This window comes from Ornithodoros turicata, chromosome 1 (assembly GCF_037126465.1).
Source record: "Ornithodoros turicata isolate Travis chromosome 1, ASM3712646v1, whole genome shotgun sequence".
Taxonomy (NCBI): domain Eukaryota; kingdom Metazoa; phylum Arthropoda; class Arachnida; order Ixodida; family Argasidae; genus Ornithodoros; species Ornithodoros turicata.
Genome location: NC_088201.1, coordinates 93,823,002 through 93,895,090, shown reverse-complemented (window position 1 = coordinate 93,895,090; position 72,089 = coordinate 93,823,002). Strand labels below are relative to the sequence as shown.

Here is a 72,089-nt window from a genome sequence, read left to right as displayed (position 1 = left end):
GCGGGGTTGTCGACGGTCATATGACAGTGCAACATCCCGTTGCAAAACATCCCTGCTTTTCTTGCCAGTGACATTTACGCTGTTGAACCATGACATTCGTTGCTGTCGATTGGTGTCGTGAAAGCGCTCCCTCAATCGGCTCGCATTATTTCATAGTAGAACTCAAAGCCGGGGCGCTCGCACAGGACTGCTAGCAAATTTCGATAGGGTTTCGCACTCCCCTTTAGAGCATTGCGCGGGCCTTGTCGGGCCGGGCTTTACGTTTTTCGCACGTGCCCGTGCCAGGTTCGGACTCGACAACACATACCATGGTGCGGCATGTACGTCAACAGACTTCATGAGGCTCGACAGCTGAATTGTTGTGTCCATTTTCATGCCTATTTCGTGTAACGTATCTTCGTGTATCTTCTTCTTCATAGGGGTTAGGAGATGTCAGCCAGATGGCTGCGGCTTGCTACTCCAAGTTCCACACACATGCACTCACACAGGTTGGGGCCCACAGGCGTGGTGGGCGCGTTTGGATAGCAGAAGGAGCGTCCTTTAACAAAGCCAGAGAGGAGCAACCGCGTACATACGACACCGCTCTCTCCGTGAAGCAGAGTGAGACGCTGATCAAGAGGAAAGCCGAAGTGCGGAGTTTTTCAGGCGTAGTGCAGGGTTCTGCACGACCTGCTCTATCCTGCGGTGCGGATCCCGGTTTGGAATTTCCCGCGGGGAGCGGGTCGGTTGCCAGTGATATTATTGACACCCGCGCGGGTTGCGAGACTGTTGCGGGCAGCGTTTTTGGCACAAGCACTGCTGGCGGGTCGGCCACGAACAAGCAACGGCTACAGCAACAACAACGAAGAGAAAAGATCATACCAAATAATGAGTAAACAAAGGCGCCGCAGCCCCTGCTGGTCGGGTCCGGTTGGGTGCGGATTTCATTTTCTGGTAGAGCGCGGGTTGCGGGTCTTGTCAGAGGAGGTAGGGGTCGGGTATGGATTTCACCCTCAAATAATGGGTTGCACGTTATACGGTCCAAATGCCCATTTTGTCCAACTACCAAGTGTCCGTCTGGCTTACGCGAACATTTCGGAAAACAAAATGCGTGATAGCGCTTTTCTATAGAAACCGCTGTCTTCTCCCCCGTCCCGAGTTTCTTCAGCTATCAAACAAACCAAACAGTGCACGTATGCACAGGTCATGCGCATTTTGGCACTGTAGTCGCCTCTTGAGAAGGGGTAGAGTACTGCATGGGCCGGATTTTCAGGCCCGTGCCCTGCCCATACACCAATATTTCCATACTGAAGCCCTATCCAAACCCACCTCTGCTCTAAGTGTTCCCCAGGCTCGCAGCTGGCCCGATGGCCAGTCCCATTTGTCCATTCCAATTTTCTTTCTGTGTTCTCGGGAAGGATAGCTCCATAACATACCCGAAAATCGTGCCAAAATTTTAGCGGCGATTTTGAGTAAATGGCCGCCGGATTTGACCAATTTCGTGATACAGTGTGCGTGCAGACGGCAGGTGTCCATTTGTTACTTCCTTCACTGTATTATTGTTACTTGTTTATGGGGTTTAATGCTAGCCGGGCCTTCCTCAACCACGATAAAAATTTCATAATTCCAAGATAAAGCAACCTGTCTTTCAGTCTGTTCAGGCTGACGTGTTGAATTGTTTGTCTGAATATTCGATATTTCGGACGCGACTGTTTATCATAGTGTAGTCTGCATCAATTGCGGGCTATCCGATGTGTGTTTATGTTTATGTTTTAAAGTGTTTATTTCCGCGGAAATCGAACTACGATTTCATTTTCACCGTCAGAGATTGCAGGCGAATTTCCATCCTTTCCGCGGTGCATATACAGTTCATAAAAGGAAGCTTTTGACCACTCGATAAATAATTTGTTGTTTTTAGTGTTTGAACATATGATCGTCCCACTACAGCGAAGGATTCTTAGGAATACATGCTGAATGCTCTTGACAAATAAATCCGGGTTTGGGTAGCGTGCCGCAAAATCTTGTGGCAAACACCCCCACCCTCACGGTCATCGCAATATATTTGGTTTGGCTGGTCCATAAGGCCCTAAACCAATGTGCAAAACACCACAAACACATTTTATTTTATTTATATTTTTGCATGCGGTGGGATTGTTGTGTGGGCCCCGTCACAGAATATCCGCGTCTGTACGAGCGGGCTGCCAAAGCCTTGGTCGTCGCGTCGACCTCAGAGAGCAGACGACCAGACAGCCGTGGAAAGGAGGGCTGCGCAACGGCGCCAACTGCGTCTCGCGCACGGCACAGACGGACGCATGGTTCTCCCTTGCAGCTTCTTCGGAGATTTACTTGTTTAGCGTTCAGCTGACTTTGCAGTTCGCCGCATCACGCATTGTGATCCCAGAGAAACGTAAACGATGAAAGGCGCGTTGGTTGGCAGTAGCCAGCTGAAGTTTATGACGCGCGACAGGTTGTTCGTGGACGCTGACGTGGAAATCGTCACTTTTAGCTATCCCGGAGCTACAGCAGCCCCTCTGAGAGCAAAAACTTATCGACTGCATCTAGCAGTAGACTGGATCGTCATGTATATCGGTGGCAACGATATCCAGGATGGGAAGAGTGCCGCAGCTGTTTTGCGGGAAGTCTCAGTAAGTACAGACTGCAACGATTTCAATCTCCGTGCTGCTAAAACCAATTTCCTCTGACACGCCAGGGAAGATTCATTTCCATGAATTGTCTTCTTTCACAGGATACCGTTGAGGTGGTGAAAGGCTACGCGGAGCATATATTCCTGTATAAGCTGATGCCACAGACAAGACGGCCTGAACTTTCTGGCACAATTCAGAGATATAACGCGATGCTGCGCACCGTAGATGCAGCTGTCCGTGCCGGTGACGCTAAGGTGTTGAGCATTGACGTGAGTAGTCGCTTCTCGAACGCTAACTCTGGAACTTCCTGGGGGTCATGGCAGGTATTTTATACAGTATGCTCGTTAGTTTTGGAAAAACAGTGCGACAAAAAGTAACTGGGGCTACCTTTGTGGTGCTTGAATTACAAACACGTGCTGGTCTTGATGCGGTACCTGTTTGTAATTCAAATATCACAAAAGCTAGTTTCCAGTTGCTTTTTATCGCGCATTTTTTCCGAAAATAAAATGCGTACGAAGTACTGGCACATGCCTACCAGGAATTCCGGTTTATTTGTATTGCTGTCTTTGTGAAGTGCTGTTTGCAAAAACATTCCGTATATATGTTCAAATATCTTTTCCAGCACAAGGTCTTTACCAGGAACAAGGAGGTGAAAGAGGGGATGCTTTCACGGGATGGCTATCACATTTCGAGGGGACGGGGGTTATCGTGCCTAGCAGGCATCCTCCGCACAGCCCTCGTGAAACGCTATGGACCATGGCTGAAAGCACCGGGTCCGCGTCGTGGCATCGTACTCAAGCCAATGGAGTCGTGTGAAGAATGTCGTGCTAAGGGACACCCCACGAGTGCATGCAGGCCTGTGCGCTCACCGTGGTGAACGCTCACCATTTTAGCCGCCATGTCATGACGACACAGAACGATGTTACCACCATTACCTGCTGTATTATAACAACCACGTCATCTGATCCCCAATCCTATGCTCATTTCGGTCAGCAGCAGCAACGTAGCCAAAGCTTTTTGTAACCTGTTCCTCCTGCCATCGCATACTTTGCCCCATGATTAGTGTACAAATGGCTCCCATCTTACGCAAGACCTGCCCGATAAAATTTTGTAAACAACTATCATCATTCCAATGGCGATTTTGTAATGGCTCCATGCCGTCTGCCAGCTTCTGGCTGGGCTGTCTGCTCGTTACCCTAGGCACCCTGAGACCAGTAGATTCCTTAGAAGTTGGTCCAGGGCACATATGCCCCCCTCCCCGTGATATTTCCTGGAGCAGAAACTCTAAACACAGCGAGGTGGTGCATGATAATGCGTGTGAAATTTGAAATTGAAAGACTACTGCGTTGCTTGCCACTATGAGTGCGAGTCACTGATGCCCACTGTAGCCTGAATGGGATGGCTGGGTATTTTCCTACGGGTGCAACTCGTGCGATATGTTTTGGTTAATAAAATATATTATGCTTCATAGCAAGCTTTTCAGGGGAAAAAATGTATTTCTCCTCAAATTCGTATTGTGGTCCGTACAGATGTGTTTGCAGTGTTCCCGCGGACTCAAGTTTTTCTTCAGATGAAATCTGGTCAAGGTGACCAATAGCCATTGTTAGTAACCACTGGTTGACAGATTCCTGCAAGCAGAAAATCCTAGACAGCCAGCACCCGAAAGATTAAAAAGAAATCAGTAGCATGTGTTCACTATTGGTAGATTGGAGATATTTTATTGAAGAATGCAGCATGTATACATCGTCACGTTTTCTGCATTACTTATGCGTATCAGCTCATGCTTGTAGCCTCAGAATGTTCATTCGTGGATACAGTATCCAACAGAGCACATTTCATCATTGGCGATGTGGCATACACACATAATGAAGTACCATACAGTCCGCTGCATGTAGGCGCACTTGGACATGAAGGTCTCACACATACGGCATCAACATATAGCATCCTGGTGGACAGGGCCAGATTCATAATATGGGAATAGTAAAAACTTGGAACGTGTTACTCAGCAACGAGTTTCCTTTTTGAGCAATGAGGTAGCAACTGATAGTTGTTTTTGCCATGCTTGTCAGTTGGCAGCTAAGGCCTCAGAGTGTGTGTTTATGGAACAAAAATGTCCAACAGGATACCATTCATCATTGGCCACATAATGCTGAACCAGGTACAACACTGGCAAGGGCAGGTGCTTCATAATCAGGGAGAGAGTGGGAAATTTTCAAATGACAGATAAAGACAGTAACACTTAGGAAGTTTGACCTTTGGGCGTCTGGCCATCATATCTGCAGTAGTACTGGAAACCTGAATCTGAAAAGGCAAATTTCATATGTTGAAATGACACCCAAGTAAAGGCAAGATGGCAAGAGGACGTAACGCAGAGCGACATGTTGGGATGTTGCTGGTGCTCAACAATGCGGGAAACTGGCGACAGTTGGGAGACAGCTCTGCACAATTATGATACTTACCGACCTTGTCAAAATATCAAAATGGATTCATACTCAGGATGTCGACATCTGAACAGGCTGGTGGAGCTTCAAAAGTGCTAGGAACACCATTCATGTTTCTTTCCACAATTTTCATACACTCAAGCCAAGGTTGAATACCATGATGGCCTCACACATATAGCATCAACGTGTGGACGTGTTTCAACAATGCCTGGGAAGAACGACGGTTTGGGGACAGCTTTGCTATATTTTCATACACTCAAGCCAAGGTAGAATACCATGATGGTCTCACACACATAGCATCGACGTGTGGACGTGTTTCAACAATGCCGGGGAAGACGGTTCTACGGTTGGGAGATTGTGCACCATTCTTATACTTAGATCCTCACGTGCTGATGGCTGGATTAAGATTTCACACTCTTACGCCATGTTTAAAATATGACAAGCATCCCACGACTAGTCTGTGGATTTATACATAGAAATATATTAATATATGAATATAAATATTTAGGAAAATTGAAAAATATGCACAGATATGTACAGTAAAAATGGGAAAAGGTAACTTAAATATGAAACACAAACGTGAAGATATGCAGTTAAATCCTGAGCAAAAGTCGAAGATATGTATATGGAAAAACATTCAGTAAATTATGAAGCAAAATGGATGAATATACATTAAAACACTTGGCAAAGGTGGAGCCGCACAAACTAAATGACACGTAAATCCACAGTCTAGCCATAATTACAGAACAGCGGCAGGCTAGTTATCTTTACGAGTCTTCCGTCTCTTTCTGGACGAATCGCCCTGATTGGAAGTTGTTTTGGCGGCATCACAGAGCGGGGCAACCTGATGGTCACTCTTCTTGTTATCTCTGAGCTGCAGCCCACGGGACTGACGAGGGTCAACCAATTCCGGTAGAAGGCTATGCGTGTAGAACAGTTGAAGGTGGCCAATCATTTTGCTCCAGAAGCCATCATTTCTCTCGATCTTCTGGACAAAAATTTGCTCACCAGAATATACAACAAAAAGACAAAACTGACGTCGAGTGATGTGGAGCTGTCCCTGCACCTGATAATGGTAGTCATGGTTTTCCTTCAACGAAATATTACCAGAGTTATCAATAGTTCAAAAGATGATTTTTCCTGCCCGCACTCCCTCCACAGGGGTAAGGGACCGAGCCGAATAAGGGCACTTCACTTCCACGACAGTGTCGTCACCTATGCAAACTCCCGATCAACAACAAGGCCGCATGGTGAAACAGTCACCCCTAACTCATCCTGCAGCTTAGCAATTGCAATGGGCTCAGTGTCGCGACCATATCGGAGAGCCTTGTCAAAATGACCATAGAGCAAGGAACGAACGGTACTTGCACTGCTCGTTGCATCTCACATCTTGCACACCTTGCCAAAATAAGAAGCGGTGAGTGCTTTCGGCTCTCCTGCATCAACAAAGTTCTCCCTTCTTGACCTCGAGTATCAGCCTCAAGCTGCTCTGCATCTGGTTGGGGTGAGCACAAGGGAATCCTTGTACGCTGCAGCAGCTTCAACATAGTCATAGTGGTTCATGTCTGGGGCATCCACTATGGAACCATAGTGGTTGTCGCTGGAAGCACGCTTGCAAGGCGCGCCTTCAAGTGAACGCTTACAGCGAGCAGCCCCAGAACTCCGATGCCTTATGCAAGCAGCACGAACAGCTGCTTTACGCTTCAGCATAATTTTTGCATACTTCCCAGGGCTGGTGTTGTACACTGCCTTATGTACAGCACGATGGTACTGCTTAGAGTTGAAAGACACGACAGCCCCCGAAACCCGCATTCCGAGTGATCCCCTCTGGGAAAAGTTTATTATTTTCCCGCCAGAAAACTTTGCAACGAGAGAATTGAAATGTTCTGCAGCATTATTGTTAACGTCAAGGATCAAGCTGCTACCATTGTTTGCCAAACGACTCATCGCTACAAGGATTTCATTGAAAAGTCCGCATTTCCTGAGCTCTGGGGCGTGATTGACTTCCCTTTCTTTTGGACCACTGCAAAAGTAACCCGCACATTTTGCGTGGTCGCCGGACACATGGAGTGGCCCATTAAGGATATCAGCCACCAGGTTCCGAATCTGATCTTGTTTGCTGAACTCAGCCTGCTCTTTGCGATAGTGAATAGCCCTAGCAACTCCAACTCTTAGTCGAACAGCATTATCCAGAAGTAGCTTCTTCAGCGATGGGGGAATGGGGGTTGTTCTCTTTGCCAAAGCAATATCTCGAAGACGATTTACATAGCTTCGAAGAAGGTGGTTGCGACATTCTATCTTCTGAACTACCTGATGCTGGTACGGTGCAGCTTCAAGAATTGACTTGTATGTGCTCGAATCACCGTCAGCGATCAACTGCAAGTACTTTACCCCGTGCAACTCAATGCTGCGCCTAAAGCCTTCAACGACAATATCCTTCTCCATACTGGTAGAGCTGCTGTCTCAGTTCTTGAAGCACAGATGCTTTTTTGGGCTCTACCCTGCCTTGCAACTTGCGCACAGTGTACAAAATTTGTTCCGGACGCCTAGGAACAGTACTTTCTTTGTGCGGTACCCAAGAATTACAGCCTGCAAAAACGAAAAAATGTCAGGATTGTATTCCACAAAACTCTACCCGCAATGACAATGTTTCCAGGAATTATGCATCTGTATGCGTATCGTACAAACTCATGCCACAGGATGTATACCACTCTAGTAAGTGTGTTTACCAAAAGACAGCAGTGCCACTAATAGCACCAGAGGGGTGAACTTTTTCCTCCAAATAAATGCTCATAGTGTTCTTTCCGCAAATGGTGGACACAGACTTCCTGTATATCCTGTCTGCCAAGCGGTGTGCAAGATAAATCCTTCTTTTTCGGGCACCTTTATTTAGTGTAGATAACAATATTTACTTACCAAGCCAGAAAGAGCGTCGTACTTGCTCTTGTATGAACGTTTGCACCAAGCACCATCGGCAACGACCGTAATTATAGGAAAACCGTCAGCATCGACGTCCCCAGTCTCCCTAGCTAACCAAGCTTCCTCAATGCCTGCTTTTCTTACTTCTTCCCAAGCTGTTTTGTCGATTCATTTAGCAACAGTATCCTGATACTTACTGTACGTGCTACTAGCCATGCCGGGTATGTCCAGAGCACCTAGGAGCTCGAGAAGACCTGAGAAACCACCCAACAAGCAGCACACAATATTGGACCCATATTGGCTGGTCATTGGCGATACGGGTCCAATATGGGACCCGTTTCGCCAAGATTTTCCCCATATTGGCTGAAAATGTGCAATATGGGCCCCATATTGCCCAGTTTCAGCCAATATGGGGAAAATCCTGGCAATATGGGCCCCATATTGCCCACTTTGAGCCAATATTGGGAAAATCTTGGGAATATGGGCCCCATATTGACTGAACAGGGTACGTAGCCGTGTTGCACAAATGCCCAAGCAGCACGGCAAGATTGAACGTTGAAGCGTGTGAAATACCCAATTCACTACATCGTTACATTCAACAACTTCCCGCAGATGATACACATTGTTCGAAACAGTCAACGTACTTGGCATTCCCAACGTAAAGTTCGCTAGAATTCGACACCTCAACATTCCACGTCTTGAAAGCCGCCGCCATCTTCCTTCGCGATGCCAATGCCAATCAGTTGAGCCGACTGAGAGCAAGCGAGTTGTTTGAGCGTAATCACGCGTCCTACAACTAATGCGCATGCGCGACAGCCCGAACGGACGTTTCATAGGGCTAAAATGTCGCTGGGTGCTGTAATGATAACGAAATTGCGGCAGCGGTCAAGTAAAAAACACAATGTTTCATAGGAATGGTTTGCTACTCTGTAAAGTTAGGTGATTTCAAGTTGCTGCAAGCAGTGTGAATTGCTCTGGCGTATGTCCGTCGCCGTCACGAAAGTGTTCGCTCCTTGGTAGTCTCGGATCGGGTTGGAAATTTTTAGTTCACAGAATATTGCGATCCCAATGAAGGCTTCTGAGGGATCTTTGGCATTGGCAGTTCCGTGGGACTGCTTGTGGCCTTCAGCAACGCGAGCGCAGTTCTTCGTTCTTTTTGGGCAAAGCCGTGTTTATTTACTTATTTATTTATTTATATTTTTGCGATCCTGTGAAACGTGGATCAATTAGAGCCGCAAAAATAAAAAAGTAAAAATCAGAAAAAGTATTATCAGTGGTGATTAATATTCAGAATAATGCTTTATTATTACACAGACTCCCCGTTGCTGTTATTACAGAAATATTGGCAATATTGGAGCAAAATGGGCTTGCCAATATGGGCAGCCCATATTGGTCCAATATGGAGCCTGGTTGCACTCCCCATATTGGTCCAATATTGGCAGCCCACATTGGGCCAATATTGACAATCTTGGCAACCCATATGGGTCCAATATTGGACCAATATTGGCGTGCTGCTTGGGCAGAACCTATAGACACGATACCGTTCACTGCTGAGGAATTGACGTCCATGCGTTGTTGAACAAGTTGATCAACTGGTGCCTCCGTTGTGACTACATCTTTCCTCAGACACATCCTGCACTTCAAACTGAAAGAGCAACACAGACCTCGCCGATGTTCTGATACAATTTGCATGTCAGCCAGGCCGCAACCAAACGGACTATGTACCGACAAACTTTGCAAAGACGAGAAGAAGTGATCAATCTCCACTATACGCCGACCATTCACACTGCTTGTGCGCTGACTCTGTCTGGTGAACATTGCCAGTATCGAAAGATGGAGATCGACTGGGTGTAACAGCGGCAGTGGTTAGAACGGGACTTGCTCTGGAACCGGCAAGCTCGTCACAACCTGAACTGCAGGGGACTACATTATCTACCCCAGCTGAATCAGTAAATGACGAATTTGAAGGACGAATTTCGCTTGTGCTCGAAGCGAAACAAGCATTCCGACCGGCATCACTTACAGTTTGAGGAACAACACTACCACCAAAGGTTGAGCCTACAAGGGTATCTGCGCGATGTGGAGTCGTCGAAGTGCAACGATCACTCGGAACAGCACGGCTGGAGCATCCTGCATTGCCAAAATCTCTCAAATCCGCAGGCTCCGTCACATTCGCAAAGTTCTCACGTTCGCAAAGTCCTTCTTCTTACGTTTCCGTTGTCCGTAGACGTGACTTCGAGCCATAATGGGTATATACTATGAACACGCAGAAAACACATAAGGACAGAAAGCAAATGAACAGGACAAGAAAGAAAAAAACGCGTAACTTAGCCACGAATTGGTCACTTCAGGACGAACCGAAACCACGGACGCCGATCAGCTGCTGCGCAACACGCGGAGGTTTACAAGCGGAGTACGTTCGGGCGCTGCGAGCGGACAGCGCCACCTTCCGGAGTCAGTGGTAAACGCGCCTTGGATGCATGCCTGTACTCACTTTTAATTCTTTTTCAGAAAAACAGAATGCTAAAAACACACAAAAGACGGGCATTTGAATCCTGAAACATGTCCCCGGTTAACCTCAGAAGCGGATTATTTTTATTTGCTTTCATTTATTTATTTGGATTTTTTGAAGCTGTAGCGACAAAATTCGTTTCTTTTTCTTTTAAAAAAATTACAACGCTAGAGCGATATTTCAGTTCCCAGAGTTAAGAGATCTTGACGTCACCTTTCCAATGAAAGTTTCCGCATTCCGACCTGTCTTATAGTTCGGCGACAAAACCTATGTGAAGTTCACATAGAAAACAGAGGGGTTCCCACCTTCAGGGGTCCGTAAAAAAAATTACAACGCTAGAGCGATATTTCAGTTCCCAGAGTTAAGAGATCTTGACGTCACCTTTCCAATAAAACTTTCCGCATTCCGATCTGTCTCGTAGTTCAGCCACAAAACCAATGCGAAGTTCACATAGAAAACAGGGGGTGGTATGTCCTCTTAAGGACTTCCTGCTTCGGCTGGCACGCCGGCGATGACAGCGACAAACTTTCTCGCTCTGAGGAAGAAGTAAAATCGAAGAACGTATCGGCTTCAGCGTCCCCAAGTGGCTGTAAATTTTCATCACGTGGTGCTGTCATGGTATCCTCGACGGCCCCGAGCAGCAAAGTTTCCGGGTCACAGTGTGCATTGACCGGAAGCCACCGCGCTTTGAAGTAGGGGTCTGAGGCTGATGCAATAAGGGCTTGTTCATCCCTAAAGGCAAAAATATCTTGGAACTGTCGCTCCAATCCATCTGACACCGCGCTGGCAATACAGGGAAGTGTCTTGTCCCTGATGCCCTGGCTAGCTGACTTCAGTCGGCTCCTCACAGCCAGCAGGGTAGGGAGGAGTTCCCCGTAGAAGCAAGAATTGCTGCCCTGGAGGCGATCTAAAGCTGCACAAAAACATGTGTATCGCTATCAGACCTGTACAGTAATTAATTACAAGTAATTGAATTACTGTAATTAATTTCTTAGTAATTAATTACTTCCGGAATTACACTAGGTTTTATGTAATTGTAACTGTAATTGAATTACTTTTACAAGTAACGCATTTTGAATTACCTTCGGAATTACTTTGAACACTATCTGGGAATGCCCAATGTTTAAAGTTTGGGTCAGTTCCACACCGTTTTTTTTCTTTTTTTTTCGTTTTTTTTTTTTTTACAGTGATTACCTAAAGACTCGATTCAGATCGGTACATTTTTTGGTACTGATTTTTACATTTGAATGTGGAAGGAGAAAAACTCTTGGGCCAGGGGAAAAGGAGCACGAATTGTAGGTGTCGACCCGCACTTCAGAGTCGTTAGAGTGCTTGAAAGATCTTCCTTGTGTGCTCGAGGTGTTCATGAAGTACAATGTTGGACTGCCCAGCAGTGCACCAGTGGAGCGTCTGTTTTCGGTTGATGGTCTTGTTATGACAAGGAGACGTGGCAGCCTTACAGACAAGAACTTTGAGAATACCTTACACTCGAAAGCCAATGGACGTTACAAGCTGCACTCATGATCTGCACTTTGTTCACATACCTGAAGAAAAAAAGTCTTTTGACTTTGATGTTCGTGTTTCTTTAACATTGCAAGAGACTTGTCATTGTGTAAGACTTCTCTAACTCGTTTTTCTGCCACAAGCACAGCTAGCACCATCTTGCTGCTGCACACAGCTGCACTAAATGTGTACACTCAAATCTTGCAGTTTGCACGTCGTTTGCCGTTGCAGTCAACTTTGTGAATGTAATTCAGTGTAATGAAATTGCTTTTCTCAGTAATTGTAATCGTAATTGAATTACAATAGAAAGTGAGTAATTGTAACTGTAATTTAATTACTTTTGTGAACATGTAATTGTAATCGTAATGCAATTACTTTCGAAAAGTAATTTTTACAGGTCTGACCACTGTTGAAACCTTTACAGACGACGACAGTCTGCCCCTAGAGCGTGGCTCGTGCCACATGCACTTAGTCATTCCTTGTATCACCTGCGCACCAGTAAACATCTTCACCCCGTCTTTCTGTGCTGTCTTCTACAGGGTGTGTGCAGAAAAACATGACCCGCATTTTTACATGTAACTTGTTGTCTACTTACCCGAGGAACTTCCGGTGGCGTACGATGGTGTATTTATGCGTGCGAAAGCTACAAAAAAATCCTGGAAGCCATACTCAGCATAAAAAATAAACAGAGCGCGAAAACATCGGCTTCCATGCTTTAGAACAGGGCAGCATGGCGGTCTGAAGAGCGGTGTCACACGTACCGCTATGGGCGCTATTGGTCCCGAAACCGAAACGGATTCCCACAGCGAAGCTCGTTCCTGCTATAAGAAATTCATAACCACGGAAGTCTGTCAGGTGGACACCTGACGAAATTTAATTCCGTTTAGTTGAAGGATTTTCCGTCTATCAAGCGATGATTATGTCACGTCGTTTTCTGATGTTTGGGGCTGTTTCGAAAGCAGACGACTGTTTGTCGTCTGTTTGGTTCTTCGAGCTTGCATTGGAAGATCGCCTCCGTACACTCTTATTTGCTTTCATATTATCTTTGTTTGTTCTCGTATTATTTCAAGTTCCTTTATCTCTTATCTTATTTCATATCTTACACGTATTCGTTAGTTTTACTTTTGCTGTGCTTTGTGCTTTTTATGTGACTTTTGCCGGTATGCCTCAACTGACAGTACAGGAGCGCACCCAAGTCGTTCTGTGGTATAATGAACTTCGAAGCCTTAAAGAGGTGCGCCGAAGGTTCCGGGAAAGGTTTCACCGCCGTCGCCCGTGTAAGGAGACTATTCTTCGTTGGGTGTCACGCTTTGCGGGAGAAGGAACCGTGCACAGCAAAAAACTCGACTATCCAAATGTTGTTGCCACAGACGAACTCGAGTGTGCGATCGTAGGAGCGTTTGAGGTCGCCCCTCACATGTCTGTGAGAAGAGCCGCGAGGCTTTTCAGCGTTTCGACGTCCACAGTACGGAAGGCATTGAAGTCTCATGCCTTCCGTCCATACAAGATGCAGCTAGTCCACGTAATCAACAAGGATGATTACAAAAGAAGAGTGCAGTTCTGCATCGACGAGTTGTCCAGGATTGAGGCTAACCCACTCCACCTGCAGTTTTTACTGTTTAGTGATGAGGCGACGTTTCACATAAACGGCCACGTGAACAGACACAACTGCCGGTACTGGTCGCGAACTAATCCAAACTGGCTTTTGGAACAGCCGGTGCAGTTCCCGAAGACGACAGTCTGGCGCGGTCTGTGGCGGGAGGGCATCGTTGGACCATTTTTCTTTGATGGCACCGTAACGGGGCAGAACTACCTCACGATGGTGCAGAGGGAGTTCCTGCCCGAACTAGCATCCCTTCACATGCAGAAGGAAGTTTGCATATTCATGCAGGACGGCGCGCCTCCCCACTTCGCGACAGAGGTCAGGGACTGGCTGACAGAGACTTTCCCAGGAAGGTGGATGGGGCGAGGCTCCCCAACAATGCCTTGGCCTGCCAGATCGCCAGACCTCACCCCTTGCGATTTCTTTTCGTGGGGGTACGTGAAATCCAAAGTGTACAGCGGACAAGTATCAAGCCTACAACAGCTTAAGGCCAGGATAGAGAACGTTATACAGTCTCTCGACATCGAAATCTTGTCAAGGGTATTCGTGGAATACCGTAAACGCCTGCAGAAATGCATACACAGAAGAGGCCATCACATTGAGTGCTGGGCAGACCGTGACTGACCGCCCACAGGTGGTGCAAAAACAACGGCCCTTTTCAGGGCTACCCAAAAGATATGCAGGGCTGCGTTGCAAAAAAGAAAACCCTTCAATATTTTACGAATATCACAACACACCCAGTTCCTAAAAATGCACAGAGACCCTCAGAGAACACTCTGTCATAAAATTTCTTGACACCTTTCCATGACACTAACATTTCTCGAATTATTTGAATTTCATTTCGAGGGGTCGATGTTTAAACAAACCCAGCTGATTTCTTTGGGAAGTACCGCCACAGTGAACGTTCCATCTTTTAAACAGAATTAAATTTCGTCAGGTGTCAACCTGACAAACTTCCTTTCTCAAATCAGGACGAGCTTCGCTGTGGAACTCCGTTTCGGTTTCGGGACCGATAGCGCCCCTAGCGGTACGTGTCACACCGCTCCTCAGACCGCCATGCTGCCCTATTCTAATGCATGGAAGCCGATGTTTTCGGGCTCTGTTTATTTTCTATGCTGATTATGGCTTCCAGGATTTTTTTTGTAGCTTTCGCACGCATAAATACACCATCGTACGTCACCGGAAGTTCCTCGGGTAAGTAGACGAGTTACATGTAAAAATGCGGGTCATGTTTTTCTGCACACACCCTGTACATGGTGCCGTGACCAGGATCGCTTGACAGAACGTGAGGACGACAGAAGGATGCGGCCGACAGACCTGACCACAGCCATGGAACGACAGCATTTGAACGCAAAAAGGAACTTGCTGCGTGCGCAGGTGAGGGCCATCATCAACTAAATGGAACGACAAATGACATCTCATCGACAGCAACCGACTACAGGATCGAGATTACAAGAGGACGTGGAACGGTTACTGAACCTCAACGATGCCCTGAGGAACACGGACAACGAAATTGAAGCTCACTACGATGAGGAAGAATTCGAAGACGAATATCTAACGCATCTGAATTACCAGGGCGACATCGCATTTGCGATTTCCAGGGTGAAGGCTTACTTAACCGCAAGACGAATCTCTATCATCAGCGCAATAAAGGCCAGGCATGCAGCGTCACACGCAGGTCCCCAGAAAGACTGCACATCGCAGCGGGGATATGCCAAGCCTACAACCGATAATCAGGGCCAAAACGGACCTGACAGCAAGACCCTGACTGTTGAGGATACTCTCGGTGGGAACGATAAAGAGGGAGATGCGGAGGAAGTGCTGTGCAAGACTGTGACGGCAGAATCGCTTGTTGTTGAAGTTAGTCAGAGCGTACAAAACGGCTCATCAGAACACGCAATGACCTCCACCTCCTCAAAGACCGCAAGTGAAACGACACACTCATTGGCTGATGAATGCCAAATGATCGAAGGACGGACAGTCATCCACCAAAACGCTTTGCTCCTCCCCCAAATAGCGATTGAAAAGTGTCATGGAGAGCCGAGCCGCCAGCATGACATACCACACAACCCAAACGTTCCGATAAACAACCAGTCGCAGCTTCAGCCGGAGCTTTCCGACCCTTCGATCGACAGCTGCAAACTTACTCCTCAGCAAAGACCGCAGTGCAACACTGCAACGGGAGCTACACCGCCTGGATGCAGCGCAGTTGTTACGCCACGTCCAAACAAGCAAGAACGAATCACTGCGGACTTCTCAAAGGTACTTAACGTGCCCGCTTCTACTGCTGACCAGACCATCTGCCTGTGCCAACTGGACTTCTCAGCTGATGACAACGCAGCGCGCCGTGCACACGCTGAAATCCGCACACGAGCTCCGAAGTATCGAGACTGCCACAGGAGTGATCAACTGCCTTCCAAAGAGGATGAGACGCAAAGTGTGGCAGTAGCACCCCTGTGGCACACCCAGAAGGGCGAGTTGAGGAACCGCGACATCAATGGTTTGCAGCGCTCGACTGCATGGATGAGGAGATTTATTGATTCAGCGAGACCGACCTGCGTTCCGTACTCGGACTCTGGAAACTTTGCGTAGAGCAACTTTGCCCCTCAATGCATCATCTCAGCAACGTATTAGCATCCGCCTCCACGTCGTCGGGGGGCAGGATGTTGAAACCTTTACAGACGACGACAGTCTGCCCCTAGAGCGTGGCTCGTGCCACATGCGCTTAGTCATTCCTTGTATCACCTGCGCACCAGTAAACATCTTCACCCCGTCTTTCTGTCCTGTCTTCTACAATCACCGCCGAGCTGCGTTCTCAGGATCCTTACCTGTAGAGATGGGCTCCAAAATCCTACAGTAGTTCTCGAGGAAGGCCAGCTCCGGGTCCGTAAACCGAGGAAGCTCTAGGGTGTTGGACAACTCGGGAAGCTTGTCTTTGTTCTCTAGGATACGCTTCACGGCGTCGAAAAACGAATTCCATCTAGTTACACAAGGAGTGATAAGTTGCTGCCCCTAAAACAGTCTGCATCAATTCCGCTGATTTGTGCCGCTTGGACGCACTCCAATATTGCGAACATTTCGAAATCACAGTCGTGTGGCATCGGTCGCACGATGCGTTTTGCCATACACCACGCTTGGCATCCGTCGTCCCAATAAGGCTGAGCGTATGGCTGGCGCAGCGGATATGACGTGAAAGCACAGACCCGGAGTAGCTGATGGAGAGGAACTCGCAGGCTTCGTCACAGTCATCGTATCCTTCGTCTTGCACACCAAACTCGTTGAACGCCTTGACGGAATTTGACCCGTTGTCTGTTACGGTTCCCACAATTTTTTTTCCAAGGAGAGTTTGAAATGAAAGCAAAGCACCCAGGAAACCTCTTACACGCCAGCGCAGCTGATTTTCGATCGAATGTGCTGGGGCAAATCTGGAAAGAACATGGCATGCTATTGATATATTTAACGCAGATTAAAGCGGATAACAATAAGAGAGTTGGAAGAATCCCCAGTGTGTGCAGTAACACCCATATAACTCTTTGTTGAAGTAGACCACATGTAAGCCGTAAGACACAGGTACTGTTGGTTCTCCAGAACATCACTCATTTGACGTAGCATTCCCGTGTGGGCAACGTCGATACGCCGACCTCAGGTCCTCCGCGAAATAACGTCAACTTGAGGACAGATTCCTAAATGTAAGAAGCACGTTGTAAGGACGTTGCTACTGGGAACATCGCAGCTTGCAACATGAGAAGTATGCCAAAGTTTACCTTCGACAAATGCACGGAACTCCGGTTGCTCCACGAAGGCTAGTGGATGGAAGCCCTTCACCACAAGATTAAGCAACAGCTCGTCAAACTTTTCCTGTGACACCTGGTACGTTGTCCAGGTAGTGCATTCTGTCAGGCGCAGCTGTTTCCGTGAAGTCGATTCTCCGGCCTCATTGTGCGTCAGTTTTCGCGATGAAGGCATCTCTTTAACGCCTTTCTCATATTGTAGATGTGCAGAAGGATGCACCCTCTGCAGTTTTCGAGAAAAGAACAAACGAGATAAAGAAAAGCCAGACCTCCTTGCTGAGCAGGAAAAGCTGTTCTCTCTCACAAAAGTGAGTACAAGTCAGAGAGTTCCACTACGTCAACGCTGGCAGGTTGCATAGTTCACGCAGTCCGAGTAAACGAACAACACCAAATAAAAAAATAAAAAAAGAGAAATAGCGACTGACCTTCAGGTGAATCTTTATATTTGACGTCGACTGCCTTGACGCACTTATTAACTTCGAACAGAGCAAACACCTTGGTTTAAGTGTGGCGGAGTCCTGACTCGGGTTACCATCGATGACGAAAAATCGGCCGTCAAAAGTCGTTCGACCGTCCATTCCTGGTCTCCGGATCATCTGTCCACAAGACAGATGATCTTGTGGACTCGATGATCTTGTGATGATCTTGATGACATGATGATCTTGTGATGATCATGTGGACTTGATGATCTTGATGAGCAGATGATCTTGTGGACACACTTCGGCGACGGTCGCCGAAATGTGAAGACGTGTTTCGACGGGCTCCCCATACAAAGTTTGGGATGGTATAATTGTCTTGTATTTTTCTTTTTTGCAGGTCACTTTGGGTTTCAGGAGACTCCCTGGCCGTTCTGGATGCTGAAACTACTACGAAAAAGGACATTTTCCTCGGAAAATTGAAGGAAAGTGGAAGTTAGCGTGACACGCTGCCCTAACTACGTCGTTTCCCATGTACAGGTTGGGACAAAAGTTTACGGAACACGCGAGTGGCGTACTTTTTCTTCGGTGCGACACCCTAGCGGCCGCCAGAAGCCGGTAAGTTCACTCTTTCGCAGGGATGGAAGGGTGCGCTGTTAGCGACACAAAGCGGTACCCTCCACTTCCAAGACACACCCAAGTACCCAAGCGACCATAGAAATCATAAGGAGAGGCTAGAAGCAAAGGTGGCGCTGGCTCTGCGTCAAAACGAGGGATGCGCCATATTGTGGCGGCCAGTGTTGCCATGTGCCAGTGCTGTCTGCGCGTTGTCCTTGGCAGCTCCGTTTCAATGGTGAATATTGTTACTGTAATAAATTTACGAGGAAACAAATGTGCAGTAAGCATAAAATAAACATGCAGTAAGTAATACTGCGCCCTTCCCGTGCTATAATCACCTGTTCTAGAAAGAAAAGGCGACCTTGAGCGCAAGCAGAAACTAGCAGAGTTTCGGTTCCGGAGTTGCCGACAGCCGGCCGCGGTTATCGGCTAAAGCTAATTACGCGCAGTGCGACTTTGACGCTCACTGCATCACAAGAAACAATGCGGCTGAAACAACTGACCAGACATGATTGACTAGAACGTTATAACATGTGGAATTAGGAGAAACTCCGACGGAGTAATGAAACGATTGGAAGACTGGTTTGACCTTGGGGATGGCAATCCTGCCGGTCCCTCCTTTGTGAGACTGCCGCCACAGCCGAAAAATATTCCTCTCCCGGAAGTGCCTCGTAAGCGCACAAACAAACATACCACCTCAGGTGCACTCTGTCGTCGTTAAAGACATGGGGCCCTGACACCATAGAAATCATAAGGATGATTTCTCCTTTTGATCTCTATGCCTGACACTCTTACGTTCAACTTTCGGATACGACGACTTGTTTTCTTTTCTTTTTACACAATTAATACACATTGAAAAGACAACATATGAAAATGGGAGTGTCACTGGAATAGCGAAGACAGCAGAAAGATTACATAATGCGAATTGGAATGATTTACGAGCTCGGCGCACCCGGGGAAGAGGTGGTACCTCACAGCACAAGCGCGCCGAGAATTCTTTGGGGGCTCTGACTTTCATTCTTTTTAATGTAATGGCCTGCTTCCTGGAGATGCGGATTACAGTTTTGAAGCCAGTGCAAGGAAGCTTCCCAAGCCGCAGGATCGTGAATATTGTTCTTCAATGTACACCGGCAATACCCACTATTCCCACTGTCGTTGTCATGTCAGCGTTTCTTCGTTTGTAATAAGGTGTTTGGTGTTGGCTGGTGGACTTGCCAATCTTGCTGCACTGTATCTGGAGTTTTGTTTCCCGAATTGTGTTTGTGCTTCGGGCACAAGTCATGTCCATGTCATGCGCACTTCCAAGGTGTCACACAAGACATACTGCCATATATGGAGTATCATTCCAGAAGTGAGTGTCATTATTCACTAACATTCCCTAACAATTTTATTAGAGAGAGAAATAATCAAATTATTATTTCTATTCATAGGCGATGGGAATTGTTGAGGTGCAATAGGTCTTACTTCTGTCAATATTGCAGGTTTCCCCATCGTGACCCCATACTTTTGAGACAGTGGCTTCAAAGCGTATCTGAGCAGTCTTTTCACCCTTCTCAGACTCAAAGGATATGTCCCAAACACTTCGAGCCCTCATGCTTTTACTTTAGCCACAACAAGAAATGGCTGAAGCCAGGTGGTATCCACACTATTTTCTCCTGGAAACAGGACAGCAGCACGGTAGTATATTAATTTCATTTCGTGATGCAGAGAGTTCAATACACATTTTCGGGGTTTTGGCAGCGTTTGCAACTGGTCGGGGGTCCATGATGTTTATTCTACACTTGTCCATGAAATATGCTGGAAGGACACTTGAACAAGATGTGGTACATTACAATTTATTTCATATGCAAAAAGTGGTATGGCCTTTGAATAACAGGACAGATAAAAGCAATCTTGGTGCAAGAATGAGGTCGTGTACACACACGATGCCTGTCAAGAAAATAGTTACTTACATTTGTTTTCTTACCTACTTACATAATTGCATCTTGTCACCTCTGGCAGGAGTAGGCAGTAATAATCAAGATTTGTATTATAGTACAAGTAAGTAACAGTTCCAGAAAGTATTAATATCAGAGATATGCAAAAGCTATGACCGAGGTGTAACTAATGTGCAAGTTCAAAATCAATACCTCAATTTCGAGCATTATATAGTGAATGTTCTTTCAGTCAAACGTCACATTAGCTTAAACTTATGGTCAACTCAAACACACCATGGTGCACAGGGATATTCACTCTGTTGTAAAGTGCAGTCCACTAGTCAAATCACTGCTTTGCTCAAACAAGAAGTGCTGGATACTGGCTGTTGCAGTTACTAAGTGTTCACTGTAGCAGACAGTAAAGAACATCTAAGTGAATCTTACAGTGAATAAGCAAATACTGAAAACTGTTTAGTTATACTGTGGTAAAATCAAAGAGTGATATTAAACGGTAGGAACAACTTATTTATTTACACATGGTAAACAAGACTTTCGTGCACGAGTCTGCACTTCTTCAGGTAATAAAAATATAAACATGGTACAGGCACATATATACAGTTGAAGGGGGAGTTCTGGCATGAGAGGGTAACAGGTTGATGGAAAGGATGCAAACACAGATAAAAATCAAAAGAACATAAATACAAAAGCAGGGGTATCAGAAGCGAAACATAACGCGAGCCCAAGGGCTTATACACAGGAAACGAGAACACTTGTTGGTGACGTTCGAGGAATTAAGGATAAAAAGGGGGGCGTTATGGCGACGGAATGAGGACACAGGTGCGGAGTACAAAGGTGACCAGTGAACCGTGAGAAAGTGAAGACGGAGGTGGTCTCAGGAAAGAGACAAACGAAGAAAATGTGGAAATTGGAGAGTTGTGTGTGTGTGTGCTTATCATTATCTTTTTTTATTTGAAAAATTATATTTACGGGTTCAATAATTGTAGTGGGCCTGCGTGGATGTTCAAACCATGAGGCTTCAGAGACTGGAATTTTGCAATTAAAAAGGATTCGCGATTTTTGCGCTTCATGTCACTGTTATAACCCGATTCAAGGATAACGATTTTGAGGTCTGTACCTAACGCGTGTCCAGGAAGGTTAAAATGTGTAGAAACGGGTGTAGGATGGTTATTAACAATATCTGATTTATGGCCGTAAAACCTTTCCCTCATGGTGTTCGAGGTTTCTCCAATATATTGAATACAACATTTAGTGCACATAATGAGGTAACATACGTTAAAAGAGTTGCAGTGCAATCCCTGTCGGATTTCGAAAATAAAAGAGTTTGAGGTGCTCGAGATAAATGTACATGGGCTAATGAAATGACATGTTTGGCAGCGTTTGTTACCACAAGGGGAACACACAGGATTTGGTCGGGATAGACGGGATGAAACTAGTAAGTTACGAATGTTACGTGATCGACGGAATGTGATATTGGGGGGAGCAGGAAAAATTATTTTAAGTTTTTCGTCGCTGTGAAGTATGTTGAGATGGCGGGTGAAGATGGACCCTGCTCCACTCAGTGCTTTGTTATAGGCGGTAACGAAGGATAAATGGTTTTGTTGCTGCCGCGGTTCATGTGAACGTAATTTATCCCGATCTAGAGATTTGCACGCGGAGAGAGCATTGCTTATAAGGTTGGGAGGGTAGTTTCGTTTTCTAAAATCGTTGGACATTTCTTCAGCGCATGCCTCAAAATCTTCTGGGTTAGAGCATATGCGTTTTAGACGTGTGAATTGACCAAAGGGGATGTTCCTTTTCTGAGTATTAGGATGGTAGCTGTTAAAATGAAGGTACTGGCGTTTGTCAGTGGGTTTCTTGTATAGATTCGTGACCAGCTTACCAGACTGTATAGAGACAGTCACGTCTAGAAAATTCAATGATGCGTGGGAAAGATTACACGTGAACTTGACGGCCTGATGTACGGAGTTAAAATGCTCGAAAAACGCAATTAGGGATGGTTCATCACCCGACCCATCACCCCTAATTGCGTTTTTCGAGCATTTTAACTCCGTACATCAGGCCATCAAGTTCACGTGTAATCTTTCCCACGCATCATTGAATTTTCTAGACGTGACTGTCTCTATACAGTCTGGTAAGCTGGTCACGAATCTATACAAGAAACCCACTGACAAACGCCAGTACCTTCATTTTAACAGCTACCATCCTAATACTCAGAAAAGGAACATCCCCTTTGGTCAATTCACACGTCTAAAACGCATATGCTCTAACCCAGAAGATTTTGAGGCATGCGCTGAAGAAATGTCCAACGATTTTAGAAAACGAAACTACCCTCCCAACCTTATAAGCAATGCTCTCTCCGCGTGCAAATCTCTAGATCGGGATAAATTACGTTCACATGAACCGCGGCAGCAACAAAACCATTTATCCTTCGTTACCGCCTATAACAAAGCACTGAGTGGCGCAGGGTCCATCTTCACCCGCCATCTCAACATACTTCACAGCGACGAAAAACTTAAAATAATTTTTCCTGCTCCCCCCAATATCACATTCCGTCGATCACGTAACATTCGTAACTTACTAGTTTCATCCCGTCTATCCCGACCAAATCCTGGGTGTTCCCCTTGTGGTAACAAACGCTGCCAAACATGTCATTTCATTAGCCCATGTACATTTATCTCGAGCACCTCAAACTCTTTTATTTTCGAAATCCGACAGGGATTGCACTGCAACTCTTTTAACGTATGTTACCTCATTATGTGCACTAAATGTTGTATTCAATATATTGGAGAAACCTCGAACACCATGAGGGAAAGGTTTTACGGCCATAAATCAGATATTGTTAATAACCATCCTACACCCGTTTCTACACATTTTAACCTTCCTGGACACGCGTTAGGTACAGACCTCAAAATCGTTATCCTTGAATCGGGTTATAACAGTGACATGAAGCGCAAAAATCGCGAATCCTTTTTAATTACAAAATTCCAGTCTCTGAAGCCTCATGGTTTGAACATCCACGCAGGCCCACTACAATTATTGAACCCGTAAATATAATTTTTCAAATAAAAAAGATAATGATAAACACACACACACACAACTCTCCAATTTCCACATTTTCTTCGTTTGTCTCTCTCCTGAGACCACCTCCGTCTTCACTTTCTCACGGTTCACTGGTCACCTTTGTACTCCGCACCTGTGTCCTCATTCCGTCGCCATAACGCCCCCCTTTTTATCCTTAATTCCTCGAAAGTCACCAACAAGTGTTCTCGTTTCCTGTGTATAAGCCCTTGGGCTCGCGTTATGTTTCGCTTCTGATACCCCTGCTTTTGTATTTATGTTCTTTTGATTTTTATCTGTGTTTGCATCCTTTCCATCAACCTGTTACCCTCTCATGCCAGAACTCCCCCTTCAACTGTATATATGTGCCTGTACCATGTTTATATTTTTGTAACCTGAAGAAGTGCAGACTCGTGCACGAAAGTCTTGTTTACCATGTGTAAATAAATAAGTTGTTCCTACCGTTTAATATCACTCTTTGATTTTCTCACCACCGGCAACTTGACATCGCCTATTTTTTCTGCCTTGGTATCTTCTTATACTGTGGTACAAAGCTTTACTATTAATGCTAGGCTCCACACTCTGGCGATACCTTCTTCTGAAGGTGATGAAGCGCTTTCACTTGTTTGCGGGGCACGGTGCCACATTCATGTCATTCCACAGCATATGACTGCAGTGTCCACAGCATGTGAAATTATGATTTAAAAAATTGTGAAAATGAGAGCGCGCGGCAACAAATCTGAAAACACAGTCTCTACATGCATATACGTGCAGTGAAATTCCTTCAAGTCAAAATGAATTGAGCAGAAGTCTATTTTGGTTAATCACATTGTCATGAACAATGTAGCATAACTCTACCATAAAGTACTACATAGATCAAGAATATCTGTTGGACCACTACAGCTCTGAGCCCGAGCATATCACCTGACTGGTGAAAGTGATCATTAAGCGATTCCTGCTGTTGAGGCTGCATGAACTGTCCCGCAAGATAACAGAGAAATCCCAGAAGACCTACATCATGAGCAACCTGACAAAACAAGTGCTCTTCATGAACCAGTGAGGCGGAGGTCACGACAAGATAAATAAACATGTAACTCAGCTGAGTTTGAGACCGTGTTTGTGTTTGTCTGTTTTTGTCCCTACCTCGTCTCGGGTTTTCAAGTCATGGATCGTCACCACCAGCTCGCTTGCTACCTAACTTTCCTTTCGTTATTAATAAACGAGTTCAAACAGTCATGTTCGTTACATGTACAAATTCTCCTTTAATATTTAGGCGACAAGCGTCCTACGTTTACTCAGAATTTATGGTACAACTATGATAGCACCTAACACCTTTAAGGCGTCCCATTTTCCTGTGTCTGTGTGTCTGCTTAGTGAAGAACGCCGAGCTCAATAGAAGTCACATATTAACCCAGATCACCGTTCATGCATTTTTCAATATGACAGAGTAGCTTACAATATCTAAACTTCTTGCACAGACCAAGTTATATCGGTAACAGGCGCTGAAAATTTGAGTATTGACGTTCCATCCCTGTAAGAAAGTACTCAGCGTAAGTGTTTACAGACATTATTTGTCATGCTAGCACAACCTGCGGTTGAAACAGGTATACGAGACCCGACATAAAAGGCTAGCAGGACGTTGCAGCGTACAATATTTGGAGAGGCACATTCGGGGGGCAGAAAAACGAATACGTACCTGCACCAGCTGCCATTTTTGTTTTTGTTTTTATGGATTGGCTTGGTTATCTAGCGCTCATGCACTTCCGGTCGGTTTCGGCTACTACAATATGGCGAAGCCCGCGCTTTGCCGTTGAGGAGGAAAGTCCCTCCGTTCAACTCCTTTGCTCTCTCCCGTTTTCCTCCTCAGGCCTTTGCTTCTAGCCTCTCCTTATGATTTCTATGCAAGCGGCATCGGAACTACCACTGCGTGTCGCTAACAGCGCACGCTTCCACCCACAGGGGTGACACAAACCCGCCATTGTTGTAACTACCCTCAAGCGGGTGCTTTTGGCAAAACTGCCATCTTGTCCTAGTCGCACGTCATAGAAAACGTCATTTTGAGGTCATGTGACTTTGTTTACATGTCGTTTTGCCGCTTACCGACATATTTTCGCCGTCATAACACAAAGAGATGATCGTATTTTGCCAGCGCAAATTATGCGGTGCTTCTTCCGCAACATGGTAGCCCGTTTCAGCTTAGTTTAAGTACATCGCATCGGCTCGTCATCACATCTTTGGAAGTTGTCATCAATACGAGGCTTTATGTGTAAAACTGCGCGTTTTATTGCGAGATTATCGGATAAAAATAATTACCGTGATCGAAAAACATCCAAAACGAACAACCGCATTGTTTACAAACGGTTTGGCCACCGATTACGGGCGCCGCCATCTTTAAGGTCACGTGTGCCTTGACGTTTGCTGTGACGTGCCACCAGGACCTGTCCAGGATGCATTGCGTTCGCCCAGCACACTTTCGTCTACGGAGCAATACATTGGATGCCACCCCTGTGCTTCCACCCCTCCGAAGCAGTGAACTCACTCGCTGCCGCTGGCCGCTAGGGTGTCGCGCTGAAGAAAACGTACGCCGCTCGCGTGTTCCGTAAACTTTTGTCCCAACCTGTACGCTGTTTTCGCAGTTTGGCAGCTTCTGTCATCGTAGTTTTGGAGCGAGACGTGTATCCGCATTCTTAGTACATATAGGGATAAAAATTTCCGTGGTTTGAGGCGGTTTTTATAGGTTTTTCTCCAATCTACTTTGACGGGGTGTGTTTGTGTTTCCGGTTACGTTTGGGAAGGCGGCAGTAGTAGTGGCACAGGTTCGAGTCCGCTAGAAGGTAATAGTCTTTCTTTTCTTTTTTTTGTATATTATTATTATTATTAACAATGTGCCTGGGTTTTCCAGCTTACGTTTAGTAAGGATGAGTTCAGCGGGACATGACCCATTTCGGGGAAAGGGATTGGCGCGTAGCCCCCCGAGCATTGCAACACTTGGTTCTGGGGCCATTGGTAATGATGGACAGGCGGATGATGAGATATTGGAGTGCCCACCCCAGGATGTGCGTACGTCATGGGAGAGTTTAGCCTCAGGGGGTGAAAATGATGCTGCAGTAGGGGTAAGCAAGAAGGAATTGATGAAGGAGAAGGGATAAAAGCTAAGAGAAAATTGAGTAGGGGTTTCGAAATGCTTCCGTTACCTAGTTTACCTGGCCAAGGGTCAGTTACACCTGAGGTTGACTTGACTGAAGACAGAGGGGCTTTGGCAATAAGGTTAAAGGAACTGCGTGCTGGTCACCTTAATTATGAGGGATCTTTTACTAAAGATAAACGTGCGGGGTTTGCAGCAATATGGCTGGAATATGAAACCTTGATTAATGAATTCCTAGAGAAAAACATCAAACTTCAGACTCGGGTTAATGTAGTACTACAGGCTAAGGAGGAGGCCGTCGAGGAGGTTCGGCGATTAAACAGGGAAATAAGTGAATTGCGTGGGGAATTGGGTGCGGCAGAAGAAAATAAAAGCATTAATGTCACCCTGTTTTTTGACGCTAAAGAAACCTTGGAGGAGGTCACACGTAAGAACACTAGCCTCGAGGTCAAGGTGCGGGTGCTCCAGGACAGAGCGCAAAGGACCCATGTAGCGTTTGCGGAGGCCAAGGATAGCATTTTGCAGCTCGAGAAAGGGATCAGTGTTCCTGTTGGGTCCTATGCGGCTGTAGCTGCGCGGCAGACACCTGTGGTTCCAAAAGTATTAGGAGAGGAAAGCGAGGTCCTCTTTGTTCATCCTAAGGCCGACGCCACCAACGACCAGATTAGGGACCTGTTGAGGGACAGACTTAAACCGGACGAGCTGGGTGTTCCGGACGCTATGATGGACATCCTCTTGTCGATAGTTAACTGTAAGAACAATTTGGCCATCTCGCAGGACCAGTTCAAGGTTATAAGAAGGTTCCAGTATGGTCATACGGTGGGATACATAGTGGAGGTGACTCCGGAGGTGGCTGGTATATTGTTGCAGCTGAGATCGCTGTATACGGGTTGGGCCACTTGTATGGTTGAGGAAGCTCTGTCTGTACGGGCATGTAACTTCTGCCTCTGTTATGAGCACAGTGCTCGGGCCTGCAAGGAGAGGAAACGAAGATGTCTCCGCTGCGGCGAACTTGGACATCTGGCGATGCAGTGCTCCAGTGCTGGAAAAGGACAGGACGTCTGTAGGGCGTGTAAGGAACCTGTGACCTTAAAGGTGGTGTCCGCGAAAAAACAAGTTTCTCGGACTTGGTGTCACATTGAACTCAGGAAGCCTTCCATCACGATAAAACAGCAAAAGTTTCGCGAAATACGTTCACGTTTCGTTGCAAAACACGAAAAACGCCACTTCTGAAAGCAGACGTCTACTTCCTGTTCAAACGGCGCTCCCTCGCTTCGCCTTGCTCCTGTCTTCCGGTGACGTCACTGGCTTCTCGTCCGTGGTGGGTGGTGTCGCATTGTGTCACTGGTTCAGCTGCGATCACGCCGCATCCGAAACTGTCTAAAGCTATGCCGACGGACGTTTCTGTAGGGATTTCATCCAGTCATTGCGAGTTCGATGAGGATGAAATTATTATTTCTCACGGAGAATCGCCGTTTGTGACCGACCCTTTGCCACGCGACGTGAGCGTCAGCGACGCGTCGAGCGACGAATGCGCAGAGGACGCTTCACGGGGCTCCACAGATGGGTAAGAGACGTTTCCAGCTTCCCCTATACCCTTTCTGTGCAGTTTAGGCCGTAATAAAAATTTATCACTAGGTGCCTGTGTGGTCGCTGCCGAATGGTCGAAGCAGACGAGTGGCTGTGTTGCCGCTACATTGACCAAACGGCAGTTGTGTGTGACGAAGAAGTCGTCGACTGCGTCATGGACCATTCGCTGTTCGAGCCGGTGTGTATGGATAGGCGGCAGCTACAAGTGCATTCGAGGATGCAGAGGTTTTATTGTCCAACATATATGGGAGAATGCAGCGACGAAAACAGGTGCGTACTCGTAGAATGTAGTGAGCGTTACAGATTGCGTTTTCAAATCGTTCCTTGGTTATTTTTCGAACTGGTTCCTTTTTATTCCCTGTATGTACAGTTCACTCAGGTACACAGCCTATAGGATTTTTGTCTGGTGGGTGTGGGGTCACCTTGGACGTGGCAACCGCCAAAACATCCCGGGGTGTGTCCTGCGCAGAATTAGAGACGCTTTCCCATCGCAATGTTATTGGCTTCATAGAAACAGCTAAGTATGGTTATTATTTTGCCCTATATTGTTATAGAACTTGTCAGCAAGGCAGTGTACTATTGGATTTTGTACCAGATGTTATGAAAAGCTTGGAAAAATTTTACATGAAGAAATACACCCTCCAACAGCATGACAATGTTGCAATGGCTCAGCTGCATTTTGTTTCATTGAAATCTTGTATGCAGAACATTATCAAAAGGGCTTGTACAAAGAGTCATTCATGGTAAGCAAGTATATGTGATGATGATGATCAATTTTAGAAAGAAGCGTCTCCCGTGCGATATCCCCCAGTTGTACAAAAATATTAAAGTAAGGTAAGCTGAAGTACAAAGTATTGCAGAAACCAGGCTGATGAGTAGCACCACTGCTAGCTTCCAAATGCGGTGCTGGGAAGGGGTGCCTATGACATGTTCGTTATAATCTAGTAGGCCGTGGATCAGGCATGAAGTAGTACTATGTATGCTGCAATAAACAGTAATTTCTGCTAGGAAATGCTGTGTAGCACATGCACACATAAGAAAGGGATGATGATGAAAAGATGTAGCACAACACATTTATTGATGTGTGTATTCAGGATTTTGGATTCAAAGGGGTACAATGTCCCAGTCTTGTACATACAGTCTCCTTTCTGTACAGGTGAACACGCAGCTTCATCTCCGCCATGGTGGTCAAGGCCTACAGTTCCAGCAAGCATTAAAAATAGCACAATGATCTGAAAAGTGGTGTGCTTCACTCACCTGGGGCACCATCCTGCATAGTCAGGCATCCATAATTGATTTATCCACGAGCACACACTGCCTATAGCCGTCACTGTCACCAAGCCGCATTCTTCACAATGTGCCATTTTCTCTTATCAACCATATCAATCTTAGCCTTTGTAATATCTTAGAAGGAAGTGTCTAAAGGTCCGTCGGACGGACACGATTGTTTATACATCGGGGTCCGTCGGGTCAACATTATGTCGTGTTAGGTCAAGTTAGGTTAGTTTATTCTAGTCAGGTTAGTGCAAGTTAGCTTCGTGCAGCTCTAGGTTAGGTTAGGTTAGGAAACAGTCTAGGTCCTCATACCACAGACGATCCGACGGACCCAATTGTTTATACATCTGAGGTTGTCGGGGCAGACCGCTTTGAACATTGTCGTGTTAGATCAAGTTATTTTAGGTTAGGTTAGTTTGTTCTAGTCAGGTTAGTGCAAGTTAGCTTCGTGCAGCTCTTCCTTACAGACTGCCACGGCATTACTTCTTCTGAAGCTACAAAGTTACACCAGTGTGTTCATCTAGCTTTTCAAGCTGTTCTAAAATATACTTGGTGATGTCAATTCGCAATTTGCAACAGTTCAAAAATTAGTCTGCTAATTTCTCTGGAATTCCTCAAGGTGCTCAAACCTTGTGAAGCAGCAGGTTAATTGTGAACCTTATGTCCATAAAAGTGACGTCACTAATAATATGTTGAAAATTTCATGATGTGTGCAAATGTGATACTTACCTTGTGTGGGAAGGAATCCATATTTCATGGAACAAAAGTTCATTCCACTCTTGTCATTCTTTGCATAGATGTGCCATTCTTGCTTCATCTGTGATCACATCCAACTATATCCATGTTTGCTCAGTTTGCCTTCATAATGTACCTGCAACAGATAATTATACCAATGTCACACTGTGTTGTTTCTCAAGTCATTGTAACCTACTATATTTTATATGTATAAGATTGTATGTACGTGCAATACTTATCTTCAGTGAGAAGGCAGCCACAATTAAAAACAGACCATTCTTCGCATTGCACCATTTTGTTGTCATCTGTGATAATGAATTATACTGACGTTTCCTCAGTTTGCCTACATAACATATGCAATGACATATCACATACTGGCTTCCCAGTGGTATCCTACCTGGCAATCACGGTCATAATTTTCATCTGTTGCCCCTGTCATGGTGTGCATGAGCTGTCATATCCCACTTGTCTTGTATCTTGTTACATGCATGTAGGATTAAGGTTCACGTAAGAGGACATTTTCTAGAAACATCCTATACATGCATATAATTTTGCAGATTACAATGCCTACAATCAAATAAAACCTAACCTGTAGTCCACATTTTGTCACGAGTTTGTCAAGGTCAGTTCAGGAGCACAGACACTACCATCATCACTACAGCTGATCCAGCTCACCTGCTCCAAGCAACCTACAATTATGCGAGTGTCACACACCACAATATAAATGCTAGCTAGTGCGTAAATTAGGGCCTTGTGCTGGGTGTTAGACTTATGAAAATCAGGGTGAAAATTGCATTGATTGCGTGATTTTTGTTTCTCTCAGTGCTTTACGTCTAAAAGAGGCACCTTTACCTTTTGTGTGAAGTGTGGTACACATCCAAAGCATCAGCTACAAGGGCATTCCTTTCATTCTTCTCTGTGTGCAGTCTCCCTTCAACTGTGATAATGCATGGTCATATCGAATCGCATTACAAGCAACCAGTGATTGCACCAGCGGCCTACCTTGCATACGGGTGTATCTATCTTTGGAATCGACTCCAATGATTCTGCCTAACTTCTTCGATGCTTGGCTTCTCTCCATAGGAGCTGCACAGTGTTGGCCGCTGCACACGTGGATTTGCCCTCTCGGCACTTTCATATGTTGGCCACTTGCTCAAACATCTGAAGAGCTCCGTGAATAGCTTGTCCACGTAGCCTGAAATGTATAGTATTTTTTTGAAACTGTGTGTAGCATGTGACACATACAACATGAAGTGTTTATAAGTGTACTTACCATATGACACATTTTCCTTCAGTGGAATGACAACCCACTGTTTCTTTGGTTTAGACCCTTTCAGGACATACTTGTCAGTTCCGTCGTCATTTTTTAGCACTATCCTGGCACTGTTGAAGTTATAGTGCAGTGCAGCAATCTGGGTCCTAGAGAATATATGTCACCATTATTGTTCAAGGTATTAATAATAATTGGGTGTTTACGTCGCGAGACAACTGAGATCATGAGCGACGCCACAGCGGTCGGTCTGTGGATTGCTTTTGCCCACCTGAGGGTTCTTTAACGTGCGATGAAAGCTCATCACACGGCACCCCGTATTTAACGTCCCTCGCGGAAGACTGCGTGTCTAAGCAACTTGTACCCTGCCACCAAGTTGCTGGCGTCCTCGGCCGGGTTCGAACCCGCGATCTCGGGATCAGAAGGCGAACACGCTACCGACTGAGCCACCGAGGCCTGTTCAAGGTATACATGCAGTTAGAGGAACATCACTACTCCTGTGAACTCATGAACTGAGCTGATAAAATGAATGAACTCATTAAAGCTGAAATGCTGTAAGATGTCAGAGATTTGCAGCACACGTCAAAGGAACCCCAGATGGTCGAAATTATCCACAGTCCTACACTGCGGCATGTGCAGCATGTCGTCACACATATAGGCTGGCTCACCTTATGTGTAAACCTAATCCCTATTTGAATTTCTTTTTCAATGTTGTAAACTAAGCAGTACCTTGCCAGCATGCCTTCATATGTGTAGCTGTGCGACTTTGGTGCAAAATGGATGAGGAGGCTATGGTAGGCTTCAAGTCCATAGGTCTGGTCGCGTGGAGACAGCTTCGGGATGTCAACTAACAGGTACTTTGGCATGAGAATGCTGTGAAGCTTCATGAATGGTTCTGTGCCTACAAAGCATACATAAGAACTCGTCATACCAATATTTAGTATGTCAGTCATTCACTAATTTGGCAACAAGGAAAACCTGGAATATACTTATGACACAACAAGGGAAAGCTCGTACACAATTTGCACTACTGCACTGCACTCACCTTCGAGAAGCCACAGCCTTTCTCCGGGGTCATCATGAAAGCATCTTGGGTGCAATGCATTGGGGTGCGTGTGGACGTTGATGACATGACGCATGGCAGAAGTCCACTTGGCCAGTAGCTCCTCTCCATTGTCGGAACTTGTTTTTGCACACCAGTACAAGTGCCTTATGATGCTCTCACACCACAGGCCTAGTACTTGGTGTGCCTTTGTTTGTGCTGCTGCAGCAATTTTCTTCTTGATGCCTTGAAGTAGAGGGTTCATATATTTAAATTTGGTGTGGATTACGAAGAAAACATTACAGAATGCCAAATTCTACACTGATGAGGGGATTTCATTGTATTACTTCAATGGCCTTGTTCGCAAATTTGCCTTTAGCTACATGCCACACATCAAATCGATTTTTAAAGGGACGGTCTCGTACAGCCGGGGCGATTCCGAAACTTAGCCAAAACTAGTTTCACGAGTATTGTACACATACAACCGTCAAAGTTTCATTCGGAATAACCGAGTCGTTTTCGAGGAATTTGTCGAAACGTGCCGTAAGAGCAGACGACGAAAGTTGCGCCTCTCTCATGCGTACGTCACGTATGACGTCGACCCGCGGGTGCGTCGTCGTTGTCATGGTAATTGTAACTTGCAGAAGCACCTTGGTTTGAGTAATCCCCTTTGCTCTCGAAATGGGGACACTCAGGCATATACCTCCGCGAGCGGAGAATGGAGTCCGAGCATTGACTGTGGGGTCTCCCATAATGTGTCGCACAATAGAATACGTGGAAGCTAAGTCACGTGTTTTCTTTCCGCGAGTATTTAATGCGGTTTTTAAATAAACACGTTCTCCTTCTCCATGTACGTCGTCAGCGACGCTTGATTTCGAAGCATGACCAGTATACAACGGGGAGTGTAATGGAAGCGCGCGTAATATATTTTTGGTCGGAGGTGTAATGCGACCACGCGCGCCGATGGCCAGCGACTTCAGATTTGTGATTGTGGATGGGGTTGTTCTGCGACTTTTAACTTGTTTCTGAGGATGAACATAGTTGTTCTGAACCACCATGCTTGCCACTACTTAGAATGCGCGTTTTTCACCTGAGAACTGAAACAAAATGTACGAGAGTTGCCGCGGTGCCTAGTAACTTCTGAAAATCGTCTGCTCACGCCGATGCACTAGCACGCGCAAAAGCAGACGATTTCTGTATCCTATCATGGACTTACCCGCAGGGCGACGTGGCCGTTCTTATTGTTGCCAACACAGATCGCGGCGTGCTCTGCAATCTTTATCAATTTAATTCGGTTATTTAATAACTGTGGCGTGTTTTGTCGGGTAAATTAGCAGTATTCCATTTTCAACAAAGGGCAATCGAATGGTACACTTTATGAATGGGGCAGGGGGTACGAGACCGTCCCTTTAATGGGCTTGCTCTTCATGAGTGCTTTAATCCCAGTATGCCTGTCAGTGATCAGCATCTCAACCGTCATTTCTTGTTGTTCGAGGTAGCCCAAGACCCGCTCAAGGCCAACCTCTTCCATTTGGTTGCTGGAGGATACCTCTGGTGACTCTAATATATGAAACACAGAAGCAAAGTTCATCGCACACATAATTAATCTCTGATGCACTGAATTACCATAATCTGCTCAAAGTGAAGAATCTTATTGACTGATGTCTCCAGGACTGTGTATGTCCCCATTAGTGCGCAATGTCCCGGAGAATCACACCTGGCGTCGCCTGCAAGTGTTAGAGGCGTTTCCTTGAGGGCGCACACCAAGGCTTCTTCCTCCAACTTCCATGCCTTGGAAGAGCAGATTTTGAAAAAAATAGATAAAGGGAGTCCATCATGCTTTCTGTAAATAGAAAATGACTTGTGCTTTACCTCCTTGACTGCGGGAAAAAGGTAGCAATGCTGCATTCTGAAGTACTGGGTCTTCTTTACGCTGGCAAGCTTCATGAACTGGAATAGTCGCAACACCTTTGTAGGGCTACATCCCGGATAAGTATGGCAGCGCTCATTATGATGTTTCCAACTGGCTTTCCACCAAGCGAAGGCTGACTGTACCAAACCCTTGTGTGATTGTTTTGGCATGTCACAGTTACACGTAGGCACGAGCCCTTGCAGTTGACTTCTGTCACAGTTTTTGTCGTCAAACATTCTGGGCAAGTCTTGAGCAGCTGAAGAAGGCAGGTTTCCGAAACCATGTACATTGCCTCTCGGTGTTGGTGAGTGTCGCTGGTTTCGTGCCTGAAATAAGGGATACCAATAACCATAACGTAGCATGACAGAACTGGAAGAAAACAAGAAAGGAGACAAGCACAGAGGGGCAAGATACAAGTGCTGAGTGTTCGTTAGGATTCGATACAGCGCTTGTATCGTGTCGCTCTGTCCTCGTCTTCTTGCACTGTTTTCTTCCGGTTATTTTGTACCAGCTACCCTATCTCTACCAGTGTCAAGTAGTAGGAGAGCTTATGAACATAGGTGTACCCGTCATCTTTAGTAGGGTGCTCAGTAACGCTGCTACTTTCTGTGTGGCTGTTGACAGTATCACAGTGGTCGATGAACGACCTTTCACAGAGCGAGGTATCCTGCGTCCTATTATAAGGATGTGAACAGTGATAAGCTCCTATGCAGGAGCAATACAAAATGAACAACTGGAAATTAACATACAAGTTTAGGTCACTTTGGTTGGGGTCATACGTAGTGTCGTGAGGATCACGTATCCTGAAATGAACCATGACAACCTCTTAGTGTCCGCAGCAAATAGATGAGCACGTGAAGAATTTTTCTGCTCAGGCGATCATAAACACTCACTCCGTTTCACTGTCACTTTCACTCCACACTTGTGATTCATTTGTTGGTACTGGAGTTGAAGAACGGGGTACAGGTTCAGATGGAATATACCATGTCTGCGTACCCTTCTGATGTGTGCGCATCTTAGTTTGAACACCTGAAATGTAATCATGAACAAATAATAAAATTAGGTACAACCAAAATATGTCTGCTTCACAGGGGCATACCTGGGAAGAGGAACAATAGTGTGACTACAAATTTAGTAATGTTTAAAGTTGAACACTCACCTGTGCTTCTCTTCTTGGAATCTGTCTGAGTTCCTTTGTCACATCTGTGTATGGGAGATGGTGCTTGTGGGGACTGAGGCATCTGAGGGGATAGACATGTTACTCAACAGAACTCCAAGCAAAACAACGTGACATGTGAAGCATGTTGTGACTGACCTCCGTAAACTGTTCTTGCCAGCTCAGGTCAACAGGCATTGTCACAGAGCAGGATGGCAAAACTGTCTCACTATCTGTAGAAACGGAGATGTGAAGTGCCTGTGGCTGGATAGCTTCTGTAGGAACATGCAGAAACATATTGGAAACTCCATAATATCGAGCAAATGTTGGGAAGCACGCACTAAAAGCAAAAAGCACACGCACTAAACACAAATAGCGTACGTTCGCTTTGTTCGTGCGTTTTTAGCTAAACGACTCAGTCACGGGTCACATATCAAAAATAGAGTGTAAAAAACGAAATGCATGAAAAATGTTGGGTTCCCTGGAATTCCACGAAGCTATGGAACATTACCTGTTTGAACACACTCTTCGGACATTTCCATGTCAACGCTGTGCAACTCATACTCCCTCACAGCGTCTTCAACGATCTGCAAACACAGCTGTTGCAGTTTACCAATAACGAGATATATAATTCTGAAATTACCTCCTTTCGTCGTCGTTTCGTGAGCTCCGCGCATTCGTCTGCTGGCGATAGCTCGTCACAGCCAAGAGGAACAGCCCCACGTTTCAAAGTCCTCCGAGATTTCGCCAGACCGAACTCCAACTTGAAGCGATCAGTTATCTCAAAGCTACAGCTGGAGAAATGCGCGGAACAAACTCTGGCCGCTTTCGCCGGCTTCCAGCCCGGTGGTTTGCCCAAGGCGTCTATCCATGCCTTCCGTAATTCCGGCTCTCTCGGAAAACGAAAAAACGAGAGCGTCGGATCTTTCACTGAAGTCCGCGTACAGTAGTCCGAAGCACAACTCATACCAACCATGATGTAGATCAAAGTGGATGACAACGGATAACGCAGGATAGCTATACGGTCACAATCGTCACGCCAACGTGATCAACAGCAAACTGACATTCCGTCCATGTGCGCGATCATGTGACCAAAACAGACGCCTGTGACGTTGTTACGCACATTGTTGCCCGAATCCATAGTGCTGCTTGGAGCAGACGGCGCTTTTCTGTTAAATTAAGTTTGCAAATGTTTTTCAGCGTTTCTGAAGAAAATTTTTCGGTGACATTCATTTTAAGCTACCGCGATTCCACACACACCACCAGCTCAACTATGTTTTTGTTCCGGACACCACCTTTAAGGGGTGAGTCATACGACGTTCACCACACCTTCAACACCACACACTGTCCACAGTTTAGGAGGGAAATGGCAAGGCAGGCAAGGAGGGTTAAAACTTGGTGATTCGGTATTAATTGCTTTATTAGACTTTATTTTACATAATTACTATTTTTTTACAAATTAATCTGGAACGCGGTCGTGCGGCTACCGAGGCAGCATTGGTATTTGGGTCGGAAAAGAATGTCCACGTGCAGTGCTGGCAGGAGCCGTACCTGTTGGGTGGTAGGATTTTTGGACACTTTGCGGGCAGGCAGGTAATTGCTTTGGAGGAGGGTGCAAAAGTTGCAACCAGTGTGGATACCTGAGAGTATGATGTCTTTCCCGTGAGGGTGACGGAGACTATGGCCGTGCTGGCCCTCTCGTCTGCGTCTCAGGGAATTTCTACTTGTTAACGTGTACATTAGTCCGACAGTTCCGATTGAGGAGGCTTTGAGGGAAATAATACATACCTTGAGTAGGCATAGAAACAAGACGGTGGTTGTAGTCGTGACTTTAATGCTAAGAACGTGTCATGCTGCGGTGGTTGTGGTGATGAGAGGCAGGAGACGGTCCTGGACTTTCTAATGGGTAACGACCTGGCTGTTGCCAATGATGGGAATTCTCTTTCCACATTTCATGGTGAAAGAGGTGATTCGTGGGTGGATTTTACAATGGTGTCAGAGAATTGTTTAAACTTGGTGGCCCATTGGGGAGGTCCATGACTTGCCTTCTTGTTCCGATCACCGTTACATCACCTTGTTTTCCGGTTAGTGTTATGAGTCAGTGTAGACGCAGTACTCGGAGAGGACGTGAGAAGATGTATAGAAGTATTCGGGAGGGCGCATGGTTCAAGCTAGTAAGGAACGGCTCGATAGTGTCTCACCAAGACCTGGAACCCCTGGTGGCGGTTATGCACCACAGGTTGCACATTTACAGAGTAAGAGAGTTGAGGAGTTTCGTGCCGAGGAGTCGGCTGGTGGGCTGGTGGAGTGCTGAGTTAACCAGCTTTAGGAACAGGGTTCGGGTTGCACGTAGGCGGTATCAGAGACCTAGGGTGCAGGGTAGGGATACTTTCAAGGAAATATATTATAGGTACTTTAAGGAATATAAAAACATGATCATTGAGGCCAAAGAAGACTATTGGGCAGGCATGATTGAGGGGATTTCGGTCAGCAACCCGTTTGGCGCCCCTTACAGGCTAGTAGGCCTTCCCTCACACGGGAAGCATAAGGTGAAAGGGGTGCTTCCGCCTGTGTGAAAGCCAGATGGGACCATCACTGAGACCTATGCTGAGAGTTGTGAGGTAATATTGCTGCACTTGTTTGGCAGATTTAGGACCACAGACGTACCCCCACGGGGGCAGGGTTTGGGTAGTAATCACATGGGTGGTGTCGCAACGGATAGGGGCTTCACAGAAACTGAGTTCAACTATGTTTTAGGAAAATTAAACAGGAATTCAGCTGTTGGGGTTGACGACATTGACATTGAGGTGGTCCGGACCCTCCAGTCTGCTGATGACGGGTTTGTGAGGTGGGTTTTGAACAAGTGCTTTGCAAGGGATATTTTCCGAACATATGGAAGATATGGAAGGTAACACTCATACCAAAGAGACGTGGTACGTTGGCTGAGGTCGATGACTTTAGACCTATAAGCGTGCCGTCCGTGATGGCCAAAATTTACGAAAGGTTAATATACGATAGACTGGATTACCATCTGTCTAAATGTACTTGCATGGTGTACTTGTATGCATGGTAAATCGTGTACTCTGGCACTGTCACACATGGTGCAGGCGCTTAGGTCAGCCCGCAGGACAGATGGGTGTGCGGCCTTGGTTTCGTTAGATGTTTCAAATGCCTTTTTGAGCGTTTCACCTTGGCATGTGTTGGCCCTATTGCAAAGGGTGGGGTGTCCTGGTAACCTCGTTGAGGTGCAGAGAGGGTTCATGGTTAATCGCAGTTATTGCGTACAGATCAAGGGTGGGTTGGTTTCGGTTCATGGTGTGGCGGGATGTCCTCAGGGATCCCCACTCAGTCCGTTGGACTGGAAACTCGTCGCAAATAGCATTTTTTATTTGCCTCTTGGATAGGGTGTATCCTTTAGCTATAGCTTTTAGTATAGCTTTAATAGTGTAAAAACAAAAGGGTTGGTGGCAGCTAAAGGTAATAAATACGTGGGCAGACCACCGGTAGCAGTTTTGGGTGATGTGGGGGTCAGGTTTGCACGACAGATTAAGGTTTTGGGGGTACTAATATATGATAAACTCTCTTTTTTGCCTCATCTTGATGAGGTTAAGGACAAGGTTGTTAGGTTAACATTTTCTTTATCAAGTTTGGGAAGAAATAATAACACGAAAAGTTTTAAGGTTTTCATGGAATTATATCGTACATGCATAGAGCGAGTTATTGTTTATGGTGTGGGGGCATGGTTTAAAGATACAGAGAATGGAGAGATGGTGGATAGGCTTGTGTCTATTCAGCGCATTGCACTTCTTAAGGCGTGTAAGGGGTGTAATACCGATCCCAACTGTGTATTACCAGCTCTATGCCATGTTTTCCCTATAGAATTGAAGGCTCGGGAGGAGGTTTGGTTTTTTCGGGTCCGGCAGGCACGGCAGGACATTACTGTAGGACAGTGCAGGATCGAGTGTGCGCAGGTGGATTACCCTTTTCACGTAAGGTGTGTGCATCCTGCGGAGTGGGTACAAGTAGGCTTTGTGAGGCCTACACGGGTTGCTTATTCCGGGTACACACTATTCACCGATGGTTCCAGGGCTAGTAATGGGGTTGGGGCTGGATTTTGTTTACTTAGGGGTCTTCAGGTTGTCCACACGGCCAGGATAGGTATTCCCTGGGAGGCGAGCGTTTCTGAGGCAGAGTTGGCGGCGCTGTTTTTTGGCTTGGGTTATGTTCCCCAGTTTAATGTTACCCAAGAGCTTACGGTATATACGGACAGTCTGTCGCTGCTTCAAGCGCTCCATAATCCGACCCACGGCAATGCAAAGGTGTATAGGTTGAAAAGGAGAATAGTGGATATCGTTGAACGCGAGCTGCGTGTACGGCTTTGTTTCATGTACTCACTTACCAGGGTGTGGGGTAACGACCTGGCAGACAGGCTGGCGAATCAGGCACGAGAATCCCCAGTTGGTTGGGACCTGGGATTGTGAAAGACCACGGTGCGTAACATGATCAGAGATTATGTATGGAAGACCTGGGAGGAGCGCTGGTTACAGGTCGATCACTGGATGAAGAGGTGGATTTATAGTGTACGCTTTGAGGAGAGAGTGGTCCCGGACTACTACTTGATACAGCTTCTTACCGGCCATGGTGTTTTCCAGCTTATTTGCAAAAAAGAAGTATTCAGAGCGATGGCTGCTGTGGGCGTGGGGCGCTGGTGGCGGACGCTGCGCACTATGTTCTTGATTGCGGGCTCACTCGGGCGCTTCGGGCCGGGCTGGGGGCCGCTTTGGGCAGACCGTTGACGGCCGATTATCTTTCTTTCCTTTTGTCAAGGGTAGGGGTTCTGGATGCCCTAAGACAGATGGTTCGCTTGGGGAACACACAGTAGGTCTGTTTGGATTGTATGTCTCCTGTCCCCTTACGTTTGGGTGCTTGTGTACTCGGGTCGAGGCTTCAGCCAGCTCGTTCCCATGAGGGGGTGGAGCGGGGGGTGGGGCGGGGGCTCCGGCTGTGAGAGGTTGATACTGTTGATACCACTAACTCTGACGATGTTTTACAAATCTACCGCACAGAATAACCTTCACCGGCAGCTATGCCTCTTTCCTACCTTCTATTCAGCTTTATCTCCTCTTTATTTCACGCATGGGCTTTTTCACGACGTTCATTTTTCTTATTTTGTGTACGTTCGACTTCCAAATAGCAGAAAAACAATGATAAACATAGGCCGTACAGTAGTCTTTCGAAATCTGCGTAAAAGAAGGTGAGCTAGTGTAACATGGGTGCTTGTTTACCCTGCTTTACTGCTGTCGTCAATATCCACACTGAACACGAGCACAGAAAAGCTATGCGGTCATACGGCAGCTGTCAATAACGTAAAAGCACGATAGCTACTGTTAACATGGGTGCATGTTCTTCCACGTGCTCGTCTGCTCAGTGTGGATATAAACGGCTGCACTGGCTGGACAAATCTGTACCCATGTTAACGCAAACTAACTTTATTTTAAGTAGTTGACAACTGTCATATGGTCATGTACAATTTGTCCATGCGTTCATGCTACAGTATGGCAGAACCGCATTTCCATTTTGATGTTGCATGTACCAGCTGACTCCTATTATAATTGTCAATACCATCTATTTCTGAGTCTATAGCCTATGTTTTGCTATATTCACCTGGAAGGTGCTATATGCAGTAACTGCAGTTGATCTAATTTTCAACTTCAAGCGCCGTGCAATGGAAGCAAGGGAGCTTCAAAGTTTCTGTACGCATTGCCCTTTATTCCTGTGCAATTCAACTCCATTGCAGTACACACTAAGAATATTTACGCCCATTTAGGTGTTGAAGGGGTGTATTTTGCAATTTACACCCTACAGCCAAAAGCAGAACACCTATCCAGGTGCAAAGGTGGTGTACTGTACAGTTTACACCCCGCAGTCAAAATAGCAACACCTATATTGGTGTAAAAATGGTGTACCGGCTGATACAAAAGTTTGGGAAACGCACGAGTGGCGTCAACCCTCTGCGGAGCGACATCATGCGAAACAGGAACGTCCACTTGATCAGAGGGGGGCCAGTGGCTGTTATCACTTGCGATAAGGCTGCTTTCCATGCACATTCGAGGCCTATGTCAGCCATCCATCCCGGAATGAAAGTGCCCATTTCCAGTTCCCATTTCCATTTGACACTGCTCGCACGTTTTTGACCGAACATGTATACCACTACTCATTCATTTATGAAATTTGTTTGCCCTGGGTCCTTACAGAGCGTAATTAGGGTAATGACAGCGAACTTCTGGCTTAAAATGGAAATAAATACACTAGGACTGGTGTAAGTTCTCAAACACCAACTTTACGCCACAAGGGGTGTAAGAAATATTTCAATTTACACCCTTCTAAAGGGTGTAGATTCTTACACCCTACTGACTTTACACCGAATTTGGTGTGAGTTATCAAACTCCAACTTTACACTCAAAAAGGTGTCATATGTTTTAGTGTGTACGACACCTCAGATATATTAGTGGAGTCAGCATGTGGCATGTAGCAAGGATTTTTTGTCCTTGTGCGGCGTTGCTCACCTATGTTCTCATGTGACCTGGGCAACTAATTGAGCAGGATATTGAGAGTGCACGCTTCTATGAAAAAAGTAATTGTGGAACTACGTAATAGCCTTTATTGTCCGAATATAAACAAAAGGATCACGAATACAAAGTTGTTGTGATAAATGAGTCCATAACAGATAATTTTCGAGAAAGGACATCCGGAATATCTGTGCTTACACAATGCACAAAACCTGTCAGCCATTGGCCGTGGTTATGTACCTGCAATAGTTAACCTCGAAAAGTAATGATGCTTCCAAAAGGTTTTCAACCTCCTTTATCACATTGCTGTGTAGTGTCTTTTGCAGAAACAGCCTTACAAGTGCATATCTACTGTTATCAGATGATAAATTAATACAGAAGTAAGCAGCTGTCTCTTTGAATGTCTTCTAATGTAGCAGTGATAACATGATATCTGAAGAACTGTTCTTCATTGGTCTGTTCTGCTGTGGCACGCTGAAATAAGTGAAGGACACATTTCAGTTTCATCTATGCTTGCATGTGAATCCAGGGGAAATGGCGATCTCGTTCACTTTTGTTCCGATATTTGCATAATCTGGGAAACGGAAAATCTGCTCAAATTTTGTGTTTAGTGTAGTGCAACAACATGCAATATTTCCATGCCTTGATAGTACCCACACAACACCTGCAAGACACTAATGCACTTTATGATCAGTCGTATTGTACTCTTAAATATGCCTGGAGATCAGACACGCTGCGAAGGGATGATGCCCGGAAGAGATACCGGAATGGTTGATAAACATGCCAGATGGATAACGCCCCTCAATTTCTCCATCGATGCTCGCAACAACCATCTAGCATGTTATTACTCTTACCGTACAATGACGGGGGCGCTTACAGTGTGTATCACACGAGATGACACTCATAATAAGCGCCAGAACTACTTATACTTTGTTTTTGAAGATGCACGTTGACGTTCGGCCATCCACACGCCCTCTCGGTCCCTTGGATTGGTATATGGATTTTGTCCAATGGCACATGTCGATGTCACTTTTATTGACCACACTTTGACGGAGTTTTTTACGTTTGCCAAGCACGCAATAGCGCCTTGGAACAACTGCCGCATTTTGTGCCCCCGGTCACGCGTTACGCCGTTTTCTTTACTAACCGTGCATTTAAAACGGTTCTGCTTAATTTTTACCAGTTAACTTCGAATTAGTGCACCATCCCCCATGACACCAACCACTCTACGATATTTTTTTCAACGCACATGTTCACAGTAGTTGCAACGCACCGACGTTAAACTAGCCCCTCCCCTAGTTTAAAATACGTCCATTCAAATGCATGGGGCTTAAACCACCAGTTTAAGTAACTTGGGTGGATGATCCAAATGGAATATCCGAAGCAAATATTCGTCCCATTGTGATAAAATCCGTCTCCTGGGCGCTTCTAGTAACCATGTCAATCAGAATTTACCCAAGATTTGATTAAAAATTCTTCGTGAACAGGGGATTAGGCCTACCGGCCACCATCGGTTCTGGCAGACTCTGGCGAAATGCGCATGCGCCGTGCAGGAAGCTCGCCATGTGCGATGCCATAAGCTTCACAGCAACAGGTGGTAGAGCATGGGGCGGTGATCCAGGGATGGTGAACGAAAGTCTCACGTGATCGATTTAAACCCGACGTCACTAAAGCAATGGTTTAAGTAAGTTGGTGAATACGGACTGTGGAGTATGGGGGGGATTTGGCCCTCTGACTTCCAATGTATTACCGATTTCAGAGTATTATAATACAGGTAATACTCCAATTTATCGGTTTTATAATACGTAATACAGATGCATTTCCAGAACGGATATTATAATACGGAATACAAATACTAAAAGTATTACAGTAATAGTATTATAATACAATGTATTACTAATACTGCCTATCCTTGAATACTATTTCACGTTGATCTTGACCTCGAGATGATGCGCGTGTAAGACACAATTTAATGCACGTAACGCGTATGTGCTTTTAATGATCTTCCGGTCAGAGTGTTTTGAACACAAGACTGTTTTTCCGCAATAACAGTATTTTGTTCGAGATATCAGCGAATCCCGACCTAAAGGTTTCCGTCCGCTTACTGTCGACACATTGATCAGCCTTCCCTGTGGTCAAGTGGTGCAAATGCCGCCATAACTCCATAAGCGAGCACTCATCGAGTCACCAATAAATAGCTCCCATGTGGTAAAAGGATCAAACGAATGGCATAGTGCTCGCTCGTAGTTTCCCCAGGCCTCCCGCCTCCAAAAGAGACAGCCGTCTGAGTCCTGTTGGCATACTGCACCAACGCTTAGATCTCAGAGGAATTAGGTGTTACTGTTGTTGCCTACCCATTGCTTCCATTCTTCCAGCCGCACGACGGCTTCTCTTACAAAACGTTTGGCGGCACGAACAACTACGTTGTATACGCTTCTTTTTCGGTATGAGTTCCTCAAGAAGGGTGCACGCGTGTGCGATTATTGACGAAACATTTACAAAGAAGTATAAAAAGCGAATATCATTCAGCTTTCCCCTGAACATGGCAAACCCTGTAAACAATCAATTGCTTTAAAGGTAATCGACTGTGCAACCCATCATGTTTGTCGCCTGTTCTTCATACAAGGGCAAGGAAAAGGGAGAGGCACAACTTTTAAGCGACCTGCAGAACGGTTACAGCAGCAGCAGCTTTAGTAGGAGAGTCACTCGTCGGCAAATCCGTGAGTCTAGCACCCGAACTCGCCAAACATACAAACATATCAGCACCACGCCTTACAAAAAAAGGATCCTCGTTCTTTACGTAAGAGCACGAGCGAAGCCCTGGCCCTTGTAAGGATCAGTGTTTCCCACAAGCCCATCGCAACTCTCGGACATATTGCATTGCCCGCCCAAAAGATCACACCCGAAAGAAAAGGTCCAAGGGGTCGTGTATAATATCCCGTGCTCCACGTGCAGCGCTTCGCTTGGAAATATTTTTTTCTTAATCCTACATTGGCGAAACCAACAATTTCTTGAGAGGTTGCAAAAAAAAAAAAGAAAAAAGAACGACTTATTAAAATTGCCGAATAGGCCAGTTCGTACATGGCTACAAGTAATTTGGAGCAAACAAAACGACAGAGACGAAGGAACAACACAGGCTCAACTAGCAGGTCGTTTAATGTCACATAATTTTCCCAGGGAGAAGGTGACTGACGACAGAAGGGGAAGGTAAAACACACAAAAAGTGTATAGAGGAAGTGTCATAAAAAATGTGGGCATGGGCCGCTGATGCATGACGGCAATACCGCATGTGTTACGTAATACTTGTTCATATTCCGGAATTCTTACTGTGGAATTGATCCTGAGTGCGCAGTACCATAATGCAATATGGTGCTTGCACGATAAATTTATCGGTGAAAATATTTGAACATGAGCAACTATTATATAACATGATGTAGTATTGCTGTTTAGCGTGCCCGCATATTGTTCTTGGGATCGAGAGCAACGGTATCTGTCTTTTCCATTACTGATTCGTATTGCCAACTGTAGGATGGGACAAGCGAAGGCTTGTCCTGCCCACATCACGCTAAAATCATTGCTGATCATTACTGATTTATGTATTCTAAACCATGCTGTATTCTAAACATTTAGAATACAGTATGGTACCGTAAATCAGTACGGGGAATGACAGTCTGAACAACGGGATACCGTCATTATTACGGGTGACACATGCTACGGGCCACCGTAAAAGATAGCGCCAAGATTTGGCAGCGTTGCCGCAGAGTATTTGCCCTTTCTTCTTTTGTTTCCGATGATTTTTTTCCCTCTTTTTTACAGTGTAAGGTTGAGGGGTACAAAATCCAGGCAACCAGTATGGAAATGTGAAGGGAAGCTCCTCAGGAGGAGAGCCACTGACATTCCGAACAGAGCCTGTTCTTCTTCTGGGCACCGTCCTCATCATTGGCATTGTATTTAAATTCAAATACAAACTGAAGTTTATTTGAAGTTGATAGAGTATTAGAGTACTAATATAGTGTACAGGGCGGGGGGAGCCAGAGGGAGGAATTCCCGGTTAAGGGTCCCTCCCAACAATTGTAACAACGAATATAATATCCATTTCATAGAATCGCAAGAGTAATAACAAAGAATAGACGTCACACACAGTCGTAACTGTACGTTTGACAAAACATAAAGGTGGTTACGTGTTTCGTGTGACGTGTGTTTTATAATCCACTACTTATACTGATAACCACGCGATAAGTAGAAATTTATGCAGATACACGGGAGGTAAGCCAGTTGGACTTCGTCGAAAGTCAGTAGTGACATACGCATCGTATGACATGTATTGCGTACGTACTTTATGAGTTATGAACTGCACTATTGTGTGCATTTAAGATACCAAGCGCTGCACGTTGTTTGTTTTTATCCGCTGAACGCACGCAGTTTTTCTTGTCTTGTAGCTTGTTACAGCACGAGAGAAATAAATGTGCACGAGATAATAGAGACCGCAACAAATTATTTACGGGAAATGTCGCACACGCCCGAAGTGCGTCGAAGTTCGAAGTCGAAGTTCGTTCTTCCTTTGACGTGGCAGATGGATCTGCACCACCCTTTCGGAGCGCAACAGATAAATATGTTCCTTCTTACCCGTTTGCACTTTGTAGCTTACTTTGTGGCATCCACGCAAGCTGCAGGTATATCGCGGCAAAAACGAAACAAAACAACAACAACAACAACAAAGACAGCGGTTCAACTGTTTGCTTACCGCCAATCACAGATATTAAGACCGCGAATCCCGTAACCGAACCGATATTCATTTCGGTTTCAGTACCAGCTTCCGAGAGTGTCTGACAGTGTGTGACAGTGTCTCATTCTGATACTGTCGACTCCTTGTCAGAAGACTAATTCCACATGACATTTTTTTACGGAAATGTTTCAAGGGGCTCTGACCACAAGCTGTGGGAGTTCTGTCGTACATGCGGTCGATAGAGCGACCAAAAAAGGACTTACCATGCGAAAATCCATGCATTAAAACCCCACGGTTTCTCTAAATTCGAATTTTAAACACTCGCCTTCATCCGAGCACAGCACGCCTAGCGTCAAACCGAGAAACCATACGTTTATATAGAATATCCATAACGGCGCACCGACAAAATGACGTCGCTGCCATAGTAAACACTCTCTAAATATGATTTACGCAGTCAGAAGCCTTCGAGAATTCAGCAAATGAGGCAGCGTTCACAGCGGGCAATTTTTCCAGCAACTATGCGCAATTTTCGAGTTGCTTGCTGTCGTCCAGCACCGGCAACCTCTAGCATCCAGCAGAGTTGCTCGGAATCGCTCCCGCACCGAAAACTTAAAAATTTGCTCATGCACTGACCAATCAGCGAGGGGAGCATTGCCACGTGACGCGCGATGGCGTGATGTGATTTCGACGCACGTTAAAGAACTCTGAGGTGCGCAAAATTAATCCACAGACCGGACCACTGTGGCGTCGATCATGATCGCAGTTGTCTCGCGATGTAAAGTCCCGGGTGGGTTCATGTGTTGAAATCCTGCAGGATGCAGATGAGAAATACTTTTTTTTTTTTAAAGATACCATAGGACTTCGATTCTTATTGTGAAAGGGCCCATTATTTCATTCCCCGCAGCACCACCAGCAATGGGGTAGAGTATCGCCCGCCCCTGGCTATGAAAACCCCCACTCATCATCTCGCAATAAAGTTGTGCTTCTTTTACTAACGCTATACAAACATATCAGTAGCCATTTTTGGATGGTAATGGTGATTTTTTGGCGAGGAAAAACAGACTAAGGATTGGTAAACAGCAGCTAAAGAAAGGACACCATGAGTTGGATCATGGGCGTTCCCAAAATTTTTTCTACGGGGGCAAAGTGCTTCCGGGGGGGGGGGGGGGGGCAGCTGCGCTTGTGACATGATTTTCACGCACCAACAAGCCCAAATTGCTGCATTATTTCACAGGTAGTATAATCCAAACTTGAATCATTACGAAGACAGTAACGAAGATAAGGTGTAATGACCGCGCCTATTCTGCCACCACTGTCATCATTGTGATTACGACACACATGTACAAAGCTATATCCTTGTACTTGATACATGGCAGATTGAGCGCTCTGAAGCCAGGTCTCACTCTGTGCAATTACGGCTGAAGGAACTGCATCCGGAAGGGCGTATTCACATAATCCCCTTCCGTACCCCAACAAAGCCCCTCACAGATGTAGCCTGTTCACCTCTGTCGTAAAAGACTGAATGGATTTTTTCTTATCCTCCGACCTGTTGTCCTACAACACCCAGGAACCCTTAACACTCATCCTTAATCATTTAAATACCATGCCAATGATGAGGACGGTACACAGAAGAACGGCACTCTCTGTTCAATATATTGACGGGTCCCGACGGGAAATGAGTAGGATCCCTGGGTTGTCCCACCGTGGGCGACACGAATTGCAGGCACTACAATAAGCCTTATGAGAGCATTCTAAAGGACAGCAAAACTTCAGACCGGCAGCAAACTGCAAAATTTCTTACAGACAGCCAGAACGATACCCCGCAGGACATTTTACACCCTAGCGGCCCGTTTTCAGCGAGACGCATGACGGCCCCAAATTGAAGACGTTTCCTCCGCGTAACGAGGGTGCCTTGAAGGCCTCTGTATCACTTAGGCTCCCCTCGAGGCTGCCAGTCAGACCAATACGGTACTTCGCAACGCTATTGGGACGCTTTTACAGTCCGGGGATTTAGATATTTCAGAATTCCCATTTTCATTTTCGTGCTGTGGTAGGCGAGGATTTTTATACGTCTGCAGCAGCATATACAGATGGCGCATCCAGAAACGTCAAGTCCACGCTCTGCATTCGTCATACTATCCGAAGACATAGTGCAGGGACGACGCTTTTCGCATACAACCTCATCAACAGCTGTGGAACTCTATGCCATCCTTTTCTTTCTGCAGCACATCGTTGATTTTGTCCCGCCGGAACGGACAGTCTTCACTGACTCAAAAGCTGTAATGCAAATCTGTAATGCAGTCTGCACTGATTCAAAATCCGTAAGGCATACGAGGCTCATCCGCACACCCTAGCGACGGATGTCATAATGGCTTACCACCTGCGTACGAAGCAGGGCACATGCTGGTTTTCCAGTGGGTTCCAGCCCATTGTCGTGTTGCAGGGAATGAACAGGCCGACAGCACCGCCCAAGCAGCTCTCTCGTTTCGGAGAAGGACGAGTATTGCGCTGCTGATAGGACACTGTCGTTCCATTCTTCGACGCCTGGTGACACCCCCGGCCTCCCGCCAATGGACAACTGACATTCACTCCCCCCCCCCCATCTATGCTATGAACTGACGCTCGCTTTCCGCATGCCACGAAACAGCTCTTGTGATACTGCATTAATTCATTGAATGCGACTCGATGCGACTTTTACAGCTCAGTGGCGTTACCGCTTGAGACGAGGTGACTCTTCTACACTCTAAATTTGGTAACCATAATATAAAGGGAAAAAATCGATCAAGAAATTCCCTCTATTTAGAGAACCTCATCGTTTCTGATAGTTCCCTTTAAATGAAAGATACGCTGACACCCGTTAAACTCTCACTGTTGCGTTTATATTACGGGTACTGTATCCGTAATGTACTACGTATACCCATAACTCCTAGATTATAGGTACGCTGTCACCCCTTAAACTATCGTCGTTACGTCTATATTAAGGGGACTGTGCCCGTAATTCTCTACGCATACCCTTAACCCCAAGATTAGAGGTGTGTTCATAAGGTTCTCCGGACTTTAAGACAGTGACAGTGGCACACGCGAATCAGATATTCTGTGTTTCGTGTTAGCAATTCGCATTGTCTGACAACCCGGAGGAACCTTGCATTTCATCGTGTCCGAGTGTTCGTTTAGTTGTGCGGAGGGCAGTACAAACCACTGACGCAATTGCGTCAGTGGTTTGTACTGCCCTCCGCACAACTAAAGGAACACTCGGACACGATGAAATGCAAGGTTCCTCCGGGTTGTCAGACAATGCGAATTGCTAACACGAAACACAGAATATCTGATTCGCGTGTGCCACTGTCACTGTCTTAAAGTCCGGAGAACCTTATGAACACACCTCTAATCTTGGGGTTAAGGGTATGCGTAGAGAATTTAAGGCAAACTTTAAGGCAAACTTGTGTTCCTTCGTGGTCCGGTCTTCCCTGTTAAGTCCACAGAGAGCAGTAGCATTCTACCTGGTGTGCAGTATCACATTGGTGCCTGTAGGTACTACTGGAAATAATGACAAAGATATGTTTCAAATATATATATTGAGCATAAGGAGTCAGTACATGTGTAAGCTTCGCGTGCTTGTGTACACATAGAAATAATAATAAAAACAGACAAACTTGAGTGTTTGGAAAACTTTCGTCCAAAACAGTACCAATGGGAAGATTGCAGTGGACGATATTATACGCTGAGAACAGCATACCTTATAAATGTGTACTTGTTACTGATCACTTGATGCCAGATGTAGCTTTCAAGGTTACTGCCCATAAATACACAGGTACCACCCAGACAGGTATGTACTGCCTAACAAAGTTCAAAATTATCACAATTAACAATTAAACTTCGGCTGTGACACTTGCTGTCTGTAAGAGACAGAGGCTTGTGACCAGTTGTTTCTCGCTGACTAGCGTCGCCCACTACAGCTTTCCCATTAACGCCTCCTGCGCCATATCTCTTTGATACAAGTATTCAATAATTAAATACGGCTCAAGCTTTGGCCTCTTTTTTGTGCAACACCCTGTAGAAGGCAATTGAAACTGGAAATTCTTATCTCTACAAGATGCGCTTCTTCTCCAGACGCGTGATCAGTTCTTTAAGCTTGGCATTCATGCATCCTTTAGGGGGGCTGTCTTTGGCTAATGCCCTCTGCAAAAGTAGCAACAGTTGTCCATAAGCCATGGGGTAAGACCAGTCCTTTACGTAATAGACAACAAGGCACAACACTAGGGCCTTCTCTAGCGTGCACGAAGAGTTCAGTCGAATAACTTCGCCTTCACGTCCGCAGTACAAGGACTTGTCCGACACGTCGAAGTAGATTGTTGGGCCTGGGGGACTCGGAGACTGTGCTCTTGAAGACTACAGTATGGCAAATGTAAAAAGAAAAAGCATGAAATGTTTCTATGGCCTGGTGTTTCTAAAGAGACATAGCTCCTCGCTCAAAAACGAAACAGAAAAGATAAGGAATAACCATACCGAATAGCAGTGCCTAGTATCAATAATCATATTGAATAATAAGGTTACAATCACAATTGGCCTTCATCGCTATTAATAATTGCTGTAATGCGGATAGTTGGTTGGCAGGTTCAATTAAGTACAACACAACGTGGTGAATTACGGTCACTTAATTATTTGCAAACAAACACTCAATAACTCTCGTAACCGCTACCAAAAGAATGTAGTGACGTTGCTCCTCCCAGACACAGGAAGTTCCATAATTCCTACTTACCTGTACAACAAGCTTGTGACCAGCGTGTCTAGACCGCAAATACTCCTCGACGGCGATATAACATGGTACTTCGCCGGTAATCTCCATAAAGCCATTCTTGATGGAACGAAGGGTAAGCTCAAGATTTTCGATGCTTGCTGCAAATCTTAATTCAGCTTCGATTGTTAGCTGTAATGATACAGGGGCGTCAGTAAGAACATAACAAAAATGGTACACTCACGCAATGAAACTGGTTTAAAGGCAGCTTTTAGGATATAATGACGCCCCGAAGTTCTAAAATTCTAGATAAACGGTACGACGAGGACCCTAATTGTGCAGTTCATTATTTTTCCGCCCGAATTTACATGAATTTTTTGCATGAAGTTATTGACTCAGTTTTTACCCCTCGGATTTGAGAAAAAATTCAGCTGCATCCCCGAAAGCTTCAGGGGATAGACATAATGATGGGAGATAACACATGACTTACCGTGTCCTCACGTAGCAAGTATGGCGGAAGGTTGTCTTCTGGTTTTTCTTTTCTGGTACTGAGTGTTATAGCCAGAATTTCTCGCATCCTGGTCATGCTTAGATTATCGTTCACCTGAATCACCTGCAAAGGGTCACACAACATTGAAAGATGCAGGGATCTGGAGACCGAAGCTTAATCGTACGTTGCATGTGCACAGGGAGTAGAGAAAGAAGGAGAAAATGAGAGAAAACGTGCAAGGAAGTGTGCGGAAAATTACTGAAGTAAAAAAAAAAAAAAAACGTTAACAAGAACAGGCTTCACCTCGAGCTCTGCGACAGCATCATTTAGTGACACGGGATTGCTTGGTGGGACGGGGTCAGCTTGAGGCTGCGCTGGCGTGCCGACCTTCCGCTTCTGTCTGTATCGTCTTTGTTTCCTCAACGAACTCAGTCGACGGATAAAAAGTGACTAAAAGGGACATTGGAATTAACCCAATGAATACTGTGAAAGCTCTGGTTTTCAGCAGCTGGTATTCAGATACCAGCCTCGAGAAATAGACTCACCCAAGCAAAACGACATCGTTTATAGGACCGCCCATCGGCTGTTTCCCACATCATATACGGATACGCATTTGCCAGTGCTGCTCCAAGGGAGTTATATTTCCAACGAATTCGTGCCTTGCTTCCTTCTGTTATCAAGTTATACTTGCTGCAAGAAGAACATCAAATATGCATGACACATACCAGACAGTACAAAATGTTCGTGGTGGTGGTGGCGAACTGGGTTGGTGCAGAATGGTATGCCCAGGATTCAGAAATGCAAGAAAGTCGAAGAAGAAATAAGGTATGAAATGAACAAATTCGAAACTGTGCACTCCCTGCTTGTTCACGGTTGAATGTACACGCGTTAATGGGCAAGGGCAGTTCGTTATACTCTTGGATTATGTCCTCAACCCAAGACCGCCTGCTACCACCAGTGTTAATAACTTTCAAATAATTTGTATTTACTTTAGGTGCTGAATAAGCTCATGTCGCAACTGGAGGCACTGGTGTGCGTGTTGCTCTTTGGACATATCTCTGCCTTCGAGCAGTGGGCTCAGGTACGTAGAAAAGGCCGGGAGGGCGTCTGGTGTCCACACTGTTCCCTATAAAGCACAAGAGATTAACCAAGTGCAAAAGAAAACACTCTTTATTATTTCCACTCCTGCTGCGTAACTACACAGACAACGCCTAAGGAATGCCCTTTCTTCAATTCGTTACTACATCCATGCTACTATCTTCCTGTGGGATATAGTGAAAGCACTTTGCGATACAATACAATCGTCCGCACATGTTATAGATAAGCAGTGGCCACGGGTACAGAAAGTGACACTCCTTCAGCACAGATTTTTCCTCTCGCTCTTGCAACAAAAACGCGTTCAACTTGTGCACAAAGCCTGCGTTTGCCAAAACAGAACAAACAAAAAACGTGGTACCCTGCCACAGGACAATATTCCTGATTTTGACAAACTCTGCATTTTCTGTTGGATCCCCCATCACCATTATGTCTTGTTCCTTAATGTTGACATTGTTAACAAAGATTGAGGAAACTGAGAGTGCAATGCTCCCCACCTGCTCTTGTGGAACACCACAGTTTACAAATTCAGGGAGCAAGGGGAATGGAGTCATTGTCCTACTTGAACTGCGGGTGCTACTGCCTTCACGTGGCTTTCCATCTGAGTCCCACAGGTCGAACGACATCTTCATTTGGTACATCTCAGCAACACTCTGGGGGACATTTTTGAAATTCCATAGCTTTTTTGACTTCGCTAGGGCATTCTTGCTCTCGAACCTCATGGTCCAGTGATGCCGAGCTGGACCAAACATCTTTATTTGTCGAACGATGTGTACCAGCATATGGTGCTTTGGTAGAAATTTCTGAGCGCCGTAGCACTGAACATACAATCTACTGTGTTGTGCTATTAGCTCTTCAAGGTCAGCCAGTCCATCAACTGTTATCAGTGGTGACAGAACCGCCTGGGTGATGCGACATAACAACAGCAAGCATGCAGCGTGTGGCTCGTCTGAAGATGCTATATAACTGTCGAGCATTAGTGGCAGGTGCAACAGTAGCATGTATGTTGCTGATGCTGAGGATATAGGGCAGCAATCCGAATCAAGCGCACGCGGCCTCATCGTTGTTTCAACGGAATGATGATAATTGAAGCTAGTTATAGCGAGATCCAAAGCTTGTTTGGTGACCACCTTGCCATCAAAAATAAGGTACTTTGCAAAGAGCGAAATTTCACGCGGTACGATACCCTCGAGCAATATATGCATCGGGTCGTACAAGATGTCATCTACTAAGGAAAAATGTTGGATCTCAGAGAGAACAGAGCCAGCATTTACCCCGAACTCAGCGGAAAGCCTCTTCCGTTCTGCATTACTCTTTGCAGCGGTTAGCGCCTGAACCTGCTTGTTAATTTCGCTATTGGTTCGAGGGGTGCAACGGTCATCATAATGATGCTTGTGGAAATCGGCTGTCTCAGTTTTACAAGTTCTGCAGGAAAGTCGAACGTTGCGGCTGAATCCTTCTTTGAATCCGCCCATGTTATGTGCCGCGAGCGAATCTCCAATATAAGCTAGCAAGCTGCCATGAACCACTTCAGTGCCTGTTGGGGTTACCACTGTCACTCCGTCGTGCAGATTATTTACGGCAGTGATGAAATCATGAAGGAGCAAGGACTTGGCCTTGGCTGTCTTGAGATGTTTTGCATGGCCTACAGCTAACAAAAATATGTTGCTCACCTTAGACCTCTCATGAGGTGGAATGTTCGCGAATGTCACGTAAAACATGCTCAGCTTTCCCCTTAGACCCCTTTTCGCCCCAATAGGGTTACTCAGCTCAATGTCGTCGCTGTAAAGTACAATACTAAGCACGTTTTCGCTGCACTTTGCCAGAATGGGGTGGTTACTAGCTCTCAAGCCATCCCCAAAATCTCTCAGAACACCATTATTCTCTGGTCCTTGCGGCAACTTGACATAGTTTAAGTACTTCGGGTGTCCCATTAGGTGCTCGATAAGTGACATTAGAGGTATATAGTAGCCAACAGTGCTCTCAGACAGCTGAACTGGCTTTGACTTTAAGTACAGCCCACATTCTTCATAATATTTCTTTCTTTGATGATCTGTAGACAATAGTGAGAAGCTCAGGTTCGTGTTGTGCTCGCTGAACATATCCTCAATGCTGGAAACAACAGTGTCGATTGCAATTTTCGAGCATCTATGTTGCCCCTCAAGCATGCGGCACAGACTCGCTAACTTTGAAACAGTTGTACGTACTTCTCGGCTACACTCCCCAGACACCTCCGGAGGGGCGGCCCTTCCTGATTCAGCCTCATCACTATGCTCGTCATCAAGGGGATCAATGTCCTCCCAGTGATCAGCCTGAAACATTTCAGTGGGTTTGCAAAACTGCAAGTGGGTGCGGTATCTATGAAAAGTCGTAAATGTGGCGCTACACGACATGCATGCAGGTAAGCAGTCGGAGGACTCATGAAAATGCCTCTGGAATCGTGCAAGCGATGTCGTGGACATTTTACAGTGCTTGCAGTAGTGGTCCCGTACCATTGCGTCGACTTCATTGTTCAAGGGCATGGTGGGTGACGTGCCTTCCTGAACTTGACTTGTGGCTGCAAAAGAATGACAGGAACAGGAAATATTAGCCGTAACAGGACTTCATATAGGACTGTGTACTCTCTACTGTACTCGGCTTTGATGGCTTAGAAACTGATTCAGTTTCTAGTTTAATTTTGTTCTCTTTTGTTCTTTTTGGCCATGTCAGCCAAAAACCTGGTTGGGAACAACCGAGAAATATCCAACTGCAAGCGTACTTTTATAACGTTCCATTTTCATCACACATACAGGGTGTTTTTCCATGGGGACAGATCGCTTCAGAAAGAGAGTCAGAAAAGCAAAACGGATGCACATTTCGTGGATCTTGAGTTATAAACAAGTGCTACAAAGCAAATAGCACCTGTTTATTACTCAACTAGTGCACAGATAGATTCCTGTTTTCTTTTATCGCTCCCTTTATGGCGTAATATTTCTCCACTGAAACATTAAAACACGAGCTCTACTTTCCTGCTGCATGAATAAGAAACAGGTGGTATATGAAAAGTAGCAGTTGTTTCTTATTCAAGTAGCTGAAAAGTAGCGCTTCGTATTCTCCTATCGCTGTTATAAAATATATCATGAGAGACTCAATCAGAGAGAGAGAGAGAGACTCAATATCAGAGACTCAAGCGGAAGCGTGTGGCAGTTGGCACCTTGTGCACCTGTACCTGCGTAGCCAAACACCTAATATGATTTGTGCATTGGCAGTCCATTGCAACAAGCATACTTGCGCTAAAAAGAAAGAAAAAATAAACAGAAAATCCTCAAAGGGAAAGTATTATAATTTCACACGTACAAGCCACGTTGCAGACGACCCACAATGACCCGTTTTTAGGAAAATTTCCGCCACATCCGTGGTTAGGCCGAAGGCAATCGGTGATAGAAACGTCACGAAACCCAAATTGATTTCGATGCCGTGAAACGAGGATTAACAGTTTGCCCACATCGCCTATAACCCGAAGTCATGTGTAACAAACTCGTCCCACGCCCCACGCTCACTTCGCGCAGGGTACAAAAAATAAAAAATAAAAAATTTGGGCAATTTTAATTCAAATAAAATTAATTTCTTTATTTGAATTCTGAAATTTTCCTAGCCAACCCCTTTGTATTACAAAAACAGACGACCGCCGCGTAATCACCCGAGTGCAGCAAAAAGGGGATCCCAAGTAATTTTAACAAAATTGCGAAAATTGCTGTTTAGCCGCTCGAAAATTTCAGCGCGAAACGCCCACCGAAGAATGAGTGATGAATGGGAGTGATAATGTCACACGTTCTTTTCCACACGCGGTTGTTACATGCCAATAACTCCAGTTGCTACCAGTCTGAAAATCGATGAGACAAACAGAGGCATGACTTGATCTGCCCCTTTCGTCGCTCAATCTTAGGGCGATTCTTTGCACTAAAGGGTGAATGCCGCTGAAGAGCAATTTCCGCAATTTATTTTAGTTGCTCCGGCTGCCCTTCGGAGTGCATTTTTTGCTATAGACTTGGGCGAATCCGCGACGGCCGTTCTGTTTTTCCTCTAGAAAATTTTCAGAGTTCAATTCAATAAATTAAGTTTACTTGAGTTGAAATTAGCCAAAATTGCTCTCCGATGTTGGCAAATGTTGTTGCCGGACGAAAGCCGTTTACCCCATGTTTCCCTGTTCCGCCGTTCTCCTGTAAACCGGGCACACCAACATGAAACATCTTGGATATTAAAAAAATAAATTATATTAAACACTACGTGGTAGAAAAATATGGCATCTACGGATCACTCCCGTGGCAAGTTTGCCACCACTCGACATATACGCAAAGCCAGGTCGCATTTGTTCGGCACCTAACACTAAGTGCAGTCACAACCACAACGATCCAGTTGAAACCATCCAGTTGAACGATTTGCGGCGAACGGGTGACCCATTAGGACCAACTGGTCACTGCAGTTGGTTCCAATGTGGTACCCATTCGCCGCGAATGGTCCAACTCGATGACGAAATCACACTTGGTTTCGCCGACTAGACCCAGTGATTATTTTTTTACTGTGTGCCCCCCTCCCAACCCCGATCAATCGGCAAAAGATGAGCCGTACAGAATGCGCTCGGATATATGAAGGCCACAAAACTACACAGGAAGCTTTGACAACACAAGCACCCACCATAAGCCCACACTCTTAGTGAAAGCGCCACTAACCACCCACTAACAGGCAGGCAGTTGTGCGACAAGCCGCAGCTTTGCAGGCTGACAGCACCCGCCCGCTCAACAAGACTGGCCACCGGAACCAACTTCCTGGGTAAATCGTTGGATATTCCCCGTCCCCTGGAGAGCCCCGCACATCATCCAACATCGTAAACATTTTCACGTTGCCCCGTCAAGGTGGCCACAGGCCACGGCTGCACCTGACATCGCTCTGTTGTGAGCGCCAACACGCAAACCCACGAGAAGCAATGTGCCCACCGTGCGAAACGCACGGACAGCTAAAATTTCCGTACTTTTTTCCACTACACCGGAGAAAACCACCGCCGTATTCACGGACGAGATGGCGCGTCTTCTAAGTCCGAGAAGTACTATAGCGACCTTCCTTTAGTAATGGTTTAACGGTTTTAAGTAACGGCTCCTTTAGTAACGGCAAGTAACGGTATCTTATCGCTCACCAATTTCGGAGAGTGCAGCGTGCTTTCCCGGCGCATGATCACAATAACAGCAGAGTACCCGTTTGGGCTTTCCGCTATCGTCAACCTCGGTAACGTAGTTTGGACAAAAGCAGTCGTTCTCCTTGCAATTCCCACGCCGAACGCCCAGGAGATCATGATTTTCCAACGGCATGGCTTCCTGAAACAATTTGACAATTTGCGTCAAGTATGCCAGATGGGCACAGCGCTGTACACGGGCACTTACCTCTTCTGGCTGTCATGAAGGAAAACGAACACGGTCGCCGTCGAACTAACCACTTGTTAGCACGTGATTACTGGTCAAGTATTCACAAACAACTTCACTCCAACCGGCTCGCCGTTCGGACGCGGGGTCCAGAGGGCCACCGACAGGGACAAAACGAGGGAGAGGGGGACGCACGTGAGACCAGTGGGGCGCTAACCGGCGATGGCGTGATGCCGAGGGGCGAGAGAAATCTTAGAAGTTACATCGCCGTTACTTCTAAATTACGGGGACAGGAAATCTATCGGTTACTTTGTCCGCGTCACCAATATTTCCGAACTGTAACCCTGCATGTCACATATAGGGCAGCGGATTTGGGTTGTAACTTTTAAAAAATAGAGGCGTATCTTTTGAAGTATACGTTACGGCGTTTTGAAAGTAACGCTAAAAGTTACCAGATTTAGAGTGTAGCTGCTGTCACTGCGGTACTCTAGGAGATTTAGAGTACATCCTTCTTCATTGCCCACCCTACCAGCCTTCCTAAACCGCACTCTCCGGGTCTCTTAATCAGCTGAACTCTCGCCCCCCCCTCTCCCTCTCTGTCTCTCAAAATCGCTTGTTCCCTTGCCAAATCCAACCCAACCAACCCTCTACCCGCAACGTTCTTTTGACCTTTTTGAACACCATAGGACTGCGATCCTTAATGTGAAGGGGCTCATTATTTCATTCCCCACATCACCACCAGCAATGGGGTAGAGTATCGCCTGTGGCGATAAAACTCCCCATTCATTGTCTCAAAATAAAGTTGTTGTGCCATATAAAGTGTTGTGTCATATAGTCTCAAAAATCGGAAGAATCCATGTGGTGTCATCGGAGTTCAATGCTAATTGATCGCTGTTCTGCGTTATGACCTGTGTAGTCGTCTGGTTAGGAGCTAACGTGTCTGTCATGTGTCGTGGACGTCGCTGTTGGCTCGGTTTCGGACTGCAACGATCTTTTTCGCGGAAGGTACGCCTGAGAACAAAGGTCGCGAAAATATTTTTTCTTCTTTTTCACATGTACATTGCTGGACGAAAGTTTACGGAACGCGCGAGTGGCTCTTGGCAGAGACACCCTGCCGGCGGGCGGAAGCGGGCGAGTTCACTCGTTTAGAGGGATGGAAGAGTACGCAAGTGGCGACCCACCGTGGCAGTAGTGTTAAGTTTGCTTTTGAGTGCGACGGACAGCAAAATGGTTTCGTTTCCGCTCCACGCACCGTGTGTGGGTGACTATCGCGGGGAGGGGATTCATGTTGATGCAATTTTGATGCATTGCCATCATTACAATGCCTAGTTTTTCTTTGATTTTGCTTTCGATTTTTGGACAAAACATGACAGACGGGTGAAAGGAGCGTGTGCTCCTAAGCACAAAGACGCACAAACAGATAACAGAAAAATGGGGACACTCTACTCTTTTAATATTTTGTCGGCTCTCCTTCCGCAGCGATGACTGAGGCCATACGAATCGGCAAAGAAGCATTGAGACTTGAAGAAAAACCCCCAAAAGGCGTGAGCTGAAAGGTTATCTGTACTGACACTAGCAACTGTCCCCTTAATATGGACATGCTGCCCATTGACTACGAGATCAACGCCATTCCCCAGCTACTGCAAGTCGCTTAGAAGAGGAAAGAGCACCTCTGCGTATCCGAAATGTTTCAAAGCTTTGTAGTTTCACAAAATGCTAAGAAAAATGTGCTTCGTTTGTGAGAACACGTTCCAGAAGCGAGAGAATGGGAACGTACTGGTATTTTTCGGTTGAACCAGACTCCTTATGCGTTAGTTTGTACTTCACAAGCTGAACGAGCTGCTGCTTTTCACACAGGTGCTTGTAAAACATGAACTCAGTCATGATGTCATCAAAGATGAACGAAACAGTATTGTCAGTTGAAAATATCCTTTCGGGTTCAGTATTACCTTCGATCGGTAGTCCCAGTCGCAGCAGACACTCTCTCAGCAAATGTGAGCGACCGGATAAGAGTGTACCAATAATTTCCCTAACCTGCTCTAACGCAAAGTTCCTCACCACCAACGGAACTAAGTATTTCTCAGTCAAGCCCAGTAAACAATAGACCAGCTTGCTCTTCAGCTGGCATAGGTGGGCATTTTCCTGCGGCCTCACTCATCCTCACCTCACGAAGCACAGACTTTATTGGCCTCACTCACCCTCACCAAATTTTCCTCACCAATAACTAAACCTCAGTCGCCCTCACCCTCACATTCCATTTTAACTTTTGCCCTCACAAACCTCACCTCAGGGCACCGGGATCCCGAGAGGCCTCACCATCCTCAAACCTCACCTGCCTTCACGACATGAGGGTCCTCATCCTCACGTGTCCTCACCTCATGAGGGCCCTCATCTCCTCACGGCGCCTCACGTACTTTCGCCTAATGATGACCCACGTGGCCTCACGAGTCCTCATCCTCACGTGCCCTCATCTCATGAGGGCCCTCTTGGCCTCACGTACCTTCTTCTCATGAGGACCCTCATGGCCTCACGACCCCTCATTCTCACGAGCCCTCGCCTCGTGAATACCCTCATGGCCTGACGTGTCTTCAAGTCACTAGGAGACACATGAGCCTCAAAAGAACTTTCCGTTATGTTCACATGACACGTCGGCGTTGAACTACTGTGTCGGTAGTTGGCACTAATGATACTCCGCGGCATTAAATTGTTTATAGGATTTCGTGCTGTGCTTGGATAAATTTGGTAACAGTTGTTACTGTCACAGTGAGGTTTAACGTTAGTGTTTGGCATCAGCAAAGAGGAGCCCGAACCCATCACCTCATCCGTGAGGCCTCACGGCCTCATCCGTGAGGTCCCTCACGAGAGGCCTCACAGCCTCATCCGTGAGGTTCCTCACAAAGGGCCTCACGGCCTCATCCGTGAGGCTCCTCACAGAATACGTTGTACCCTCACGTATTGATGGCCTCACGACGACTGGCCTCATGAGGGCCCTCACGGTGGGCCTCATGAGGGACAATGCCTCACGACTGTCCTCGTGAGGAACATTCAGCGTGGTCTGGCCTCACTCACCCTCACCTCATCGTTGTGAGGTGAGGGTGAGGGTGTCTTCATGAGGGTCCTCATGAGTGAGGACGCCCAGCTATGTCAGCTGGCGACATAGGTGGTCAAGCGTAAGCTCCACAGTTGTGTTAGGACTGTCTTCATGCTGCTGAGGCACTTCATTTTGGTGATCTGCAAACTGTACTTGACCCTGCTCTTGATGCCTCCTTTCAACGTGTTTCAACTGTCATAGCTAGTGAACGGTTTAAGGCATAGACAACGGCTCTCCAAACCGCAAGTATACTGAAAATTCGTGCTGAGCCCATGTTCAAGTCGGACGTGTTTTAGCAGGTGTTTGAGGGTTAAGTAGGAGGACGTACAATTAGAGCACTGATAAAGAGACATCATCTGATCGAGAGCTTGTGCGCTTGCTCTTTTTTGCGTTCCATGGCACCTGGTTTGAAACATAGACGTGTATAAATTACAATTCAAAGAACACACTGTTTCATTTACATTTCGCACATTACATGAGGCTCTCTCCTCCTTCGTTTACTCATTGTCATGTATTGACTCAATACATTTCATCGAGCAATGCTGAATGCACGAACATGTGTTCTCGGGAAAATACGACACAATTACCTAGATGTCCTACGCAGCAAGAACCGAGAATTTTATTCTGAACGTGATGGTCCTACTGTCGTGAAGGACACTTTACTAACAGTTTCTCAAAGAATGACGTTTCGATTATACGAGGCGCAGCAGAAACCTTTCGCCAGCGATTACGCATGTAGAACGTCCTTCTCGGCACCATCATTCGCAAAAGTTTGTGCGCGTATTATTTGCTCAAAATTTTGAAACGAGCAGAAGGAAAATGCATGTCAAAGAGAAGCGTTTCTGTAACAATACGCACGAGTTATGCGTTGGTCAGTGAAGACGGTGGTTTCAGCAAGTTGGTCCATGTTATGACGGGGAAAAACAGCGCAAGAAGACGGGACATAAGGAGCAGAGCCGCGAGTGCGTGCCTGCTCCGCGTGCCCCGTCCTCTTGCGCTGTTTTCTCCTCGTTACCATCAATACCTCAATCGTACGCCAGAAACACGTGAAAAATTGATTATGTACCTAAAGAGCTCTCGAACGACGTTCTCCAGCTCTACCTGAAGACGCAGGTTACATCTGCAAGGCGACAGGTTCGGCATTCCATGACAGAAGATGGCGGTGATGTGTTCACCCTCTTACGCATCGTCATCCTAACCTTTCAACCCACAATCCCTCTTCCACACCAGATTGCCCTGGGATTTCAGACCTTCATTGTCCAGAAATGCATAGAAGGCCCCATGCAGTGCCACAAAATGCCAACGATTTGGCCATAATGCTTGAATTTGCAGAGGTGCTACTAGGTGTGGCATATGCGCTGGGCCTCACCACCGATACTAGGTGTGGCATATGCGCTGGGCCTCACCACCGATCATACTGTAACAATAAGAGAAAGCCAACGTGTGCTAACTCTAAATCCGGCCATCCTGCACCATTCTCTTTATCTCCCGTGAAGACCGCCGCCACAAAAAGACACCAAGATCGGTTACTACGACTTCCATCTGACGCTCCCAGGAATGGAAGGGCCTGGTACAAATGAACACGACTTTGCTGCACTTCTACCTCGGTCTGGAAAAGCCGACCGAAGGTTGCAGAACACCATCGCGGCCACGCCCATCAGAAGCAGCCCTCAAACACCCCCGGTCCATCAAAGCAGATTACACGCACTTACGTGACTGTGACAGAACTATGCAACAGGCATCAGAAGCTATGCCTTCTCTGACACTCTTCTCTGCGGTACTCGCGGGAGTCAAGGCAATTGTCTCTGCATTTCCTGGTGCGTCGCAACTGCCCGAGGTTCAAGCGCTTATGGCATTGGAGGCATTATCTTTACCTCAGCATGATGGAATTGTATAGAAAGGCCATAGCGATGCAGTGGAATCCTCGCAGCCTACGTAACGAGCTCCCTGATTTTAAATCTCATCTACAACAGTACAAGTTCCCTTTGATAGCTGTATGCGAGCATGGCATGGATGCTGCACACCGCGTTAATGGGTATACACTCTATCGATCTTAACAATCCTGTGAGAGCAGAACAGCCTTGTGCATTCGTAATGACCTCGTTGCTGCACCCATAGGGTCAGTTTGTTATCGCTCTTATGATGATGTCAATTGCAAGATCCGCCTTAAGCACATGTTGTTAACAGTCGGCAGTATCTATCTACGTCCCGCGGTACAGGTCCCTTGGACTGACCTCGAACGCTTATTAAATTCGCTCGAATCCCCAGCTCTCGTGCTCATCATCATACGGCCTGGGGAAGCCGTAGGACGGACGGCTGGGGAAGGAGGTTGTTGGAAGCAATGGAGAATGCTCACATGTGCCTACTTAACAACCGACAGCCAACTTATATGCGATCACCAACGTCACACGATGTGCTGGATCTTTCGTGGCGCTCTTTCGTGCGCTACCGATGTCAACACCCGAGTTAGTGACCACTTTACCCTATATGTTTCGCTCGACAGTCTGCCTGTCTCACCCACTGCCCGACTGATTACTTTCACGAACTGGAAACTGTTTCAAGCTGGCCACCGAGCATCTGTGTACACCGGTATGTACCCAGAGGCCCTCTCACAAGCCATTGGTTGCGCCATTCAGGACGCGGTGGTCCTTTCTAAAAGGATAACAGGTCACGTCGGTCATTATACAGCAATTAACCACCTTAAGGCATTACGTCGCCGAGCAGAAAGGACGGCGCGTTGCTCGAGGGCAACTTCCTGACATCGTAGCATACCGCCGGACGAAAGCTAAAGTAACACGAGAACTTAAGAAAGAAGACAGGAAGCGTTTGCGTAAGTTTTGTCAACATCTTTCAGCGTTTGACCCGGCCACAAACATCTGGAGGATGCGCGAATTCGAGCTCTGAAGGATGCGCCCCCAAAAAGAATGCTCTCCCGGCATTGACTATAGTTAAGGGTGTACACTGCGACGACTGCGGTACACAGCAGTTTTGTCCAGAGCTTGAGTGTCGAAATTCACCGAGACTGTCCCCGTCCACCGGAGGTTATGGACCGCAACTTCACTGCAATCGAGCTAAAGAGAGCGTTGTGAAACCTGTTTATGTGGGCTCATCCCCTGGACCAGATAACGCCACCGATGCCACACTGCGAAACCTTGATGGCCAGTCACTCCAAGCTCTCCTTTATGTTCATAGTACGTCTTGGCAACAGGGATCCCTGTCATCTACCTGGAAAGAGGCGTTAGTTGTTCCCGTCCTGAAACCAGCCAAACCCCCAATGTCCTGTCTTCTTTTCGCTCCGAGAGCCTGACAACCTGTGTGGGAAAATTGATGGACAGAATGGTTTTGCATCATCTCGACTTGTGGATCGAAAAGCAAGGTGCGCTCCCTCACGAAATGGCAGGCTTTCATCAAGCTCCATGGATCACAGTTCTCGACCTCGCTTTACAGTCCAAGAAGCTCATGCACATCGGCGGATTGTTGTATCAGTTTTCCTCGACATCAAGCGCGCCTATGATACCGTCTAGCACGTTTGTGTGCTGCACGCCTTGCGCTTTTTTGGAGTATCTGGTCGACTCTTCAGCTTGCTCCACGACTTCTTAACGAACGGGACTGTTGCAGTCCGCACATCTCACGACCAAAGCCCTAAGCATCCTGTTCATCAAGTCGTGCCCGATGGAAGCATTCTGAGTCCTCCACGCTTTAATGTGGTAATGGCAGGGCTAAAATCGATAATTCCTCGCAAAGTAGCATTATCTGTGTATGCCGATGACGTTGCCCTTTGGACAGTAGTCGAGTCACGACCAGCCATTCGTCGCCATTTAGAGTTAGCCTTAAATAATGTACATCTGTACCTCACGCGACTTGGGATTGACCTTTCGCCCCAAAAGTGCGTCGAGCTCCCTTTCACCCGCAAGGCTATCAGAAATTTCTCGCTTTAGGTTGGTGCAAAAAAACTCGAGCCTGTAAGTTCCCATCGCTTCCTCGGTGTGGTCATGGACTCGGACCTGCACTGGGCTCGCCACATTAAGCACCTCGAAACCAAAGTGCACCAATGGCTTCCTGCAGTTCAACGTGCTTCTGGCTTAGGACTGGTTCTCCAATGGGATCCAGCCCATTGCCTTGTCGAAGGGAATGAACAGGCCCATAGCACCCCAGAAGCAGCTCTCTCGCCTCGGAGAGGGACTCGTATTGCGCTGCTGAGAGGAAATCATCGTTCCGTACTATGACGTCTCGTGACTCCACTGGCTTCCCGCCAATGGACCGCTGACATTCTCCTCCCAGACATGCTGAGCAGAGTTGATCCAGCGCTGGTTTTGCGCATGCCTCGACTGAACTCTCGCCAAGATGCCGCATTAGTTCATCGAATGCGCCTCGATGTGGCTTTTACAGCGTAGTGCCGTTACCGCTTGAGACGAGTGGACTCTCGCCTATGCAGTCACTGCGGTGCTGTAGAAGATCTACAACACATTCTACTCCATTGCCCACACTATCAAACTTCCCGAACGGTACTCTCACGATTCCTTAACGAGCTGGACTGTCTGCCCCCCTCTCTCACAAAATTGCTTGGTCCCTGACCACATCCAGCCTACCAAGGATCTGGACCACTGGACCACATTTTGCCGGCCACTGAACCACATCCTGCAGATATACTGGGTCAGGTATATAGCAAAGGTGCAGAAAGTATAAGGTCACGCACACTCAAACGAGAATGATCACGGATACCGCATAACTACCTACAGTTTGGAGGCCGCCAGACCCGTCTTGACTGGCGACACTGCGTGCTAAATGTCGCCTCATCGCTGAACATTACGCTCCGCCAACGGTTGCTGACCCAGTTCCTGTGGTTGAGGGCGAACTGGAGCCTGGCTTCTTCGTGCGCAGCCTTGAAGAGTGTCTTTCTGGACAGCTATGCCAGAAGGCAAGAAATATGACGCGGCGGTGAACAGCTTTCGTTGACGTCCCTAGTCCCAGTTCTCGCTTGATGTCGGTCGTTGCGAAGGACGGATCGACGGCACTTACGGCGATTATTTGTTCGACCTCCTCCGCCGTGGCGGACGGTGGTCGTCCACTTCTTGGGGTCCCTTCCAGGCGACCCTCTTCGCGATAGGTGCTGAGGATGGGGATCACTGACGAATGCGAACACTCAAGACGGCCGGCAATCGGGCGTTGGAACAGTGCAGCCAGTGACGACGTGACGACTCTGCGCCTTCGCTCAACATTCGGTCTTCTACTCATCTTGACTGATATGAAGGGCTGCAGTTTTCTTTCGTTCTATTTTGTTCAACCCGTGATACCGCAGCTAATTTAAATTCTAGAAGGGTTCGCGCACAACATTTGGGTGATACCTTGTTAGGCGAAATCTTCGTGCATCAATAAGGTCTCACCCAAAGCTTACATGGCTTACCAAAAAAGAGGTGGTGGGTTTCTGAACCATACAGTTTTTTTTTGTGTGTATGTATTTATCACAGTCTTGAATGTGAACATATTTGGCATAGGTGTGTATGGTTAGGAAAATAATAGGAAGATAAAAAGCTACCAAACGTCGGGAAAAGTCCCGAAACCCGTTTCGTGGTTTTTGTTTGGTGTTATCGCTCTGTCTATTTATCAGAGTGTATTTATATAACGCAACAGATGAAGAAAGTACTGGTCTTGTAATGAATAATAGCGTTTATATAAAATAAATAACAGAATAATAAATAGGAGGAAATGTCTTGAGGAGTTCTTGATAACAGTGAAAGGACACAGACTAGCTGGTTTATACTGCGAGTGAGGATACCCGAGACGGAAAAATTATCGGACAACAATTGTTGTCTGCTAATTTTCCCCGGTCTCAGGTCACCTCATTGTCATTCTGTTTATGAAGTGTTTCTACAGTGCCATTTGACTTGTTAATGCCGAACGTGTGGTTAGTGTTCAAGTTGTATATGACTAGGTATGACTCCATATGATATCTGTCATGGCCAATACTTTCGTCATTCATTGCATCACAGGACATTCATTAAATCATAGGCAATCTCAGGGTTCACAGGTTGTCACAGGGTGTTCATGCATCAGGAGGCTCGGATAAAGGGGTGGAGCCATCATAAGTGACCACTCGTGCTGTCATCAGTAACTAGCTACCATGTGGTTAAATGATCAAGCAAATTGCATAATGTTTGATCATGCTTTCGCCAAGGTTACCGCCGCCACAACGAATAGACCACCTTCTGAATGCTGTGAGGCATATACTGCACCACAGCGTAGGTCTCAAAGAAAGGAGTTACTGTAGTTGCTCATCCCCTGCTGCCATTCTTCGAGCCACAAAACGGCTTCTCTGACGAAGCGTTTGACCTCTCGGGGAAAAAAAAAAAAGAAAAAAAGAACACGTTTAATAATATTTTTGGGAGAGTATGAGTTTCTCAGGAAGGAGCTACCCGTGAGAGATTACTTCCCTAATGAGGCATTTACGCAAGAAAAAAATATCATGTAAATTTACCCTGAACATGTTATGTTGTTTTAACTTTACGCAATCCCCCCCCCCCAAGACATGTCAAACGTTGCACGCTCTGCCCTCAGAGCTTTCTTGACCTTTCTGGATACCATGGGACTTCGATCCTTGTTGTGAAGGGTCTCATTATTTCATTCACCGCATCACCACCAGCCATAGGGTAGAGTATCGCCCCTGGCGATGAAACTCCCCGTTCATCATGTCACAATAAAGTTGTTGTTGTCAAACACTGCAATCAATCAATTGTATGAAGTTCAACAAGAGCAAGAAGCAAATCATGACTATGACCTGGGTTGATCCGCCGCCAGAGAGCACCCTATCCCATTACACGAAAGGTATCAGATGTGAGATACGGGAATGAAGTTATACCGCCAATGTGCAAGTCGTGCCAGAAACAATTTGGCTGTCCTAAAGTTAATCGCCTGTGTCATCACAACCAAGCAAGTGTGCAAAGAGCATTCATAATTATGTGGCATACTCTGACTTCAGAATAAGATTATGTTTTCATTTTGTATTGCTCATACACATACAATGTAATGAATGCCAGAAAATAGGGAGTTTTAGGGCGCCCAACGAATCGTGTACCCACTCATAAGAGCCCCAAAAAAAGAAACAAACCCATGATTCGGGAGTATTTCGGCGCCTCCCCATTTCTGTGGTTTAGCTAGCTGGCAGCGCGAAAATTCTCCCATAAAGCACAAACGACTCAGTCCGGCGTGGCCTGCAGCGCTGTCTGTCGTGAACCTTCTACACAAGCTGAAACTACTGTTTTGGCAATAAATCGCCCGTAGGTGACAATAGGGAGTTTTAGCGAGTCGTTTCCGTAGGAACAAAACGACGATTCGAGTGTCGCGCATGCGCATTACGAATTGGTTGGGGATCTGTTTCGTACGAACGACCCACTCGCGCTGAGTCGTTTCGCTGCATTCGGCGAGCACGACCGATTGAGATCGCTAAACAAGATGGCGGCTGTTTACAGTAGCGAAGTGCAGTCGGACCGCGAGATGTTTACTGGTTCCAACGATGTATATCCTCTGCAGTAAGTTGTTGGATGCAACGACGTATTCATTAGAGTGCTTCACACGCATCAGCGACCAGATGTGGTGCCAGAACATGTAGTTCGTTTGAGAAAGATTGTGTCTATATGCCATTGGTGCATTGAAGCTATGGGAAGCGATCATCCCTCTGTCGTTTCCTGTTTGGTGAACTGTCGAGAGAGGCCCGCACACGTGTGCTTACCCCTTTTCAAGCCAAACAGCCTCCTACATAATCCTGATTCATCAACATGGGATTCAGTGTCCCTACTGTGCCGGCGTCAGCTTGACAGACCAAGACGGTAACCGACGTAGTCCGCCTCAATTACAGCCTTCTGCAAAGGGAATAAAGGTTTGGAAGTACACTGCGGTACGTCATATATACTGCAGGAAAACATGCCAATGATCCACCACAATTCAGTTGCTACTCGAATCCATCTGAAGCACATTTGAAGATGAACGATTCGTCCAATCTGCTAAAAGTCTCTGTAGTTCTCTTCCCATTCACTTTTCGAATAAACCTCTACCCGAGAAACGTCATCATGACGTTGGTAGACAGACTGAAACCGAAACAGATCGGAACGGGAGAGCTGAGTTCCACGAATGGGCATGTGTTCGCTACCTCCTATTGAAAGAAAACTAGGACCGAAGGGCGCGTCCCTTTCAGAGACCATCGTAATCCCCTCAAGACCGTGGCTTTCGGGCGCGACCTTGTTCGCCACTAGCTTTGAACGTAGTTCAACTCTACCAAATTCGTGGCGCTGTCGAACACCACGACGTCATTTGTTTACAAACAGGTAGAGGTCAATTGGCAGAATCGGTCGTTTGATTCGGGCACAAACGACTTGCTAAAATTCCCTATTAAATACACTTTGGACATTTCATGTGGCTGGGGTGAAAGTTGGTCATTGGGAAACGTTACAGTTTAAGCTTTTTTCCTGCCACAACAGCTCTGCAATCTATCCTTCATGTTGCTTTCAAAGTTATTGGGCAGTTATTGGGCAGATACTGTCTAAAGCTGCAAAACAGGAAGGGTTTATTAATTTTATTGCCTGCTTTGGTTTTCAATGTTTTTTTAAGGTTCAACAAACAAAGCTTTCCCGCGCAAGCAAATCGACCTTAAAGTCTCAGTCGTGAGCCCTAGCTCTGTCGCAATCACCACTGCCTCGTTGCTCAAAAATGCCCTCAGGAAACACAGAGCGTCGAAAAAACTGTCGTCATGTTACAGTATCGGAGCGCGATAGCCTGTCGTACATGAAACCTCTCCCACTCATCCGGAGTATGTGTAGTCGTGGCTCGTCACGATCCCGGGATTTCGGGATTTAAAAATCCGGGATCCTGGAACGGGCCCAGAATTTTCAGCAGCGGGTTTCATAGTCGTATTTGCAGGGGCCATTACATATGGCAGATACTGTCTAAAGCTGCAAAACAGGAAAGGTTTATTAATTTTATTGCCTGCTTTGGTTTTCAATGTTTTTAAGGTTCAACAAACAAAGCTTTCCCGCGCAAGCAAATCGACCTTAAAGTCTCAGTCGTGAGCCCTAGCTCTGTCGCAATCACCACTGCCTCGTTGCTCAAAAATGCCCTCAGGAAACACAGAGCGTCGAAAAAACTGTCGTCAAGGCGTGATTGAACTTTTGTGCAAAGGTTTCCTGCCCAGCTGAAACTTCTTTCCGATTCCACGCTGGTCGGAAAAATTGATCGGAAGCAAAGATTTGCTTCTTTAAGTCTTTAACACTCTATCGCATGTCGTACGTTTTGCCGATTGCCCATCTACTGCACGTAAGTAATAGTACCACACACTGCTACTATCATTACATTTTGGCTCAACCTCAAAGTAGAGAACGGCGGAGATTGTCACGCTTCGACCAGTTACTGGTGATGCAAGCACAACACGGGGACGCTGTGCTTGCTTCGGTGGGGCAGTCGGACACCGGTACGGCTGCTTTCTCCAGCTCAAGAAAGAGAGAAAACCGTGCGCTGGCCGGTCCCTCCCCGGCAACGACTGTAACGCTGGCAACTTTTTGCGGACGGAAGCTTGAAAGAGTGAATCAACGGAACCATCGTTTCCATCAAACTACCTCCTGCAGCTCCTGCAAGTTGAAGCCATGGGGGGCTTATTGATGGGAAACCCGGGATCATAAGGATTAATAAGGGGGGATAATAAGGATTTCGGGATCGAAAAATCGTGCGGGATCCCGGGTTCCCAACTCTAGTCGTGGCGGCACCGGGTCGGAGACTTATCGGAAGTGCGCAAAGGGAAGACTAAAACTCCTAATAAACAGATCGCGTGAACACAGAGTAAAGTCGACTGTGCTATTGAAGTGCAATAACTAAGCAACTGACAATAAGGTAGTACAACGCAGTTTGAAAACGTGTTCTCAACACGCTGACACTACGTTTGCAACTGATCGTGTGACGGAAGCTATATAGCTTTGTAGCACATATATCATGCAGTATGTTACTCGTATCTGTTCTTGCTTCGCAAATGCCAGCTGAACAAAATTAAGAAGTGCATAGAATAACACAGATTATATTCCTAAATAGCCGATTACGCATAGCTTGTCAGAGTAAGTGAAATTGAAGATCATCACATGAGCCTGCCTGAGTGTAACGAAAAGGATTAAATAAAAAAAAATCTGCTTCGCTGTTCATTCCTCCCTTTGCTTTCTTTCTCCACGTCTTCCATATTATGAAAAGTTGCGCTGAAGCCGTAGCGGATAATGAGTCCCCCACTACCCATATTTGTTTGCGGAAATACTTTCACCGTAACCAATTCAAAATACAGCGGGATCGCTATACTGAAAAGCTAGATTACACTGGAGTGGCGCTACTAGGTGCGCCGCTATGCACAACACTGCTCTCATTCAATGGGGTAGCAAGGCCCACAGAAGGCTACTTAAAGTGCTTGAACCGGAAGTTT

General features: G+C 46.2%; 3 protein-coding genes and 1 long non-coding RNA gene across 4 annotated transcripts; all 4 read right to left on the bottom strand.

Annotated features, from left to right (window-relative positions):
• Nucleotides 1–29,268: 29,268 nt before the first annotated feature.
• LOC135366532 (uncharacterized) lies at nucleotides 29,269–30,957 on the bottom strand. Its single transcript, XR_010414201.1, has 3 exons — nucleotides 30,756–30,957; nucleotides 29,414–30,642; nucleotides 29,269–29,351 (listed from the first exon to the last, which is right to left on the bottom strand). It is a non-coding gene; the product is annotated as an uncharacterized LOC135366532 (long non-coding RNA).
• A 47-nt stretch (nucleotides 30,958–31,004) lies between these two features.
• Nucleotides 31,005–34,009, bottom strand: LOC135379005 (uncharacterized). The gene is made up of 5 exons (XM_064612237.1): nucleotides 33,901–34,009; nucleotides 32,482–32,724; nucleotides 32,166–32,337; nucleotides 31,440–31,585; nucleotides 31,005–31,361 (listed from the first exon to the last, which is right to left on the bottom strand). Exons 1-5 carry the CDS (start codon nucleotides 34,007–34,009, stop codon nucleotides 31,186–31,188), a joined length of 846 nt encoding a protein of 281 aa, XP_064468307.1. The 3' UTR covers nucleotides 31,005–31,185.
• Nucleotides 34,010–34,290: 281 nt separating this feature from the next.
• On the bottom strand, nucleotides 34,291–36,107 carry LOC135366526 (uncharacterized). Its single transcript, XM_064599252.1, has 7 exons — nucleotides 36,058–36,107; nucleotides 35,706–35,821; nucleotides 35,550–35,631; nucleotides 35,284–35,419; nucleotides 35,140–35,193; nucleotides 34,957–35,064; nucleotides 34,291–34,716 (listed from the first exon to the last, which is right to left on the bottom strand). The coding sequence occupies exons 1-7, from the start codon at nucleotides 36,086–36,088 to the stop codon at nucleotides 34,422–34,424; spliced, it is 822 nt and encodes a 273-aa protein (XP_064455322.1). The 5' UTR covers nucleotides 36,089–36,107; the 3' UTR covers nucleotides 34,291–34,421.
• Nucleotides 36,108–53,295: 17,188 nt separating this feature from the next.
• On the bottom strand, nucleotides 53,296–55,116 carry LOC135378998 (uncharacterized). Its single transcript, XM_064612225.1, has one exon. The coding sequence runs from the start codon at nucleotides 55,114–55,116 to the stop codon at nucleotides 53,296–53,298; it is 1,821 nt and encodes a 606-aa protein (XP_064468295.1).
• Between the last annotated feature and the right edge of the window lie 16,973 nt (nucleotides 55,117–72,089).

Coding starts and splice junctions, on each gene's coding strand:
- LOC135378998 (XM_064612225.1), bottom strand. CDS start 55,116: ATGTCACTTATCGAGCACCTAATGGGACACCCGAAGTACTTAAACTAT.
- LOC135379005 (XM_064612237.1), bottom strand. CDS start 34,009: ATGGAAGAGGTTGGCCTTGAGCGGGTCTTGGGCTACCTCGAACAACAA. Junction 31,586..32,165: donor TATGAAGGCATGCTGGCAAG/GTACTGCTTAGT, acceptor TATATTCTCTAG/GACCCAGATTGCTGCACTGC. Junction 31,362..31,439: donor GAAGGAAAATGTGTCATATG/GTAAGTACACTT, acceptor TATACATTTCAG/GCTACGTGGACAAGCTATTC.
- LOC135366526 (XM_064599252.1), bottom strand. CDS start 36,088: ATGGAAATGTCCGAAGAGTGTGTTCAAACAG. Junction 35,632..35,705: donor GGCAAGAACAGTTTACGGAG/GTCAGTCACAAC, acceptor CTATCCCCTCAG/ATGCCTCAGTCCCCACAAGC. Junction 35,065..35,139: donor AACCAAAGTGACCTAAACTT/GTATGTTAATTT, acceptor TCCTTATAATAG/GACGCAGGATACCTCGCTCT.